The 72,089-nt window shown below is 37.9% G+C and overlaps 4 protein-coding genes and 1 non-coding gene across 8 annotated transcripts in view; 1 reads left to right on the top strand and 4 right to left on the bottom strand.

Annotated features, from left to right (window-relative positions):
- Positions 1 to 2,394: 2,394 nt before the first annotated feature.
- Positions 2,395 to 2,466, bottom strand: TRNAE-UUC (transfer RNA glutamic acid (anticodon UUC)). Its single transcript has one exon. It is a non-coding gene; the product is annotated as a tRNA-Glu (tRNA).
- A 26,734-nt stretch (positions 2,467 to 29,200) lies between these two features.
- On the bottom strand, positions 29,201 to 35,228 carry LOC110793877 (uncharacterized). 3 transcript variants are annotated; one of them, XM_056836959.1, is made up of 11 exons: positions 34,824 to 35,228; positions 34,572 to 34,704; positions 34,318 to 34,392; positions 32,888 to 32,964; positions 32,502 to 32,739; positions 32,276 to 32,380; positions 31,999 to 32,127; positions 31,148 to 31,197; positions 30,946 to 31,043; positions 30,569 to 30,853; positions 29,201 to 30,012 (listed from the first exon to the last, which is right to left on the bottom strand). In XM_056836959.1, the coding sequence occupies exons 4-11, from the start codon at positions 32,955 to 32,957 to the stop codon at positions 29,491 to 29,493; spliced, it is 1,497 nt and encodes a 498-aa protein (XP_056692937.1). In that variant the 5' UTR covers positions 32,958 to 32,964; positions 34,318 to 34,392; positions 34,572 to 34,704; positions 34,824 to 35,228; the 3' UTR covers positions 29,201 to 29,490. The 3 variants fall into 3 exon arrangements, with proteins under 3 accessions (XP_056692937.1, XP_021854502.1, XP_021854504.1); XM_021998810.2 differs by lacking the exons at positions 34,572 to 34,704; positions 34,824 to 35,228 and having other exon boundaries at positions 34,318 to 34,556; XM_021998812.2 differs by lacking the exons at positions 32,888 to 32,964; positions 34,318 to 34,392; positions 34,572 to 34,704; positions 34,824 to 35,228 and having other exon boundaries at positions 32,276 to 32,385; positions 32,502 to 32,644.
- A 2,706-nt stretch (positions 35,229 to 37,934) lies between these two features.
- Positions 37,935 to 48,506, bottom strand: LOC110793875 (probable glycosyltransferase At3g07620). The gene is made up of 5 exons (XM_056836958.1): positions 48,332 to 48,506; positions 47,034 to 48,026; positions 46,747 to 46,883; positions 39,700 to 40,048; positions 37,935 to 38,880 (listed from the first exon to the last, which is right to left on the bottom strand). Exons 2-5 carry the CDS (start codon positions 47,775 to 47,777, stop codon positions 38,212 to 38,214), a joined length of 1,899 nt encoding a protein of 632 aa, XP_056692936.1. The 5' UTR covers positions 47,778 to 48,026; positions 48,332 to 48,506; the 3' UTR covers positions 37,935 to 38,211.
- A 14,012-nt stretch (positions 48,507 to 62,518) lies between these two features.
- LOC110793874 (basic leucine zipper 43-like) lies at positions 62,519 to 62,960 on the bottom strand. Its single transcript, XM_056836030.1, has 2 exons — positions 62,709 to 62,960; positions 62,519 to 62,644 (listed from the first exon to the last, which is right to left on the bottom strand). Exons 1-2 carry the CDS (start codon positions 62,958 to 62,960, stop codon positions 62,519 to 62,521), a joined length of 378 nt encoding a protein of 125 aa, XP_056692008.1.
- A 4,117-nt stretch (positions 62,961 to 67,077) lies between these two features.
- LOC130467915 (uncharacterized) overlaps positions 67,078 to 72,089 on the top strand; it is an 8,973-nt gene continuing 3,961 nt past the window's right edge. Inside the window, exon 1 of one of the 2 annotated variants that reach the window (XR_008927934.1) lies at positions 67,078 to 67,566. Coding sequence is in view for 1 of the 2 variants with exons in the window: in XM_056836957.1 (XP_056692935.1) it covers positions 70,648 to 71,347 (700 nt within the window). In the remaining variant the exon portion in view is untranslated. Of the gene's footprint in view, positions 67,567 to 70,479; positions 71,348 to 72,089 lie in introns of those variants that run through there. The other variant, XM_056836957.1, reaches the window with a different exon arrangement.

Genomic DNA, 72,089 nt, shown 5'->3' with positions numbered 1-72,089 from the left:
TAATTTCAATCGAACGTGATTTCATAATCCGAATTCGTTTTTACGTAAAATTCAAAAATAAATTTTGATTTCATAAATCATTTAAAATATTTAAAATGTAATAACATAATTATATTTTAATTACATATTCATTTCTAAAATTTGTAATTTACATTTAAATATATTAAATATACGTTAAAATATATAAATAAAATTACGGGGGATTACAAAACACACCTGAATTGTCTTGGTTGAAACGTCTGCCCTAACCCCTGAATTGGGAGGGCACTCAAGAAGTCTAAGGAGTGTGCCGCTCGGTTGCTAATGAGTATAGCCTTTTCTCTGGAACTCGGGTTGTGCTGTCCCATCATCTTCTTCTCTACCATAGCAAAGTACACTGTAGCCAACTTTTTCATAAACGGGGGGGGGGGGGGGGGGGGGGCTGGTACCACACGGCAGAGATCGAGAGGATCGAAATGACACAAATCCCGAAAGCTATTTAAAGCTAAATCACAAGCAAGGCCCAAAGCAGAGTCACCATGCCCAAGCAGTCTGTTCTGGAGACCAAGAAACTGGAGACGCGAGGCAACAAAAGCATATGCGGAAGAATCCTGCGCGGTGTAGACCCCAAAACTACCCAACCGAAAAGGTAGAGTGGCACACCGCCACTGCCAATCTCCAAAGCCCGCACCACCATCTACAATAATATCCTGAAGAACCCTCCGTAAGGCGAGATCAAAGGAAATAGGAGCAGACCCGAGCATATGCGGCGGACAAGTCCGTAAAGAGAAGTACAGACGAATAACTCCCACACAACACCGCAGAAGAAGGAGCTCCGATTGAGGATCATTAAGCTCAGCCACGGCCTCCATCAAACCCACAGTCTTAGCGACCCTGTCCTCTATCAAACGGCTACAAAAGTCAGCTTTCAAGCTAACTGGCCCACCCAGAAGCTTGACTCCATCCCTAGGGCGGGAAATACGAGGAGGGAAAAGAGTGGAATCCTAGCTCCTCGGATCAGGAGTAGGCCAAAAGATTTCCGTTTTCTCAACATTTAAATGCAATCCCATTGCCGGACCCTCAGAAGTGATCACCTGCAAAGCCGAAGAAACCAGAGCAGTGTCCCCAATGATGGTACCGTCGTCGAGGTACCAAGCCATGAAATCAAGATTGCATTTGTCGTTGATCAGATGGACAAGCGGATGCAAGGTAAGCGCAAACAACAAAGGCCCCAAAGGATCACCCTGCTGAACCCCCTGGGCAGAAAGCAAGACAGAGCCCTCATAATACAACCTAGCCGGCCGGGCATAACAGAATTCAACCCAAGGAGCGAGCGATGGACATCGACGTCGGACCTCTCTAAGCATAGTACTACGGTCTATCAAGTTAAAGGCATTGCCAAAATCAACCAGAAGCATAGACATGCTACTCACCTCTCCCTTGGCCTCGACCAACTTGTTGACCGCATGGAGAATAGCCTCACTCCCGTTAGGCACACCCACCCCAAACTGAAAATCCTCAAGATAACTACCAACCTCCTTTCCGACCACGACAGCAACGACCTTGGATACAAGTCTCCTCCAAACCGTCCCAAGAGCAATAGGGCGGATACCCCCATCAGGCTTAAGCAAAGGCGTAAGAGGGGCACTAGCAATAAACTCACCCAAAGAAGCAGGACACTTACCAGCAAGTAACAGATTAACCACCGCAGTAATAGAGGTGGCTAAGTCATCAGCCACTGCAACAGCAGCCTTACCAAGCGCATCCACAACATGCTGAGCCCGTAAACCATCACGCCCACAGGAGGTTCCCTTGGGAAAACTACGAATCCTGCTTAACACAACATCTTTAGGGGCCGAGACCGCCTCGACATCAGCACAAAAGGGAGGCAGGACCGGACACGGCGCATCTGGGTGTTTCTTCTCTAGCTCCCGCAGAGTCTCCTCAGTACCAGGTGCAACCCCCGACGAAGTCAAAACCCTAACAGCAGCAGTGAAATGACCATCACTGACTTTCCTCATACATTGCCTCCTGTTCAACGCAGCAGAACTCACCTTCTTTCTCACCCCCTCCCCTTCCTCATCCACCATGGAACGACGATCACCCTCCTTAAGAAGCTCAATAACCAGAATCTCGGGTCCGCCCGGCTCTCTCCAGACCTGAAGAGCCCTCGAAATACCATCAACCTGACTACACCCCTTCTTTCTCGACTTCTTATCAGAACGTGACCGGATAACCCTAAGGGTGCACAAAGGAAGGATGAGCAAAAGGACCCAAGAAGGAAGGTCATGTGGGGAAGCAATCACCTTATCTAGCGCAGCTTTAAGGCAACGAGAAAAGCCAAGCCGATTTGCTCTGGGGATACTTTTAACCGTACGACACTTGCCAGCCAAAACCCCATGCGGTAAAAAGGAATTCCGATGCCTGGAATCGAACCCGGGTTCCCTGGGTGAAAGCCAGATATCCTAACCGCTGGACGACATCGGAATTTGATAAATCAAATGATAACAAAGTCAAACATTTTACAAATAATTAGTGGAAAGCCGAGATACAATTTGGGCACCCACTCCTCTGGCTATATCAAAACCTATCCTGGTGAAAATATTAGCAGCAGCACGAGCCTCAATGTCCTGTGTCCTAGAAAACTTCTGAATCCGCTTCAGCAATGCAACGGTATCCTCATCCAGCTCCCCCAAAGAAGAGAAAGAGAACGGAAGAAAGTCATAACCAATATAATGGCCCTGCAATGTGCTTCGTACTTGACCCGCTTCCGAATAGCCGCATCAGCCACAACCCGGCCCGGAGCAAAGCCAGAAAACCCAGACACGTCAAGTCAACACACACATCACAGCCCCGATCCCAAGAGTAGAGCAACACGTCTACTGGTCGGAGAGCTCCATCGTTCCCTCCAGATAGACCAATATCAACCTCTTTCCGCGCCGAGATCCCAGACCGATAACAAACATCAACAAGGGTATCCCGAACCACATTATGCCGATGTTTAATACCCACGATGCCAGCACATGACACCGCATGATCACCAAAAATGTCTCCCGCAAAGACCCTGGAGCAAGCAGAACATGACATAGGCGGACCTAGTGTTGTGCATGGTGGGGTACGTGCCCTACCATTATTTTTGGCAAAAATGAAATACGTTATACAAAGTTACATACGTTATTTGTGCCCCACCAATATGAAACTATTGGCGTGGTTCAGTGGCAGAATCATTACATTTGGTGCAAGTATCTTGGGTTCAAATCCCAGTGGGCGCATTTTTTACATTTACATTTACTTTTTCTCTTTCTTTTTATTTTCCTTCTCCTTTTCATTTTTTAATTTGTTGTCTCCCTTTCTTCCATTTTTTTCTATGTAATTTTTCAATTGTTTTATGCCTTTTATTTTATTTTTTATTTTCTTCTCATTTTCTTTTTTTAATTTGTTGTCTCCCTTTCTTTCGTTTTGTTCTGCGTGATTTTTCAATGGTTCTATCCCTTTTATTTCATTTTAAATTTGTCTTTTTAATTTTTTCCTTTCTTTTGCTTTTGTTTTTCCTCCCTCCTTTTCTTTTCCTAATTTCCTTTTTAGTACATTTGCGGTACAAACATTTTTTTTTTAAAATGACATTTTGTATTGTAAGCTTAAGTTTGTAATAATCTGATAGGAAAAAAAAACTGATATCTCAATAGTTACCATAATAAGGATGGAGTTATTTCAAATTCTCCGTATATTAACTAAACGTTAAGCAATTATTTACTGCTTCTGAAATTAATTTTATATTACGGTGCCCTACCATTATTAGATTTCTAGGTCCGCCACTTTCAACATGGCCCCAAAACAGAGAACAAAGGAACCCCCAACCGGTTACACAACACACATCGATATGCCTTAGCATTCATCGTCTGTCCCAAACCTGATATGGGGACCGCACGAAGCCAAGCAGAGGTGTGATCTCCCTGCTGCGATTTCCACAACGCCGACTGCCGAGACGATAAAGAGAAGGTGGATTCTGCAGATGCAGTAACCTTTGTGAAATATATATTTGCAAATTTCTTCATAAGTTTAGGGGCAGCGACCTTATTATTATTATTATTATTATTATTATTATTATTATTATTATTATTATTATTATTATTATTATTATTATTATTATTATTATTATTATTATTATTATTATTATTTGTTATTTATTATTATTATAGATAACTAATTTTTAGTATTAGTTTATCATTAATTACTACTCCATATAAATTATTATTTATCATTTACTCCGTATTATTATTTTTTAGTAATTAACTATGGATTATTAATTACTAATTTTTTTATTAATTATTATTTATTAACTATTAGTTGTTAATTATTTAGTTACTAATTAAAATTTATTATTATTATTTAATAATTAATTGCATATTACTAATTATTATTAATTATTAATTTATTTTTTTATTGTTAATTATTTTTTTTATTATTAATTACTATGTATGGAGTATTTATTTATTTATTTCAATAATATTAAGTTCAGTTATGTTAAGTTAAGTTAAGTTCAATTCAGTTTAGTTAAGTTAAGTTAAATTCAGTTCAGACCAGCTCTAAAGAACAGGGTCTTACTTATAAAATTGAAAGATCATATATTAATTGGAGGTTGATGAGGTTGTATGTTAAAGGAGGACACGAGAGAGGTGCTTAACTGATTGACTGAGTCGTAGTTCTAGTAACCCTGCTTCAATTATAGCAGGGTTACTGGAACCTAAAATAAAGTAAAGTTAATACTTCCTTCGTTCTTTTTTAAATGACACAATTATTTAGACACGTTTGCCAATGCACGATTTCAAACACTAATATCTTCAATTATGGATAAGAAAAAATTATAAAAAGTTGATATTTAAAAACTATTTATTTAGACGAATCTAATAAGACCACACACTACTATGTTTTTTCTTAAGTATAAATCACAAAATGAAGTCAAATACGATTGTATGAATAGTGTCCATAATCAAATTGTGTATGTAAATAAGAATAGAGGAAGTATAACTTATTGTATTTTAACATAAATTAGTTAGTACAAAATAGATGGATCAAAGGGTTAACTAAATCTATTTATTTGTGATTTTAATTGATGGGCTACTTTAGTTACTGTTACACACATGTGAGGGGGTCGAAAAAGCACGAGGCTAATGCGTGACCTCGTCCCTCGTGGGTGTGACGATTCTTTTATTCAATCAAGTGTAATTGGATTTCCTGTGAGTATACACCCAATTGACTAGTAATATAGGAGTCGCCATTCAGTTTTCAACAACAATGAGAAAAACTGACAAAACCCGGTTATCGTGACATAAAGGGAATGCAATTATGTTTGACCACGACGGCCGTAGGTTCCCTTGTGATCCCTGGTGTGGGGATCTCTCAACATACACCCGCAAGGTAGAGATTGAGGGTTCGGGGGACTGTAACTACCGAGAGGAGTACTTCGCTCGTCGATAACTCCAGAGGCAGGATATCCTTACTAGCTCAGCATAAATAATTGAAGGGACATGCGTTAACTATTAAACTAATCTGAGTTGATTTTAGCAATATGCAACATATAATACTAGATCGATCGTGATTATCTGATTTAAATAGTATTAAGGGACCTAGCATGATGATCCAATTTCCCAAAAATATTATATTTGTTAGGCGTGATAGAACAATCAGATTTAGTTAGTTTAACAGTTCATAAAAAGGGCGAGGAAAGCAATTAAATCATCAAAAAGGGACACGTTACGACGCACCCTTGAGAGGTGCGTCACGGTTCTCAGAAAACTAACCACTTTGACTTTGCTATTTCTCCTTTTTATTTAACGAATCTCAAATTATGGGACAGGATACGTTCTGTTCGATTTATGGATCGATTGCGACAGAACGCGTGAACAATTTCGCAGCGTGAGGCTTAGGCTAAGGGTTGGAGTCAATACTCAGAATATGAATTGTGTGTTGTGTTTTCACGTCGAATTCGGGGCTGTATTTATAGGGAAGAGTTCGTGGAAAGATAGAATTGCAGAGTTCTAATCCACAAAGAATTAGGAAAAAATACGTACCCAGGTATTTTCAGCGCCCAGGCTTGGGCGCCGAAGATTTCGGCGCCCAGAGCCAGGCGTTGAAAATAGGGTCTGGGCTGTTTTCTTAGTCAGATTCGGATTCCTGAAATCCGCAGTGTTTGAGACTTAATCTAGTCTTTTAGTGCGTATCAATTTCATCACGGAATGCGTCTGGGCCCGTTACGAACTCTAGGCTCGTTAGGATTTTAATTAATACGTAACTCTTATTTCCGAATCATATTAGGAATAGGATTCTCGCAGTTTTCTATCTCATTTAGGATTTATGTTGGAGTGCAACACCTAATTCTGACAGGTTTCTATCTTTTATGACTTGCCACTTTTAGAAGCTACCCTTTACGGCAGTTACTATTTTTAGCAGGTTTCCATAAATAGCAAGTTTCGGGTGAAATGAAAAGGGGAATTGAGATTCGTTTATTTTATAGGAGATGCGTTGTCAAGTGGAGATTTATGTTTTCATCATCGAACCTTTCCCTTTCGGGAATGGGGACAAAAGTAGGTGTCTACAGTTAGCCCCCACTTTGACTGAGTCTCGGGATGAGACGATGGTCAAAGTATTAGACGGAGTGCGTCACACAAGCCATGGTGTATGTGACCAGTTTTGCGAGGGTCTCACGAGCCCCCGAGTGATAACATTTGACTTAAGGGTCATCACTTGAAATGTCGACATATCCCTCACGTGTCATTGGGTTTTGTCAACGGATAGTATAGAATACTCCCTCACTTTGTCATTGGAAGTATCTAAAGAGGCGTAGAAACTCCCTCACTTTGTCATTGGGAGTAGCTACAGATGTTTACAAAATCAAAGCTATAAAGTGTAATTGGGCCTAGCCAAGCCCAACCACGAGGTAAAAATATTTTTAAAGATTCTCATTTTCAGGGCTAGCTAAACGAGAAAACCCCCTTGTTTTTATGGGACGTAAAACGAAGGAAAATCCAGCACATCGCTCTTTTTTGGAAAAAACGGAAAACCAATCCTTTTAATTTTTGGAAAAGGGAAAACCAGAAAAAGTTATCGCTGCAGCGACTAAGTGAAGGAAATAATGCCCTTGGTCCAAGTATGCATTCTATGTTAAGTCTAATAAATGCGGTTCAGTATTAATTAACAAGTTAATAATTCAGTGAGATCAAGTGAGCTGAATGCCTAGCTAGAGGCCGCTTCAGTTCAAGTGGAATTAATGATATTAATCCACAGCTTACTCTTGACTGAACCCGTAGGGTCACACAAATAGTACGTAAACGGATCAAGTATTTAATGGCATTAGATACTCCATCTATGGATATTCGGAATCGACGGATCTTGGTTTCAGTGGGAGCTGAGATCGTCACAGGCAAGAAATGAATACTCCGGAAACGATGATATTGTCAGAAACGGAAATATGGATCGTATCGGAAATATAAATATTATCCAAGTCGTAGATGTTGCCGGAAACGGAAACATGGTACGTATCGGAAAATATTATCGGAAATGGAAATATTGCCAGAATCGGAAATATTGCCGGAAACGGAAATATTGTCAGAATCGGAAATATTATCGGAATCGGAAAATAATTCCGGAAACGGAAATATTAAATATTTGTTCGAAACGGAAATTGATTCCGGAATCGGAAATATTAAATATTGTTCGTATCGGAAATGAATTCCGGAATCGGGAATTTAATCGGAAGCGTATCGTACGAATTAGCATCGGACGAGGCCCGCTAGACGAAGGCCCAGCACGAAGCCAGGCCGTCGCCCAAGCGAGCCAACGCACACCAGCGCACGCCAAAGCCTCGACCAGGCCCAGCGCAAGGCCAGGCCCAGCCAAGGCCTTGGGCGCGCGCGCGGAGCACAGCAGTGGGCCGAGCGCTGTGCGCCTAGCGTGGGCCGCAAGTGTTGCGCGGGTGTACGGTGCTCGTGCATTGCTTGTGCGGGAATCCTGAAGCAATCAGGATTCGAAGTGTGATTAAATCCTAAAACTATTAGATAATGATTATTTAAATAGAGTCCTAGTAGGGTTATAATTAAATAAATTAGTATCCTAATAGGATTCCAAAACCCTTTCCATAACTCTATAAATAAGTGCCTAGGGTCACATATTTTAATAGATGATTCAAGTATTCAAAGTGAGTTTTTGAGAGAAAATTCAGACACATTTCTTGACTATAAGTGCCGAAATTCTTTAGTACCTTAAGGGCGATTCTAGTTGGTCAATCTTAAGGCGGATCCGGACGTGCTGTGGACTATCTACGGAGGGACGACACTTGGAGTCCTAAAGACTTGTTCTTGTTCGGTTCGGGCGCAGCTAGGGAAGGCACGCAACAAAGAGTATGCATCTAAACTATGCTATATGATTATGTCTAAATAATATGTATTCCTGGCTAAATGGTTTTTCCGCATGATTTATGAATTGTCATATGTATCATAACCTAACAGTGGTATCACGAGCCTCTTATTATTTTCATAATCTAAATTGCATGAACATGGTTAAATATTACAAATTTGCAAGAATTAAAAGGGGTGATTAATTTTCGTAATTGTTAATTAATTGCAAATTGCGTTTATTTAATTATACGTACGCAGTTTTCCGGCAGTTTCTTCGTTACTCATCCAAATCGAGTGATTTTTGTGTCAATTCCGCATGTAAAAGGCATTCTAAAATTTTGACAAAAAGAGTTTTTTTCTGCCGAACCCAGAATTCTCAAATTCGAAGCCTAACTATGACTTTTCGAAGGTTTTAGTTTTTCGAATGCAAAATTTCGTAAATTTAAGATGTTAAATTAAATATTTGCGATTCTTGTTGATAAATCTTGAATTTTGATTGACCTACTGTATATGTTTAACAAGTTTGAATGCCTAGCCTTGTTAATTATGCAATCTAATTTGTAATTATGATTAATTTGTTGAAAATTAGAATAATTTAGAATTAATTTGATTTTCATAATTAATTATAATTTAATTAGAAACCTATGATTAAAAACCACCATAAAAATTGTAAATTTATGATAAATTTTAAATTTTTATGACCTAGGCTTGAATCCATAATAATCGGAATTCAATTGAATAATAAATTTTCGATTTTTCGCCCTAAAATTATGAAATTAATATTATTTATTAATTTGTCATTAATTTTAAATATAAATTTTAAATTTTTATGCGATTCGTTCATATAACTTGCACGCACAAAGCAATGGACGCTTCGTGTTACCCTTAAGGGGTGTTGTATAGTGCGGGCATGCGACGACGAGCAAGGGAGCTCGTCGCCCGTGCGGCACGAATGCAATGAGCAGGGGCATGGTGCACGAGCACAAGGCAGCAGCCCTGCCTTGTGTCGTGGGCCACGAGCTATGGATGAATGGGCATGGGCGAAGGCAAGGCATGGCAGTCGCGTGTGGGCAGCAAGCGAGCTGCGCAACAACGCGCACTGCCTCGCGCAAGCGCGCGCAGCCTCGCGCGCAGCGAGCGCAAGCTCGCGTGCCACGAGCGCTGCGCCCAGCGCTGATCGCGCGCAGCGCGCAATTGCTCGCGCACAGCGAGCGATGGCTCGCGTGCATCAAGCGCTGGAGCGTGCGCAGCAAGCGCTGGCGAGCGCGCACAGCGAGCGATGGCTCGCGTGCGTCGAGCGCTGGCGCGCGCGCAGCGAGCACCACTTGTGCGATGGCTTGCGATGGAAGATGCAGCAGCTATGCGACGAGCGCATGGGCTGCGCGCACATGGCCAGCGATGGCTGTGTGCGTGTGGCCCATGGGCGTGCGATGCGTAGGGTGTTTGCGTTGCGATTAGATCGTTTTGAATGTTTAATTTGAAATTTTTCAATTTACGTAATTTTAATTAATTTTAAAATTAATAATTTAAATTATTTTCTTGGATTTTAATTTTGAATATTGTAATTATAATAAATTTTATTTATTCTAATTATTTTACTAAAATTAAAATCATGAATTAATTTAAATACGACTGAAATTAAATTAAACTTTTTGGATTCAATTATAAATTCATATGAGCTTTAAATTTTAATTAAATTTGTATGTTTCCGGTTAGACTAGAAATACATTTTTATGTTTAAAATTAGTAAAGCATATAAATTTATTGGTTTAAGTGGGAGCCCTTTTAGTCATAAACTCTTGATTAGGTCTACAAATCCTTAAGGTTAAAACAACTTGATTAGAATTAATAAGGACTAAATAATTGGTAGATTATTGGTGCCCTTGATTAATTGCTGCAAATGTTTACGTGATGCATAATGTGTTTTACTAACCAGCTATGTGGGCCATTCATGATAATGAATGGGTGAATGGTATATATTGTATATGTACTGTTTTGCAGGTTATGAAGTGACTAGTATGGCCCAAATAGGATAGAAAATATGGTCTGCGCACCATTAATTTGAATGTAATTGGTCTAAAGTACCAAAGTTGTTTTTCAATTCAAATATGGTCTGCGTACCATCAAATAGTTCTAATTAGTTTTAATTATAGCTTATCCTATTTGAAGAAAATGGTGCCTCCCACGGAGATTTTCAAGACGGACTTTGAAGTCAAAGCTTCAAGATGAAGTCGGGCCATACTAGATCACATTTATCTTATGCATGCTTTAAGTTATTTATTGCTTTAAATATGTCTTAATTATGCATAAGATTGTGGCTTGATTATGTTGCATGATTAAGGATTTTAGTTCACTTAAAATCTAACCAACATAGTAAGAGCCTTAAGTTCCAAACTTAAAAATTGAGTTAAAAGGTGCCATGCCAAAATATACACTTGCTTGGATATCCTTTACATCAATCTAGTAATAGTTTTCGCTCAGCGAGGTGTTACTTATTGGTCCTAAAGGGGCAAGGTACATAAAATTGTGAGTACATGTTAGTTTTGGTGAAACTCAACGATATAAGTAAGGAGTCCTTTTATGCCGTGGAAAAATCGATAGGTTTACCTAATAAGTTCTTAGACGTACCTATCAACCAAGAATAGTTTCTAGACTATTAGCAAAAGGCTTTTGCTTACCTAAGATGTTCTAGGATTAAGTCGACAAACTGTGCTTAGTTCTTCAATGATTTTAGGATCTTGGAATCATTTTATTCACACCTGCCGGAACACATAACTTGAATAAAATGCTTAATAAACATTGAATTATGCATGTATGCTAGGATTTAAGTTTATTAAGAGAAACTGTGAATGGTTATTTATTTGTTTATTCTTTTCAATTGTAGTTTTTAATATGGCAAACAACAATTCATTCAACATTCGATCAATTCTCGAAAAGGAGAAGTTGAACGGGAAAAACTTCCTTGACTGGCAAAGGAACTTGCAAATAGTTCTTATGCAGGAAGAAAAGGAGTATGTCCTAGATGAGGCGATGCCCGAAGCCGCAGGCGACGGGGTCACTCAGGCAGCCCTCAATCGTTGGATTGATGCCAACAAGGATGTGAAATGTCTAATGCTCGCCACCATGAGTGCGGATCTGCAGAAAACGTTCATCAACTCAGATGCTTTCACAATCATCAGTGAGTTGAAGAACATGTTCCAAGATCTGGCTCGAGTCGAAAGATTCGAGACTCATAGGCAAATTCTTGAGACCAAGCTTAAGAAAGGCGAGCCCGTAAGTCCACATGTTCTCAAAATGATTGGACTCATTGAGAATATGAGTCGGCTGGATCAGCAATTTTCTCAGGAAATGGCTATAGACACCATCCTCCATTCTCTTCATAGCGGGTATGATCAGTTCAAACTGAACTACAGTATGAATAGTCTGGACAAAACGCTCACTGAGCTTCACGGTATGCTGAAGACCGCTGAAAAGACGCTCAAAAGTGATAAGCAGGATGTGCTTATGGTGCGTGGGGGCAAGTTCAAGAAATCTGGAAAGAAGAGGAATGCTAAGAAAGGTGGCGACAAGGCCAGCCCAACTAAGCAAACTGGCGCCAAATCTGTAAAGAGGAAGGTCAGTCAACCCACTTCTAAATCCGAATGCTTCTACTGCAAGAAGAAGGGGCATTGGAAGAGAGATTGCTTGAAGCTAAAGGAAGATCAGAAGAACGGAACAGTCGTTCCATCTTCAGGTATTTTCGTTATAGACTGTATACTTGCTAATTCAACTTCTTGGGTATTAGATACAGGTTGTGGCTCACACTTATGTTCCAATCCACAGGGACTAAGAAGAAGTAGAAAGTTAAGCAAGGGTGAAGTCGACCTACGAGTGGGAAATGGAGCACGGATTGCTGCATTAGCTGTAGGAACTTACTATTTGTCGTTGCCCTCCGGGCTAGTTTTGGAACTGGAAGAATGTTTCCATGTTCCAAGTCTTACTAAAAACATCATTTTAGTTTCTTGCTTAGATGCTAAGGGATTTTCCTTTTTAATAAAAGACAATAGTTGTTCGTTTTATTTTAAAGAGATGTTTTATGGATCTGCTAGATTAGTCAATGGACTTTATTTATTAGATCACGACAAACAAGTATATAACATAAATACCAAAAAGGCCAAAAAGGATGATTCAGATCTCACCTATCTGTGGCATTGTCGATTAGGCCATATAAACTTGAAACGCTTAGAAAGACTTCAAAAGGAAGGAATTCTAGAACCATTTGACTTAGAGGATTATGGTAAATGCGAATCATGTTTACTTGGCAAAATGACAAAGCAACCTTTCTCTAAAGTTGGAGAAAGAGCAAATGAACTATTGGGTTTAATCCATACAGATGTATGTGGACCAATGAGTACAAATGCTAGAGGTGGTTTCAGCTACTTTATCACTTTCACTAATGACTTCAGTAGGTATGGTTATGTCTACCTAATGAAGCATAAGTCTGAATCCTTTGACAAATTCAAGGAATTTCAGAGCGAAGTAGAGAATCAATTAGGCAAGAAGATTAAGGCACTGCGGTCTGATAGAGGCGGTGAATATCTGAGCTATGAATTTGATGACCATCTGAAAGAATGTGGAATTCTATCAGAATTGACTCCTCCTGGAACACCACAATGGAACGGTGTGTCGGAACGGAGGAACAGAACCTTGCTAGACATGGTCAGGTCAATGATGGGTCAGGCCGAACTTCCATTAGAATTTTGGGGACATGCACTAAATACAGCTGCACTCACTATAAATAGAGCTCCGTCTAAAGCTGTCGAAAAGACTCCATACGAATTATGGTTTGGAAAGCCTCCAAATGTGTCTTTTCTTAAGATTTGGGGATGTGAAGTATACGTCAAACGATTAATTTCAGACAAACTTCATCCAAAATCTGACAAATGTATCCTTGTGGGCTATCCAAAGGAAACAAAGGGGTATTACTTCTACAATACATCTTAGAACAAGGTGTTTGTTGCTCGAGATGGTGTCTTTTTGGAGAAAGATCACATTTCCAAAATGACAAGTGGGAGAAAAGTAGACCTCGAAGAAATTCGAGTCGAACAACAAACTCTAGAGAATGCTCAAGATAACATTCAGGATGAAACTCAGAGATCTTTAGAAGAATCTGGTGAGAATCATGGTCAATCTAGAAATGTTACCCCGCGTAGATCGCAAAGATATAGATCTCAACCGGAAAGGTACTTAGGTATTTTGACGAACGAGAGCTATGACGTTCTATTACTTGAAAGTGATGAACCTGCGACTTACAAACAAGCTATGACGAGCCCTAGCTCCAAGCAATGGCAAGAAGCCATGCAATCTGAATTAGACTCCATGTCTGAAAACCAAGTATGGGATTTGGTCGATTTGCCAGATGGCTACCAAGCCATTGGAAGCAAATGGGTTTTCAAACTGAAAAAGGACAAGGATGGGAAACTTGAAGTTTTCAAAGCTAGATTGGTTGCAAAAGGTTACAGGCAAGTCCACGGTGTGGATTACGATGAAACCTTTTCACCAGTTGTAATGCTAAAGTCTATTCGGATAATGTTAGCAATCGCTGCATATTACGATTACGAAATATGGCAGATGGATGTCAAAACTGCTTTCTTAAACGGCGTTTTAACAGAAACTGTGTTTATGACACAGCCTGAAGGTTTTGAGGATCCAAAGAATGCTAAAAAGGTATGCAAGCTAAAGAAGTCAATCTACGGATTGAAGCAGGCATCCAGGAGCTGGAATATACGTTTTGATGAAGCAGTCAGTGACTTTGGTTTCATCAAGAACGCAGACGAATCTTGTGTATACAAGAAGGTCAGTGGGAGCAAAATTGCTTTCCTAGTATTATATGTCGACGACATATTACTTATCGGAAATGACATTCCTATGTTGAACTCTGTCAAGATTTGGCTTGGGAAATGTTTTTCGATGAAGGATCTAGGAGAAGCACAGTACATATTGGGCATCAAGATTTACAGAGATAGATCTAAAAGGATGATTGGACTTAGTCAAAGCACTTATATCAATAAGGTGCTTGATAGGTTCAAGATGGCGGACTCCAAGCGAGGCTACCTACCCATGTCTCATGGAATGACTCTAAGCAAGACTCAGTGCCCAAAAACACTTGATGAGCGTAGACGAATGAATGGGATTCCATATGCATCATTGATTGGTTCAATAATGTATGCTATGATATGTACACGCCCGGATGTTGCGTACGCACTCAGTGCTACGAGCAGATACCAGTCAGACCTAGGAGAGGCGCATTGGACTGCTGCCAAGAACATTCTGAAGTACCTGAAAAGGCACAAAGATGACTTCCTGGTCTATGGTGGAGATGATTAATTAATTGTTAAAGGCTATACGGACGCAAGTTTCCAAACCGACAAAGATGATTTCAGATCACAGTCTGGGTTTGTCTTCTGCCTCAACGGAGGAGCAGTAAGCTGGAAAAGTGCTAAGCAAAGCACCATTGCGGATTCTACAACTGAAGCGGAGTACATTGCTGCACATGAAGCAGCAAAGGAAGCTATATGGCTAAGGAAGTTCATAGGAGAACTTGGTGTAGTCCCCTCCATTAAAGGACCAATAGCCCTGTATTGTGACAATAACGGAGCTATTGCACAGGCAAAAGAGCCTAGACACCACCAGAGAGTCAAGCATGTACTTCGTAGATTTCACCTTCTACGAGAGTTCGTTGAAAGAAAAGAAGTCGAGATAAGCAAAATTGGAACTGATGACAACATATCAGATCCATTGACTAAACCTCTGCCGCAGGCGAAGCACAACTCGCACACTGCAGCTATGGGAATCAAGCATATTGGAGAATGGCTTTGATGTCTCTGTTTAATGTTTTAAAGTTTTAGAGTTTAAATCTTTGTAAAACATTATTGGTTAATCATTCACAATAAATGAAAAGAATTCATTTTTCCATTTAATTTGTGGTTTATTAAATGATGAGTCCCTTCAATTTGACGATATATTCAAGATAGACTGTCAGGACCAGTCCTGTGACTATGAAATGTCTATCAAGTGAACTTGAATGTCAAAGGTTGAAAATGGTCCCTAGTCGGAGTTTTCTATAAAATTGGACGCATAGAAAACGTTAGACGATTAGAATGCAAGATGACTAGTAGTTCTGTTTCTTGAACTATGTGGACATGGCAATGTCATAATCATTTGCGTAGATACTTACTTTGGGAAGACTAGTATCGGACAAGACCTATGAAACTTTACTGTAAGAGATGAAAATCTGTCATAAGTAAATTTCATTAAAATTATTAGACACTAAATCCTCAATACCTGAGTGATTTGAGATTACTTGTTTGAGAACTGGTTGCTTTGACGTTGACCAACCGTCGCACCGTAAAAGGAGGCTATAAAGGCAACGCTCAGGTAATCACCTATCAAACGAAGTCTAATCTCAAGATCACAAGATTGGGATTGTCCTCCCATAAATCGGGATGAGATGCTTAAAAGTTGTACAAGGCCACTCGGAGAGCTAGAAACTGTGAAATGCATGGCCGTGCTCGGATGAATCATAGGCTATGATTATCTGTTTATTTGATCAGTTGAACTCTGAAACCGAGGAACACCTCTGGACATAATAAGGATGACAACTCTTACCTTATGTTCAAGAGCAAGCATCGAGCGACAAAGGAATTAGGAAATGCACACTTGTCCCTAAGGACAAGTGGGAGACTGAAGGAAATAATGCCCTTGGTCCAAGTATGCATTCTATGTTAAGTCTAATAAATGCGGTTCAGTATTAATTAACAAGTTAATAATTCAGTGAGATCAAGTGAGCTGAATGCCTAGCTAGAGGCCGCTTCAGTTCAAGTGGAATTAATGATATTAATCCACAGCTTACTCTTGACTGAACCCGTAGGGTCACACAAATAGTACGTAAACGGATCAAGTATTTAATGGCATTAGATACTCCATCTATGGATATTCGGAATCGACGGATCTTGGTTTCAGTGGGAGCTGAGATCGTCACAGGCAAGAAATGAATACTCCGGAAACGATGATATTGCCGGAAACGGAAATATGGATCGTATCGGAAATATAAATATTATCCAAGTCGTAGATGTTGCCGGAAACGGAAACATGGTACGTATCGGAAAATATTATCGGAAATGGAAATATTGCCAGAATCGGAAATATTGCCGGAAACGGAAATATTGTCAGAATCGGAAATATTATCGGAATCGGAAAATAATTCCGGAAACGGAAATATTAAATATTTGTTCGAAACGGAAATTGATTCCGGAATCGGAAATATTAAATATTGTTCGTATCGGAAATGAATTCCGGAATCGGGAATTTAATCGGAAGCGTATCGTACGAATTAGCATCGGACGAGGCCCGCTAGACGAAGGCCCAGCACGAAGCCAGGCCGTCGCCCAAGCGAGCCAACGCACACCAGCGCACGCCAAAGCCTCGACCAGGCCCAGCGCAAGGCCAGGCCCAGCCAAGGCCTTGGGCGCGCGCGCGGAGCACAGCAGTGGGCCGAGCGCTGTGCGCCTAGCGTGGGCCGCAAGGGTTGCGCGGGTGTACGGTGCTCGTGCATTGCTTGTGCGGGAATCCTGAAGCAATCAGGATTCGAAGTGTGATTAAATCCTAAAACTATTAGATAATGATTATTTAATTAGAGTCCTAGTAGGGTTATAATTAAATAAATTAGTATCCTAATAGGATTCCAAAACCCTTTCCATAACTCTATAAATAAGTGCCTAGGGTCACATATTTTAATAGATGATTCAAGTATTCAAAGTGAGTTTTTGAGAGAAAATTCAGACACATTTCTTGACTATAAGTGCCGAAATTCTTTAGTACCTTAAGGGCGATTCTAGTTGGTCAATCTTAAGGCGGATCCGGACGTGCTGTGGACTATCTACGGAGGGACGACACTTGGAGTCCTAAAGACTTGTTCTTGTTCGGTTCGGGCGCAGCTAGGGAAGGCACGCAACAAAGAGTATGCATCTAAACTATGCTATATGATTATGTGTAAATAATATGTATTCCTGGCTAAATGGTTTTTCCGCATGATTTATGAATTGTCATATGTATCATAACCTAACACTAAGGACCTAAGCGACTTGTGACGTAGACCCCGCCGGCTAAAGATGGCGAGCCTGTCCGCTAAGGGTGGACACCCCGTCCGATAGAAGTGGACGAATCTATTTTTGAAATTTGAAGATAAGGACCTACGCGGTTTGTGACGTAGACCCCGCCGGCTAAAGATGGCGAACCTGTCCGCTAAGGGTGGACACCCCGTCCGAAAGAAGTGGACGAATCTATTTTGAAATTTGTTTTGTGTTTTTTTTTTGAAAATAAGGACCTACGTGGTTTGCGCCGTAGACCCCGCCGGCTGAAGATGGCGAGCCTGATTCATTTTGTTTTTTGAAGATTCTATTTTTTGAAAACTGAGGATCTGTGCGGCTAGTGACGCAGACCCCGCCCGCTAAAGGTGGGCGAGCCCTGTCCGCTAAGGGTGGACGCCCCGCTCGCTGGAGGTGAGCGAACCTGAATTCGTCCTTTTTGATTTGGGATTCGCGTGGTTCGTGGCGCGATCTTGCCCGATTGAGGTGGGCAAGTCCCTATTTCTTTTGTTCATCGTGATTTCTTTTGAGAATTTCTTTTTGTTCATTCTTGTAAGAGCGAATTCTTTCGAGGGATGCTCGGATTTAGTTGCAACCTGAATGTGGGTTGACAACGTGCTTAGGCGAACCATTGTCTTGTGGTCATCTTCCTTCATGGTTTTGAGCTAGTCCTTACGGCTCAATTTTGCCACTACCTGGGTCCTTGATTGGGGGACCATGTATAAGTATCAACGGCGACCTTTGTCTTGAGGTCGTAAACCGGTTCTTTTTCTTTTGAGATTATCCAAACACGGGACTTTGTACAGCGTAGTCTGGGAATATTGTTTTAACTTTGCATACCCTTTTTTTTTGAGATATATTTTTTTTCTTTCGAGCCACCAAGTACTCGTGCTTGGCGGTCAGTTCTTGTCAAAGAGGTTCTTTGGGGATACGCATTTTGTAATGTCCTTGATTGTGTTTGGGATCGTGCTCGTAAGTGCGAGCGATCTTCGTAGTGGTGTGCTACTCTTGACAAAGTCGTGAGGTACAACTTTCAGTAAGGAAATTGGCAATTTTCGAGTCAAATGGATGCGGCAGGGCCCAATAGAAGTTAGGGCCTTTTTTGAGCCTGGGTTCATTTTCGGCGCCCAGGCCTGGGCGTTGAAATAATTCACGCCCAGGTGGAGCGTTGAAAATGTTGTTTGGGCTGGTCTTTTGATGACACAGTTGGCCTCTTGTTCATTCGTTTATTTTACTTGGAAGTTCTATGTATTCTCTTCTCTTTTGTTTTTTTCTTTATTTTTAGAACGTGATGATTTTCTTGAGAAGCCGTAGCCGATTGGTGGACTATGGTGCTTGTCGCTTTGGGGCGATTTATTTTAAGGAACTGTTGCTCTTAAGGCGTACAGTTATTGCAATAGTTGGGCGAATCTATTTGGCCAGAGGAACATACCTTCAGGCGTAAGATTTTTATCGCTCTTGTATATATTTTTTTTTCTTTTGAACGCGTTCGTGAATGTTCGATACTTAGAATGATGATATGTATGTGCGAACGAGCGTTCATAGAATGGCCGTCGTGTGCGGTCCATTAATCAGTTTGCTTGAATCATTTTTTTTGAACAATGACTGATTTTGAATAGTTTGCTTAGAAGCTTGATAGGGGTCAGGCCCATTTACGAGGTGGGCTCAAACATCGTGCCCTTTCGATTGTTCAAACCTTGCTTCGAGATTTTTTTTATTTTTCTATGGTTGTTTCGTAGCTTGGAGCCCCCAAGTATGCATGTTGGGATGCTTTCCTTTTGGCGTACGATTTTTGTAGGTTCTTTCGAGAAAGATGCCTTGGGGTTCCGCTCGTGTAGGTGCGAGCTATTCCTTCCGTGGTAGGTAATATTTTGCTACCTTTAATCCTTAATGTAGCAATCATGTGGCTTATATTTTGAATTTGGACGATAAGTAGTCTTTGCCTCTTTTACACGTGCTCTTGGTCGTGCCTACATTAACGCAATATGCCTTACTCTCTCTTTTTTAGACTTGTACCGTGGGACGGTTGAACTTATGGTGTGACGTAGGCTTGTGTGGCCTAACGGCGTGTCTTAGAACATTCCTCCAGGTGTTGGGATATTATTATTTTTTGCATTGGAGTACTTCATCATGCCTCGTTCAGGTGTTCGAACAAGTGTAGCATCTTCTGCGTGGGTTTGCACGGCTTATTACTTCGTTCGATGCGAGGATTCATAGGTGTTTCTTCCCTTTTTTCTTTTATCTGGGCAAAACTTGGCTAGCAGAAAGATTCAGCGCCCAGGCTGGGGCGTTAAAGATATCGGCGCCCAGCTCTGGGCGTTGAAAATGATTTCTGGGTATATTTTGACAGTTCTTATCCTTGATTTTTCTTTCGCTTTTGCTTTGGAACGAGGTAGACTGTGTAACGGGCGCTTATAGGGCGAGCGTTATGTGCAGTAGTTTGATCGGAGTTTTGGTGACTCGCGATTTTCAGTTACCCTTGTAGGGGAGGGGTTGTAGCCATTCTAAGGCTCGTTTTACACGATCAAACCTTAGGATTGTGCCCCTATGATGTATGTATAGCATTAGCGTCGAGAATTTGTGATGAAATCGTCATTTCGAGCTTTTTTAGAGTGTTTTTCTCAAGCCCCCAATTGTAGCTACGGGATGGGCTTGGTGCTATGATGCTTTGCATACGTCTTTATGCATTCATGGTGACATGGATCATGAATAGTTTGAACCAAACTCGTTTAGTGCGAGGTACGTTCGAGTAGTGATCTGCTACATCTCTTGTAAATGTCGTATTATGCGACATTGCTATGGTCAAGGTAGTCACATGTTGAAGTGTGCCTTGACCAAAAGTTAGGTGCCTTTCTTTTACCCATAATCATGTTTAGAAATCTTTTTGACTCACTTGCAACATCGGGCTAAACGCATACTTAGCTTAAACCAACGACACTGTATTATGTTCGAAGAAGTCTTTTGAAAATTATTTAAAATTATTTAAAATCCGAGTCCTACTGTGTATAATCCGAGGTGTCCTAAGTAGGTTGACTTATAGAAGGGTTCGTACAGGATTACATGAGTGAATCAAAAATACTGTTACGACTTTTGGAATGTTGTCTAAGGATTTGCTGGAAGCCAGGGTGCAGGCGTCAAGATATACTTGTGCCCATTTGGCATATGCTTTGGGCTTTTAGGGCCATCTTTTCCAGAATTGCGGGAATATAAACCGTTTTCAAATTGACTTAGATTTACTTGGTGTATGTCTGCACAAAAGGTCAAGGTATACTTAGTTCTTTCCCTAGCTCTTTCATTTCAATTTTTTTAGCCCCCAGTTGCTATTTATGTCTTCCCTTTAACGATGCTTTTTAGGTTTCGATTTTAGATGCCCGTGTCATATGTCTGAGTAGGGTGAGCCTTGGTTAAGTGCCAAGTCCTATTGACAATGTCTGGTTTTTTTCAAAGGGGATTCGCAAGCATTTGAATGAACGGGTGCCCTGAGTTCGAAGGAACGATGGGGCGACGCCGTAGAACAATCCTCTTTATTGCAAGATTACCGCCTTTATAACTTGTTGGCGATTATGACTGTGTCTAGTGGTGAAAGAAGGTCTTTAAGCGAACGACTATGTCTAGTGGTGAAAGAAAGTCTTTAAGTGAGTTAGTTCGCTTTAGGGAGGGTCAAGTCGAGTATTTTAGAGGTCATGGACGCTTGCGCCAGCCCCCATTTAATTGAGGCAAAGCGATCTTTTGAGTCTTGGCTAAGTGCCTATGAGTGTGAGTGCTCCTTCTGGCAAGGGTACGTGCCCTTATTATTTTTCGATGTGTGCTCATTAATTTTGGCATCTTGGTGACTTGGATTCTTCCTTTGACTTTTCTTTTTGACTTGTTGCAAGTAATTAAATTTCAATAAGGGACTTCTATTCTTTATTCTTGTTTTTCTATGGGCTTTAATATTTTTGCAAATTGGTTGGACCGGATCATGGATTGCCTACGTATCCGCCTTAAATGGATTTAATTTGGAATCAGGTCTTGCGTAGTTCTTAGCCTAGAAAATGGTTTCTTAGAATGCCGATTTTAAACAAGTACGTTGAGTACATGTATTTTTTGGTGGTACGTATATCTGAATACGTGCTGTACCCCCCAAGTGTTCATTATTTTTCCGTGTATGTGCGGATAAAATGACGAGCACTTCTGGATAAATTTTAGTAAGCAGAGAGAATCAGCGCCCAGGGTGGGGCGTTAAAGATTTCGGCGCCCAACTGTGGGCGCTGAAAATTATTTCTGGGCGGATCTTTTTTGGTGCGCTAAATGCTTCTGATTTTTTTAGACTAACTTTAGAGGCGCTTTGCAAAGTTCCTTTTTTATTTTTTGTACTTTTCATTTGTTTTCCTTTTTTATTCGTGACTCAAGACGGTTTGAAGGATTGGTCGAGCATGAGGATTATATCTGCTAGGACTCAGAATTTGCAGCCTCGAGCTAGTGTCATGAATTTACATCAACCAAGGCTAATGAGTGGAATGGGGACGGCTCAAGGGTATATCAACAGGATGTATTCAAACAAGTTATATGGTCATTATGCTAATGGTGTCAATAGCCGTACGTGGTTTGCAGTTGACAACAAGTTCAAGAGCAAGAGTCGAGGTAATGGTTTCTTGAGTTATGGCAATGAGAACATGGATGGGTTAAATGAGCTGAACAGGGATCCCAGAGCGAAGGCGTCTAAGAGCATAAGGATTGGAAAGGGTAGACATCGTAGAATTTTATGATTTGGATTGGTTGACTCAATTCTTTTCCTTCGTTTACTTGGGTAAATTTCGCACTTTGGGAGGTACGGGCTAAGTATTTCATGGCTCGCTCTTTTCGCTCTCCCTTTTCTCTTTCTTTTTAAGTATTTCATGGCTTGCTCTTTTCGCTCTCCCTTTTCTCTTTCTATTTTTTTCTTTTTGCTTGGGATTTCTCCCCAACATAAATCCTTCAAATTTTTTTATTTGGGCTAAAAGGTAGATGGTTGTGGTCTTTGAGTCATGAGGCGAGACTGAGTGAGCCTCGTTTGGTAGGCCTATAGTGGACCTTTAATTTTAGTGGGTCTAGGGTGGACCTTTAAATCGTCTTACTTTGCAAGCGTATTAAGTCGTTTCTTTGAAATGTGCAAATAGCGTAGATTCAAAATGTTATTTTTACCTTATTGAAATTTAACGAAAGAATTACATCGAAAATAACTTTTTGCTTCAGATTCCAGTTTCTGGGATTTAATTGGAAGTTTGATTTAGACTCGAACTTTCATTAATTTTTCTGATTATAACCCGTGTATGAATACAAGGAGGTGGCCTAGACTCAAAATAATGACGTGGCGTAAGCCTATAATACTTGACCAAGCAACTCTCAGACTTAGGCTAATTGGACCATAACTTTCGTTGGTTGACACTTTAGATTTTAACCCTTGGGTGTTCATTTGTCATGCGCCATTTTGCTTAATGTTGGCAAGGTAGTTAATTGGGGAGATCGAATTTCCATTTTTACTAGGCTAGAATCATTAGTGCGGCTTCTCTCTTAGTGTGTATTGCTTTACCCCAATGGTAGTTTTATGGCATCCCGATTTGGGTATTTTCATGGTTCGTCATGTTGCATTCATGGAAAATCTTTTAGTCCGTACTTAGTGGTATTTCAAGGAGCGAGTGACTCGAGAGGACTATGATAGTCGTGACCCAATGTGATCATAAGCCTTGAGGCCATTAGTTTTTTTCTTGCCAATGGTATTGACACCTTAGGTTCACTTTGGGGGTTGTGCGATTATGGAGGAATGATTTTCAGAATATGACTGTTTTCATTTTGCAAATACTATAATATATTCTTTTTATTGGTGTGAGAGAGTATTGAGGCCGTGGATTCTTAGCAAGGGATGACAATTACATATGGGTGCTTATTGATTTAAATGTTAGAAAGGGAGACTCAATATGGTTTAACCCTTTAACTTGCAGAACGACACCAAGCATTAGGACCGATTCTATGGATAAGACAACTAAGACTTAGGATTTAGATTGTACTTTGGCATAACCTAGTCTAGACTCGGATTTATTTATTTTTTATTTGAACATTTTTTTTTTCTTGAAGACTTTATTCGAACATTATTTTTTGAATACTTTGCCCATGTGACATTCAAGGTCGTTTAATTAGCGTGCTTGGTTTTGGTGCCGAGCATTGTCGTCGTAGGAGGCCTAACAACGACACAAAGAGTTATTTATTTTTTTATTTTTTAGTCGCTTTTAGAGTCGAGTGCCTTTTCATACGCCCCTGCAGCAATTTTTACGAAAAGTTTTTTTTTGCTACGTATATTTTTTCATGCGCGGGCACCGAGGCTGTTGTGCCTGACCAAAAGGCAAGGCAGCAACTTCAGCGCCCAGCAGTGGGCGTGAGAAATTCTGGCGCCCAGCCAGGGGCGTTGAAAATGCGTCCCTGGCTGGTTCTCGTTTTCAGTTTTCGTCTACTTTTGTTTATGCGACTTCGATTTTGCGTGCTTGCCTAATAACGTCCTTTACGCGTTGTGCAGCGTTTGTGGGATTCGTTACAGGCCATCCCGAGCGTCGCTTATTTTTGTGGCGATCGTTCGGGTTTGCGAAACACGTATTTTGGTATAACTCTTTGGCCAATTGGTTCATGAATGTTTCGGCAATTTTTAAGGTCGTTGGTTTACTAGCATTATTTGTCTAGCATTATTCGTACGCACAATCATAACATAGTCACATAGTTCGCTACACATAACTACATTACAAACATGGATTTGAAAATTAAATATGTCACGTAGTTTATAATAGGCTTCTATGGGTAGTATTTGCGCCTGGCTTGGTACCGCTTCTATCGTAGATCCAACACATGCCCCGGTCGAGGTAGTGTCTTCAACAGACGAATTTCGCCCAAGAGGCCAACCCGCAAGTGCAAGCCAAGGGGGCATGCAGGCGAGAGGGACCTAATGAGCGAGCGATTGGGTTCGGGATAGGTGTACTACCTGCACAAGTACCGAGTGGGCAACATGCGCGGCGTATGCACCCCCCTATTGGCGGAAAAAGGTATCCTTAGTCCCAACTCCCGAGGGAGCCGAGATTCGTTATGCGGTTTTGCCCGTTCGCATTAATATGCTGATTTTCAGGTCGTCCCAACTTGATGAGGAAATAAACGCGGGGTAGGATCGTTTCACCCTTCGGCTATTTTGATTACCTACAAGCACGAGTATTTCCTTCACTATCCCCAGTGGAGTCGCCACTGTGAGGGGGTCGAAAAAGCACGAGGCTAATGCGTGACCTCGTCCCTCGTGGGTGTGACGATTCTTTTATTCAATCAAGTGTAATTGGATTTCCTGTGAGTATACACCCAATTGACTAGTAATATAGGAGTCGCCATTCAGTTTTCAATAACAATGAGAAAAACTGACAAAACCCGGTTATCGTGACATAAAGGGAATGCAATTATGTTTGACCACGACGGCCGTAGGTTCCCTTGTGATCCCTGGTGTGGGGATCTCTCAACATACACCCGCAAGGTAGAGATTGAGGGTTCGGGGGACTGTAACTACCGAGAGGAGTACTTCGCTCGTCGATAACTCCAGAGGCAGGATATCCTTACTAGCTCAGCATAAATAATTGAAGGGACATGCGTTAACTATTAAACTAATCTGAGTTGATTTTAGCAATATGCAACATATAATACTAGATCGATCGTGATTATCTGATTTAAATAGTATTAAGGGACCTAGCATGATGATCCAATTTCCCAAAAATATTATATTTGTTAGGCGTGATAGAACAATCAGATTTAGTTAGTTTAACAGTTCATAAAAAGGGCGAGGAAAGCAATTAAATCATCAAAAAGGGACACGTTACGACGCACCCTTGAGAGGTGCGTCACGGTTCTCAGAAAACTAACCACTTTGACTTTGTTATTTCTCCTTTTTATTTAACGAATCTCAAATTATGGGACAGGATACGTTCTGTTCGATTTATGGATCGATTGCGACAGAACGCGTGAACAATTTCGCAGCGTGAGGCTTAGGCTAAGGGTTGGAGTCAATACTCAGAATATGAATTGTGTGTTGTGTTTTCACGTCGAATTTGGGGCTGTATTTATAGGGAAGAGTTCGTGGAAAGATAGAATTGCAGTGTTCTAATCCACAAAGAATTAGGAAAAAATACATACCCAGGTATTTTCAGCGCCCAGGCCTGGGCGCCGAAGATTTCGGCGCCCAGAGCCAGGCGTTGAAAATAGGGTATGGGCTGTTTTCTTAGTCAGATTCGGATTCCTGAAATCCGCAGTGTTTGAGACTTAATCTAGTCTTTTAGTGCGTATCAATTTCATGACGGAATGCGACTGGGCCCGTTACGAACTCTAGGCTCGTTAGGATTTTAATTAATACGTAACTCTTATTTCCGAATCATATTAGGAATAAGATTCTCGCAGTTTTCTATCTCATTTAGGATTTATGTTGGAGTGCAACACCTAATTCTGACAGGTTTCTATCTTTTATGACTTGCCACTTTTAGAAGCTACCCTTTACGGCAGTTACTATTTTTAGCAGGTTTCCATAAATAGCAGGTTTTGGGTGAAATGAAAAGGGGAATTGAGATTCGTTTATTTTATAGGAGATGCGTTGTCAAGTGGAGATTTATGTTTTCATCATCGAACCTTTCCCTTTCGGGAATGGGAACAAAAGTAGGTGTCTACAACACATCATTTAATTTAACAAGCTATAAGATTGGTGGACTACTCTATCTAAGATCATAGTTATCAAACACATTGCTTTGGTGTTTAGGAGAGAAAAGTGAATAAAAAATAATAAAAGAGGTAGAGAGATGAGTGAGAAAGATAGAGAGAGAATGAATTGAAACAAAAAATTGGTGTTCATGAACACCAAATGGAAAACTAGAATCTTTCTTGGAGAGATTGACATGTGTCATTTGGGGACTAAAATTATTGGTTATCTTTTTTTTTTTCTATTTGCAATGTGATTTTTGACATAGATTTGTTGTGTTAAAAATACATACCCATTGCAAATTTACAATGCCATTAAACTAAATATTACAATTAAAAAAAAAAATTATAAATGTCTTTATTTTTTTATACTCTATATTGATCCACTTTAGATAACCAAAAAAATTGGTGTTCGTGAACACCAAATAGACACCAATATTGATCCACTTTAGATAACCAAAAAAATCTTAATTTTCTCCTCTCTTGTTTAATTTTAGATCACAAATCTCTCAAGGAAGACTTTATTGAAAATGTATGGCAAAAATGTAGACAAACGAGAAATTGATTAATTATCTGTTAATATTATGCAATATCACTAATTATTTAAAGGTTGTAATGATCGAGTTTTTAGGTAACAAGTTAAGTGTATTATTGATATAAATTTTATACTTAACAAGTGAAGTTTTACTTAGTTTAATATTTAAGTATTTTTTTATTAAATATTTATTAGCCGATTATAAAATTTAATTAAAAAACAATTAATATGCCACTAACTTAATTAATAACGATTAATTGTGCCACTAATAATTTGATTATATACTTATCCATAACAATATCATGAGATATAAATGTAGGTGGACTAAGATGATGTAGGAGAGAGATGATTTGGTGTTTGATAAATGTTGTTGGTGTTGAGTTTGGTGTTGGGGAGAGAGAAATGGAAAAATATTATATTTTATTAGGTTGAAGACCAAAACCAATGTGTTTGATAAACATGATCTAACACCATTGATTTTAAAATGAAATCCCGTCAGTATGTGGTCAATGTCTTATCTTGTATAAGCTTATGTGTGGCCCGTTAATCATCAAAAGTTGTTAAAACATATATGCGCACAACGTAGAGATAACACAACTATAAATGCATATGATACTAATTGCTTGTTGGTTTAGTGGTCATAGGGGCTGAACTTGGTAGGGAGAACCCGTGTTCGATCCCCCGCAACAACAATTGGGAGGGGACTGAAACCTAACCACCCAGAACTCGCCCCGAATCCGGATCAGCCCTAAGGGTGAACCTGGTGCTAACACAAAAAAAAATGCATATGAAAGTTGAAGATTTTTTTTAGTTCTATTTCGAGGAGTTCCCACCGTGTTCGGTGAGTGGAATAATCTCCTATGTGAGTTTGCATTGGTACCTTGATGGGCAGCATCACTCCCATATGAAGTTTTTTCCATATCTAATGTTCGAGGCTGAGACGTTGGTTAAGGAGCAAGAGACCCTTAACCAGTCACGCCAACCCCAGTTGGTATAGTTGAAGATTATAATAAACGAGGGAAATATTTTAATCCTAGGAGTCTGCAACTGTCGTCTAAAGACTCATTATGTACTTTTATTTATCTAATTTGAACTTATCTGAATTTATCGAAATTTAATTAAAGACATTGTATTTTACCACTTGTAAACATTGAATATTTGTTTTTTGAAAAATTAAAACTTGTATTTTACTACCTAAAAATAAAGTAAAACTTGTTTTTACCACCTGGAAAAAAAAAAAAAAAATGAAACCTTTATGTGGCTACCCAATTCAATTTCCCTCCATCTTTTTTACACTCCTTGTGTTATTTTCTTTAACTCTTTCACCATTCTCTCTTTATTTCCATTGAATTTGGTCAATTTTGTGAATTAATGGTGGTGAAAAATTATGTGAATTCATGGAAGATAAGGAATTGAAAGAAGAGAAGAGAGTTAAATACATGGAATCGTAGAAGAAAAGAATATATGAGAAATATTACCGTTATTGTGGCCCCTCCCATACCATTTTGATCTATTTTTCCATTTTTCAATTGATAAAAATACAAGTTTTAGTTTGTTAGTAGATGGTAAAAAACAATTGTTCGATTTTTTCAGATGGTAAAAAACAATTTATCCTTTAATTAATTATAAAGTCGGATGAACATAGATTAGTCGAAGGTTGACGAGGTTGTATGTTGAAGGAAGGGGAAAGAGGAGGTGCTTAACTGAATGACTATATCGTTGGCCGTAGTTCCGCTAACCCTGTTTCAGTTGTAGTCTTATGAGCTTGTAGTTGTGTACTTGTGTCTTCTTTGTCGGCCAGAAAAAAGTAGTTCTAGGCCAAAAATACGAGTACAATTTCATACGGGCTTGCCCAGTGCCCACCATTATTTTAGAGTGTTGTAGACTTGTAGCCCGTCCGTTTTTATTAACGGGTTAGGCCTAGCCCTCCCGTTTAAATTGTTGTCCTAGCTCGTTTTTCTTACGGGCCGGGTTAAGAGGGGGATTGACTCCAATTTTATTAGTCATAAGATAAAATTGCTACTCACCTCGTGTAAGTTGTAAGAGGGCGATCAACTCCATTTTATATACTTCCGATTCTTCATTTTGATCCAACTTAGTTAAACTTAGTTTTGAGTAAACATTAGCTATTGTAGCTCATTGTATGTTAGGTCTTTTGGAGTTATTTCGTGTTTGATGACGTAGGTTCAAATTTGGACGTCTACTATTCGCTCACAAAGCAAGTAAGTGTGCGCCAAAGAGAAATAAAGCCTTAGAAGGCTTGTGCGTAAAGTAAAACAAAATGATCACCACAGATGGACTCAACTTTTAGCATTGAGTCAAGTTTGAGATTTAAGTTCGGCTCATCAACTTTCTATTGAGAAGCAATTATTTAAGTATGAACTATCTTTCTTGTTGGCGTTCTTAGTAAAGATGTCAAAAACTGACTACATCCGACAAAATTAAAGTGACCCGAAAAATAAAATTCATATATTCAATCCGCATGAGAACAATAACCCCGTACAAAATATTGTCCGATTATATCAAAACCGATTTCACCTAATATGTAACTAACAGATGAGCCGATTTGACAGCCCTGGTTCAGAGGCATAGAGGAAGAAAAACGAATTAAAAATATTTTCCCTTTTGGGCGGTCATTCTATTAGACCTAGACCAACACCAAACCAAGCCTTAACAAAAACATATAACATACAATTGAAATCAAACAAATCTATACTAGTATCATTATTCTTTGTCATTAAACTCCTTTCTTCTTCCCCTTGCCTGCTCTTTTTATGTCATCAAGTTCTACAAGCAAGGTCAAAATAGCTTCACACATTTGATTGCAATCAGGCTCAGTAGGATTCCTGTTCCAAGAAGAGTGAACCATCCAGGCATGATCAAGCTTCTTATCAGGCCTAATCACTACAGAACCGGGAACTTCAGCATCACGGCATGTAACAAGCCCATCACTCTTTTCTCCGTACCTTAATATAAGGTGGAGAGCAGTAACAGCCATGGCTGCTGATGCAGGAATCACTACAGGCACTCTCCGTGATGGTTGGACGTAGTAGTCATCAGACGGCACACCATATAGTGTTGGAAGAGGTAACCATGGGAGCTCGGCATGGGCTATTTGAGTCAATGTAGCAACAACACTTAGAGCAATATTTGCTTCTGAATGGAAAGAGATTAGTGGAATTTCTTCTGGAAGTTTATGCTTTAGGATGAAATCTTTCCTTCTCTCATATGTCAGATCCTCCAGAGCCTGAAAGTCTCCCTGGAAACAGAAAACAGGTTGGCAGAAGATTATTATTCATGATAATCGCGAATCATGAAGATTTAGTACAACTAATCATAATCAAGAAATATATGTAGGAACTAGGAAGTAATACTGCAAAATCCGAAAAATGGTTATGACTTAAGTAAATGTGGGCCGAATATTTGATTTGTAAGTGAAACTGTGACGTGTTGAAGAACATTGTCTTAGAAGCAAAGACGACCTAGGAACTAATAGGCACACCATGCATGTGTCAACGAACCGGGCGCGCGCGTGGGGATGCCCCTTCTAGCCCAAACCACCAAGAGAAGTATATACATCACATGCCCATATTTAAACAAGGGAGAAGTTCCTTTTTCTACCAATGTGAAACAAACTTATTCCCACCAAATAGTAGTACTCAAAACTCATACTTCGCATTATATCCAACAACATCCACAAAAATGTCAGAGCAAAACTCATATGCCTACTTCTACCAGGGTGAGTTCTATGTTCGTGTGTAGCATTCATGCTTAATAATGAAGGAAAGATATCTTATACGAGTAGTAAACAATACCTTAATCAATTTGCAAATTACAAGCTCCATAACTCTCCTAGCTTTCTTGTCGGCAACCTGGCCTTCACGAAGCACATCAGATGCAATGGGAGTTCCACCATACGGACTCTGCACAAGGGCCAACCCTGCAACCTTTCCTTGCAAGTCTTTCCAATATATTGAAAGTGCAGCTGCTGCATCAACTCCACCTTTGCTGTGACCAAAAAGCATCACACGCTTTCCAGATCCCCAGTAAAGCTCTTCAACATAATGTTTCAACACCCATGCATTGTGCTCCACTGAGGCCTTCATTTAGGAAGCAAACCAAACAGATTAAGTGCAAGCTATAACTAATTTTGACAGCACAGGGGAATCAAAGATAAGGTAAATTTCTTCACCTCGCTGTGAATCTTGGCAATGTGGCAAGCGAGTCCCATCTTTGAAAAGAATTTCTTGGTGGAAACAAAGTACAAGGGGCTATGATTACTAAAAAGGCCTAACACATGAATATAAGAAAACATAGATGTAAGGATCAATGTTGAACGAGTTAATGCCAATCTTCAAATTTAGGTAACTACAAGAATCGCCTTAGAAACTCACCTGGTATAAGAAGGTATACAAATGAATCAGGCAGCGTATGATTCCCATTCCTGAAGAAAACACAGAAGTTGAATGACTTGAAGAAATCATCTCCAATTAACGCGATAAAAATGGAAGAAAAGAACAAGAAACTATGTCTTTCCAATTCAACCATAAGGGAATCAATTAGGCAAAATTGAAAAGTGAATTGCTCTGTAGCTCATATGGCATGAACTAAACAACTTCACAAAGTCGGAAATTTTAGGCCGTGAAAAATATTGACTTGCAGAGTACATGCCTATGCAAGCTATCTTCCTGTCGGTAGCACTAGCACCTAATTCATGAATGTATCAAAACCAAAGCAATACACTGCAACTCAAGTTTACTTACTTGCTCAGACATAATCTGATAAGTCATTCAGAGCAATTAAAAAAACTTGACCTCACATCAAACTATATTACTATGGCACTTGCCCATGAATCATACGAAGTATTGGCAAAGGAGGCAACATTTGAATCCATACATCTATAATGGAGCCTGTTTTTCAGCATAAATCGTTACTTTGCATGAAATAAGAATCTGATGCAGCTGCTGCTGCTCATATTACAACTACACAATCCAATAACACGAAATTCATGAAGAAGCTTTTACTTAATCTCTTAAAATTAAGCTACGAGAAAGATTTTAACAGGAACACAACCAATTTCTCTAAACATCAAGGAAAGTAGTTGAACATCACAATCCAGTGAAGGTAAAATTGTTATCCATATGCTAGCGCACTAATTGAGGATTGTATGGGCCACAGTACAGCCAACGATTCCAACTTTCAGAAATCCAAACTATGAGAATAAGCCGAGCATAAATGTATTTACCTGACATCCTGAAGCAGTTCCAAGAATCTAGTTGTTCCATCTTTAACAGGAGGCATGCCAGGAGTGCGTTGCAACCAGCCTATATCATCAGTTGATCCACGCACTCCCTTCTTTACTCGGGATATGGTGCTGAAATATTAACATGGTGATTGCCAAAATCTTAGAAACAAACATAGCAAAAGATAAGGTGGAAACCCGAAAGACAGCTACTTTTGGGACTATTATATCTATGAACCGAAAATCAATAATATCAGATCCTTTATTGATTAAGCCATACCTTTTAACTCGTTCCATTATAAATCTGCAATACGCTAGAAAACATCTCCAAGAAGCCAATGCTAATCTCTGAAAAACTCTCGACCCACATAATTGAAGAATCAACCTACACTAAAGATGCAACAACTACAGGTAAGTATACAGGTAACATAAGAAGTACATTACGAGTGTTGTATTTTACACGAATGAAAACACGAAAACAGGTACTAGAGAAAAAGTAACATCACCCTTTAAAAACAATGGGAATTCCTCCATGATTCTGTCCTGTTTCGGCTTCTGTTTCTGTTTCTGTACTTGTATTTACACAAAATGGCTCTTTGTCATTTAGAGCTCTACTCTGTATTCCTCTATATATGGCAAGATTATGTTTAGAAGATGATGAACAATCTCCAAAATCAGATCTTCGCTCATGATAACTCACAGAACTTGAATACTCTCCATAAAAGATTCCGAAGAACAAATCCTCTGATGAGAAATAAACACGTGAAATTAGAAAAGCACGCAAACTACAACTAATAAACACTTATAGCATGAATTAAAAGCTCATTGGAAAACGCAATCCAACTACACATAATGGCATCATATATAAATACCAGTGTACCAAAGAACTCACCAAGTACGTGAAGTAGTGGACTGCTTAGGTAAGATGTCAAATCCAAGATCCTGGTAAACACGTCATCCATTTCTGTCCTGCAAAAAGGATGTTACAAAAAAAGCTCAAGTTACTCAGGGGATGAGACAGAAGTAAATCTAATCTCCGAAATTATTGTTAGATATAGTCTTCAACTTTTTTAGAAGAAATATGTTGTTTTGCATATCTTCAAATATACCCATGAGCTACCTATATTGAATATGACATGGGCTTAAGCTATTGGGTCAAGTGAGCATTGAGCTTGGTGTGCTAGTATTGGGTTGATAATATGGCTATATATTATTAATCAAGATTAGCACGTGGCACGCACACGGTTTATTTAAGGATATAATTAACGTTAATCTTTTGCGGTTATTAATATTTTAATTAATCATTTTTAATAGGATAATATCAAAGGCAGTTATTCAGTAGCTACCAATATAGGTTAACGCTTAATTAAGTTCTTTCACATTTCTCACAAAACAGATCTCCAAAAGAAACGTTCATGAGAATGGATGATTTTGCTGTATTCCATTCATATGATTAGGCCTTGGGGTAGATTAGCTTTGAATCCCATCAGCAATATAGTGGAGGCTAATATTATCCTAAGGACAAAGATTAACTCGTCCTAAATCCTAATCTAGTTTATGTAATTTTCATTACTGTAATTCAAAGTACAGTTTTTAACAATTATTGATAAGTGTCAATCTCCCCCCACCCCCACCCCCCTCCCCCTTGATCTTCTCTTGAAACCCCTGTAGAACAGGCACTAAGATTGGTGAATATCAAACAATACCAGAGGTGATCTCTCATCTCCTCAGGCGACGAAAACAGGCCTAGCTAGAATGGTTTCATCAAGCTTTTCATATATGTAATGCAATAGACAAATAAGTAAATAACCTCAACAAACATCTGTCAGAGTTTTAGCATTGTTTTTGGCTTTTGTCCATCAACAACAACAACAACAACAACAAAAAACTCGAACATAAGAGTATCAAACTAATCAAGGTTTATCTTTATACACAAATAGTAAGCTTGATCTGTTGATCACTCACAGGAAGACAAAAGCACATAAAAATACCAACAAAATGCTGAAATGTCAGGTTGAACTCTTAAGATCAAGCATGTATTCAACTTCCTAGAACAAAAGAAAATGCCCAAAGTGGAAGGCAGACAAATCTCAAGAAAAAAAAGAGAACTTCAGCTCCAGAACTCCCCAAGAACACAACATAATCATCAACTTAGTACGAGAAAGCTTATGTTAATATTCGAGATTGATTGATTGATTGATCACACACACACAATGAACGGTAAAACAGCGAGTTCTAACAAAGAATTAAGTCCAAATATATTAGTAACACTGCATCATAGAAGCACTAGAAATGAAGCATAGCCCCAAATTAAACACATACCTTCAAAACCCATAAGCAGATTGCCCTCCAGAAATCAAATCCAGGAATTTATTAGAGGATCCCCATCTCCCACCACTACATGGCCACTACACTAAGTAAATATAGTCTATATATATAAATCATTTTTCTTCAAAAATATATTAAAATAAGATAAATACAAACAAAAATAATATTTTAGACAAGTATTATAATTGAAAATCCTAACTGAAAGAAGAAAAGTATAGAATGGCCATGAAAATGGGAATAGAGCTGACCAAATGATGGTTATCCACTTCAAGCTGTTATCGTCAAGTCTGCCCCACTTGAGTAAATGACATCATCATAGTATGTTACCCGAATTCGGGTGCTCGTATCAACGGCGGTGCGTGTACGTGTCTAAGTGTCCAACTTTACTACAACAAAAAAAAAATTATATTTTCAATTGAGATATAATTTATGTTTTTCTATATTAAATTTGGAATGAATTGAAAAAGAAAGATACATACTTTAGCATTAAATTCACTTACAAGCTCGAAGTGGGGGGGCACATCTGATTCTTGGCATTGAAGAAAGAAAGAAACATCATCTGTCAGACTGTAAATAAAACAAAATAAAGAAAAAAAAATCTAACTTTCAAGGAAATAAAAAAAGTTGGTAAATTCCATGAAGGATTTTTATAATCAAACCGCCATCTTTGGAAGAAATTTGAATCTCACGCTTCAATCGCCAGCAGCAGTTATAACGTGTCTGCAAATATGTTGGGCTAAAAATTCGAGAGTTCTATCACTTTTCCTTTACCCAATCAATAAGATAAAGAAAAATCATTTGCTTGAAAAAATGGACAAGTTTTGGCAACTTTTTTTTGGGTTTTTTTTGAAATTTTAGCTCATGACCTCGAGGATTAATCACAAATTCTAAGAGCTAACTCTAATTGGGAAAAGATATTACTTGCAAATATAAAAATATTAAGCTACGGAGTAATATTTAAACCATTGTTGCCACATTTTCTAAATTTATAAAACTAATTAGCTTGAGAAATTTTAATACAATAGTTAACAAGTAGCCGACTAGTGAAACAACAAATAGCTAGAAATTTTATAGTACCTCTGTTTAACAATACTTGCATCATTTCTTTTTTCACGTATTTCAATATGCCTCTTTGAATATTAATATCTCTAATTGCATATAAGTAAAAATGATAAAAACTTGATATTTGAAATCCTCATATTTGTACGAATTTAACAAGATTTCACTTGATTATGCTTATTCTTACATAATGTTGAAAAAATGATCACAAATTCTTATTTATAATGGGTGTACAATAAATATTATACACCGGAGTAAAAGTTAACTCAAAATGCTTAAAAGTTAAGCTTATATATGTAAAAGTTAAGTGATAAAAAAATTTATTTTAGTAAAACTTATTTCTTCAAAATCACTAATAATGTATAAAATTAATAATTTAACCATTTAAAATATTTATTTATCAATTTTTTTTTACTAATATAAAAGTTAATCAAAACTAGGTTAAAGTTACAAAAAAGATGGTTAAAGTTATCTTGGTGTACAATAAATTTATTGTACACCTTGTGCGCGCAAGACCTTTTGAAAAATGATTGTCAAAGTTGGTTGATGACTGGTGCGCAAATGAGAAACGATGCATGTATTGCGGAACGGCAGTAGTAGCTAAAAAGGCTGTCGTGGCATCTCAAACTATAAGATGGTTAGCCAACCATATTTTGGAAATGACCCGTTGTTCTAATGTGAATTAAGAGATACCCCATAAAAAAAAAATGAAAGCTAGAACATAACACGATCTACCCATTTACCTGAAATAAATTGGTACAATAGTTAAACCAATATAGCATTGAGGGGTGTTTATGGATTAAGACAGTGGTCATCGTTCAAGTAATTATATTTAGTTGTCAAGGGTTGATCAAGGAGGTCTTGTCTTAAAACTTTTTTCAATTTTCATATCATAATTCCATTAATATTTAATGATTAAATTATTGTTCAGAATCCTTAAGATTTAATCAAATTTAGCTCTTCTTCTATTAAATTCATTTAAAACTTGTAAATATATGTATAATATTATTTAATTCAACTCACACACGAGTCATATGTCACGTCGGCACAACTCAAATCTTAAAACTTGGGGCTGATCATAAAGCTTTAGAGCATGACCAGCCCAAGTCTTAAGACTTGAGTTGTACTGACGTGACATATAATTCATCGGTCTTAAGATCAGACACGTAGAATTATAGCGTTGAAGTAGACGGATCTTGACAAAGTCTTAAATTGAGTCTTGAAAAACTAAGACTCAACTTAAGATTTGGTGTGTAAGTTGAATTAATAAATCATATTATATATAAATACCAAGTCTTAAATAAATTTGATAAAAGAGCCAAATTTTTTGTCTTTTATGAAACAAAAGAACGAACCTAGATAAAAAGCTAAATTTGATTGAATCTTAAGGAGTTTTAATAACTTTGATTATTAAATGTTAATGAAATGCTGACATTACTAATGAAGAAAATATTATGATAAGACCCCTCGATCTTGCTCTAAATAAATACTGTTACCGAATTACAAAAAAAAAACGAGTAATCCAATACACAAAGAATGAAAGAAAACTAAAACAAAAATATTCGTAAATGTATTTTAAATTGATAAACCATTCTTCTCCTAATGGGGGTAGGAATTCTTTATAGGATAGCTTCTAAAAAGGGAAAGTTTAAGATACGTGGCGAAGTAAGGGAAAATGTCTCTGTTTCAAGATTTGCATAAAAGTGAGCAGTTGGAATGGGAAGCTCTAGACAGGTTTCTGAAAATGGGTTTTGAATTTTAATATACTCCCTCTGTCACAGAATACTCGCAACGGTTTAATTAAACACGCTTACCAATGCATAACTTTGACCATTAATATCTTTAATTATATATTTATAAAATATTAATATTTTGAAAATATATATTAAGAGAAGCCAACAATATATTATATGCTAACACTTATTTTCATATACTATAAATAAAACAGGGTCAAAGTGAATTATGTGAATAGTGCAAAAAGTCAAACCATTGCGAGTATTTCGGGACGGAGGGAGTATGCAATAAAGATGCACATCAGACACCCCCATTGTGAAAATTAATAGACATAGCCGGGTGCGCCGTACACGAAAGGATATTTTTATGCCGAATGAGAAAATGATAATCCAGTCATACTCAGGTCTATTGTCAAATAATTCGATACGGATTATGAAAAATAAATCATTTGGTTTTACAATAGATCAACTTTGGTATCACTAAACTTTTTGAAACAATATCAGTATAATTACTTGTTGGTTATGGTAAAAATTTATCCAATTCCTAGTATAGTTTTGTCACAAGTCGGGTCATAGGATGAGTCGAACATCCAGATCTTCAGTAGACCAGTAAATGTTTTGCAAATCTTATTATCTCAGGTAACCAAATACTGGATGCAGATTTGTATACCGAACCAGCAACGTAATGCAACAAATTACCAGCATATGACTTCATAATCTACAGTATTGTAGCTTGCAGGAAGGTATGAGCCGTATGACAATAGCTTCGCTTCCTAGTCAGTAAAAGAATCGATACAGCAAAAAGAATGCAGTACAGACTGATGCAAAAAGCTTGGCGCTACTCAGTAGGTAGATTACTCACTTTACGTGGAAAAAAGAATACACCGATGAAAACATTATTACAAAGACGAGTATGTGCAATTTTGAATTCAGCTATCAAATGTTTTTAAAAATGGCTATTTTCGTATAAGTAGAATACCTGTTGGGTTCTCGTATAAGGTCCCGGGTAGTATAGCCTCATAATTATCATTGCTTCAGTATAATCTCCCTCTTTTTTGCGTTTCAGCACAAACTGGTTGAAACTTGGATCTTTGTTTCATTGCCTTCGCATCTGAAAAACTCTGCTATACCAAATAGAATGAAGAGTCATATGGAAAAGATCATACTTCAGAGGCCTAGCATGCCAGAGGAAATGCCGCTGAACCATTCTCACAGCAAGCTGCATCTCAAAATACTTGTCTTCTGGTATCGATAACAAAATATCTTTCAGGTTTGCAATGTCTTTCTCTGCTACAATAACTGAGAATGCCTCCCAATTCAAGACCTCAAAAAAGGGAGGTACAAAATTGTCTGAAATTATTACAGGCACACATTCGTAGAAGATGGCTTCAACAACTCTTGGGCTATTGACCTCGTGGCCCTTGGGGCATATGCAATACTTGCTACTTTTCATGTGTTGCATATAGTTCATCTTTCTTGAAACACTGTTGGGCAACAGACCATATATTCTCATATTAGGGTCCTTGTCCTTCCAATGTTTTAGCAGGATTGGACGTAAATACCCATGGCTGTTTCCAGCGTAGAAAGCCATGATGTTTCTCTTTGACGCCGGTTTTCCTCCAATGTCTCTTAGAGGATTTCTTGCATATCGAACAAAGGTTTCTGGCAATGACACATCCCTACCTATCTTGAATCCTATAGTCACATCAGCATTGCAAAGGGCTTTGATGCTATTCTCCATATGGTGCCTGGTTTCATATGGGGCCTAAAAGTACCCACCATCAGAATATGCAAAACACCAAAAACCGATATATATATGACAACATCACCACTACATGTCCATTTATAACGTGCTAGATACAGTAGAATTGCCTTAAGCATGTGCAAAGGAAACCATTACAGAAACTTCTCATGCTTTTCAAACACAAACTCAAATTTTCTGCAGGGCACATTTGCTAACTTGTTAGGATTGACTACAAATTCTTATACCAATCAAAAACATGCACTTGAAATTTGGCAATATTTGCACAACTCAGACGGTCATCTTTGTCAGGAATTTTCTACCCTTGAAAGTAAGAAATTTCGGTACAGGAGTATTTAGTTTTGATCATTGTCACTGATTACCAAGTCTTTGGCAAAAGTTGATTTCAGAACCTAATCAAGCAAACTAGCAGCATAGGATATTGATGCACATCAGAGGGTGGTCGACTGGTCGGTCAGGTACTCAGGTTCCTGTTCTACCTTGGCCGTCAGATATATCCTAAAGAACTCTTTGTATCGAATGACAGAGCATGTAGATTCTTATTTCTTATTAGTTACCTCTAGACCAGACAAATGCCTCCCGATACCCCCCCCCCCCCCCCCTTTAAATAAATAAATAAAATAAAAGGAAAAAGTTCAGATTGCATCATCTCATGTTCTGTTAGGTTCAGGATATCCCTTATTTAGAAAGGGTTAGTGCATCACCCCAATGGAATCGTGTCCAATTTCAAGTTTCAAGCAAACAGTTTGAATATAAGAACGCCAACAACGAGGAAAGTGTGAATAAAATTAGCCGATAATATGATTTAGATTTAAAACATACCCAGTCATGGCAAGCAACAACAAAGTGATCTGTTCCCCCTGTTCTGTTCCAGAAAGGATATTTTGCTGCAATTGCTTCAGTGTACCCCTTCACAAATTCCCTTAATTTTGTGCGGTTATGAGAATTCGGCACGTACAGTTCATACTCTAGCATTCTTGAGCTAAAAGGCATGTAAAATAGGTGTGCTCTTTCTGGGTTTTTCACAACAAAGTGCTTGTTTCCCTCCATAAGTTTCATAAACCACCCCTCTGAAGCATATAGTCCCTTAAGTATTGGTTGATGAAATATAGGCTTTTTTCCATCTTTATAGACATACACTTTCAATGTTTTCTCCATTAATTCATAGCTCCTGCAATGGCATTGAACACAATTTTGTAACGAGCAAGCAAATACATATCCAGAAGATTTCGAAAAAAAGTAAGGGGGCCGTAATCCACAGTAATTAATATTAATATGACAAAAAATCAAAAGTTATGTACTTATGTTCGACAAGCCATCAATATTCAAGAAGCAATAAACTGAAGTTGCACTACCTACTATTTTTTTAAGTTTCCAGAGCGATAAATCGTAGTAGGACTGGCGTAAAAAAAACCTACGAGGCTATGACCACCTTCACCGACCTTCAGTTTGATACCAAATGAATAACTAAAAAAAGTTGTACCCAGTACACAAGGCTCCCACTATTTAGCGCAGGGTCTTGGGTGTTGGATATTAACAACCACTATTATTTTAGTTAAAATAATTAAAAAATAAGAAGCAATGTAATCCTTAGAAATTTTTTAAGAATGCATGCATGCATTGTCTTAAATTTGATATGAAAGAAATAGTTTGCTAATTTAACAACCTATCTTTAGCAAACTAAAAACTATATAAACGTAGGTTATTGTTTGTAATAATTATCCCAAAAACAAAAAGAAAACACAAAAGCAAAGAGAGAGAGAAAAGCTTTAAGAGAATTTTTAGAGAAAAATTCTTGGGTGTAATTGGGGTGTGTATGGGTTGTGAGTTACAATAAGTGTTGTGAACACTTGTGTATTATTTATCTTTTCAGTAAAAGTTTTGCAGCTTATTTAGAGATTATAACACTTGTCGGATAATCAATTTATTTGCGTGTTATTTTAAATATTATTGTTATTCCTACTAATCTGATTCATTATGAAAGTTGAATAATTTCCTAACAACTGGTATCAGAGCCGAGTTGGTAAATTCTGTTCGTATCCATAGACGTATCGTCAAATACGACCCAAAGAAGTTAGATTTGAGTGGGAGCAATGGGTGCAGATGAAGGAAAGATAGAACTTGAGAAATTCGATGGTGCAGATTTCGGGTTTTGGAAGATGCAGATCGAAGATTACCTATACCAGAAAAAGCTTTATGAACCTCTCTCGGAAACTAAGCCAGAGGGAATGAAAGATGAAGATTGGAATCTTCTCGACAGGCAAGTCCTCGGAGTTATCCGATTAACGTTATCGCGCAATGTTGCTTTTAATATAGCAAAGGAAAAGACCACTGCAGATCTTATGAAAGCTCTCTCAAATATGTATGAGAAGCCATCAGCCTCTAATAAAGTTCATTTAATGAGGCGATTATTCAATTTGCGGATGACGGAAGGTGCATCGGTAGCTCAACATCTCAACGAACTTAATTCATTCACAACTCAATTAAGTTCAGTCGAAATAGATTTTGAAGATGAAGTTCGAGCATTGATACTTTTATCTTCTTTACCAGATAGCTGGAGTGCTACAGTCACAGTTGTGAATAGCTCGTCAGGAAGAAATAAGTTGAAATTTGACGACGTTCGTGATCTGGTTCTCAGTGAAGAGATCCGTCGGAGAGAGTCGGATGAATCACCAACCTCTTCAGTATTGCATACAGAGTCAAGAGAAAGAAATTCAACCAAAAGTAATGAACGTGGAAGATCAAGCTATCAAGGTAAATCTAGAATTGGGAGATCGAAATCAAGGACTCCCAATAATTCAACAAGCTCGAAAACTATCGAGTGTTGGAATTGTGGGAAGATTGGGCACTACAAAAATCAGTGCAAGAGTGCACCAAAAAATCAAGAAGCGAAGGCAGAAGCAAATATCACTTCTACCTTGGAAGGAGAAGATGCGTTGATATGCTCTCTGGAGAGCAAGGAAGAGTCTTAGGTGTTAAGACTCTGGAGCATCATTCCACGCTACTTCGAAGAAAGATTTCTCCGAGAGGTATGTCCCTGGAAACCTTGGGAAAGTATATCTTGGTGATGATCAAGCTTGTGATATTGTTGGTAAAGGTGTAGTGAAGATTAAGTTAAATAGGTCAGTTTGGGAGCTGAAAGATGTCAGGCATATTCCCGACCTAAGAAAGAACTTGATCTCAGTCGGGCATAGCGAAGGCTACACGACAAACTTCCAAGGTGATAATTGGAAGATGTCAAAAGGTGCATTAACAATTGCGTATGGTAAAAAGAGTGGTACTCTTTATATGACAGCAGAGGTGTGTTGTTCAATTGCAGTTGCAGTGGGGAATGAAAATTCCAAATTGTGGCACCAAAGACTTGGCCACATGAGTGTTAAAGGGATGAAACTTATGCATTCGAAAGAAAAAAATTCCAAAGGTACAGTCTATTGAAGTAGACATGTGCGAGGAGTGCATACTTGGAAAGCAAAAGAGGTAGAACCCCAAAGAAGGAAAAGTTGGAGCTTGTTCATTCCGATGGTTGGGGACCTACAACTACTTCATCCATCGGAGTAAAACACTACTTTGTCACTTTTATTGATGATCATTCTTGAAAGGTATGGGTTTACTTTCTAAAACACAAATCTGAAGTGTTTGAAGCTTTCAAGAGATGGAAAGCTATGGTTGAAAATCAGACAGGTCTGAAGATCAAAAAGTTCAGAACTGACAATGGTGGTGAATATGAAGACACCACGTTCAAGAAGTTTTGGTATGAGCATGGAATAAGGATGGAGAGAACCGTATCTGGTACACCTCAACATAATGGTGTAGCTGAGCGTATGAACCGAACGTTGACAGAAAGAGCCAGAAGCATTCGTATACAGTTAGGTTTACCGAAGCAGTTCTGGGCAGAAGCAGTCAACACAACAGCTTACTTGATCAACCGAGGACCATCAACTCCGTTAGAATACAAAATACCAGAAGAGGTATGGAGTGGAAAAGAGATAAGTTTATCGCACTTAAAGGTCTTTGGTTGTGTTGCATATGTGCATATTTAGTGATCAAGGCAGGAATAAGCTTGATCTTAAATCTAAGAAATGTACTTTCATTGGCTATGGTGGGGATGAGTTTGGATACCGCAACTGGGATGATGAAAACAAAAAGGTGATTCGTACTAGAGATGTGATTTTCAATGAAAGAGTTATGTACAAGGATAGACACACAAAACTGACGCCAGCGACTCAGTACAGAGTGGGCCGATGTTTTTTGATGAAGATTATGTTCCAGATAGTACAATGACAGAGTCAATTGTAAGGGAACCTCAACAAGATGAATCCATTGGAAAAATCACTATGCCACAATCTTCTAGTCCAACGCCAGTATTGAGGAGGACTACTCGTCCACATGTGCCAAACAGAAAATATATGAATTATCTGTTATTGACTGATGAGGGAGAGCCTGAATGCTATAATGAAGCATGTCGCACCATTGATGCTAGCAAGTGGGAGCTTGCAATGAAAGATGAGATGCAATCTTTGATCTCAAACCAGACATGGGAACTAGTTGAGTTACTCATAGGTAAGAAAGCACTTCACAATAAATGGGTATATCGAGTGAAAAAGGAGTATGATGGTTCCGATAGATACAAAGCTCGATTATTAGTCAAAGGATTCCAACAGAAAGAAGGAGGTGACTATAATGAGATTTTTGCACCTATTGTTAAACTCAATACCATCAGAACAGTGTTGAGTATTGTTGCCATTGAAGATCTTCATCTTGAGCAATTAGATGTGAAAACTGCATATCTTCATGTAGATCTAGATGAAGAGATATATATGCATCAACCAGAAGGTTTCCTAGAAAGTAGGAAAGAAAATATGGTGTGCAAACTTAAGAAAAGTTTATATGGCCTAAAACAAGCCCAGAGACAATGGTATAAAAATTTTGATAGCTTTATGCATAAGGAAGATTTCTAGAAGTGCAACGCTGACTAGGGCTGTGCAAAACTATCCGAAAAACCGAACACCCGAAAATCCGATCCGAAACCGATCCGAATATTAGGGTACCCGAACCGTTAAAGATTTCGGTTTGGTTACCCGATCCGAATATTTGTTAACGGGTCAGGTAACCGATACCCGTTAGTGTATTTTTGGGTACCCGAATTACCCGAAAAGCTAAATTTTCATTTTTCTTAAAAAAATAACGTTGAATGTTTCAAAATATAAAGTAACCTAATTTTCATTTTCTCTATGTGTTCCATTGTTTTCCGCCACTCTTCCCCTTTTACTGTCTTTCTCTCTCTTCTCTCTGAAAATCTTTCATTCTCCTCTCATAATCTCACTGAAGGAATTCGTTGCTCCCCTCTCTAGGTTACAGATCTCCATCTCCATCATCTCCTCTCAAGACGCTCACTAGTCATGCGGTCACCATAAGTTTTCCAGGTTTTCCCTTAATTAATTTCTTTATCTCACGATTGTTTTACCGTAAAAGATGATCGAAGATATGCCCAAGATAGTTTGCTGACATAAGCGGCAAGAAGTAAAAGCTATGCGGAGCAATGGAGAATGGAGCATCATATATCTATAAAGCAAATCACACCCCATCTATGCAATATAAGTGTGAAATTGTCAAATACAAACCATTTAATTCATACAAAACATTATATAAACTCTTATTTCTTCTGTAAATCATGTATTACATACTTAAATTTTGGAATAAAAATAAATATTTAAACAAAAGACTTACATACGGTTCGATTCGGATATTGGTGCGGGTACCCGGATATTCGGGTACCCGTTTCTTATTGGTTCGGTTTCGGGTATCAATTTTGACGTTATCAGATATTGGGTAACCGAACCGTTAAGCTTAACGGTTCGGTTACCCGACCCATGCTCAGCCCTAACGCTGACCACTGTTGCTACATTAAAATATATAAGTCCAGTTATATCATCTTACTACTTTATGTCGATGATATGTTAATAGCAGGTCCAAATATGGATGATATTAAAATGTTGAAGCAACAATTGTCAAAGGAGTTTGACATGAAGGACTTAGGTCCAGCAAAGAAGATTCTTGGAATGCAAATTACAAAAGATAAGCATAAAGGTACTTTGCAGTTATCTCAACCAGAGTACATCAAACGTGCTTTACAAAGATTCAATATGAGTGACTCCAAACCAATTAGTACACCCTTGGCAGGTCACTTCCGGTTATCCAAGGATCAGCGCCCTCAGACGGAGGAAGATAAAGATTATATGGCTAAGGTTCCTTATGCCTCAGCCGTTGGGAGTTTGATGTACGCAATGGTTTGTACATGACCAGATATTGGACATGCAGTGGGAGTTGTTAGCAGGTTTATGTCAAAACTTGGAAAAGTTCATTGGGAAGCAGTGAAATGGATTTTGAGGTATCTACGAGGTACCACAGAGAAGTGTTTGTACTTTGGTAAAGGTGAATTAAAAGTACAAGGTTATGTAGATGCAGACTTTGGAGGTGAAGTCGACCATAGAAAGAGCACCACCGGCTATATATTCACAGTTGGAAATACAACAGTTAGTTGGATGTCGCAGTTACAGAAAATTGTTGCTTTATCCACTACAGAGGATGAATATGTAGCAGTAACTGAAGCCAGTAAAGAGATGATATGGCTTCAAGGTTTGTTAACTGAGTTGGGATTCAAGCAGGAGAATAATGTTCTATATAGTGATAGTCTAAGTGCGATATACTTGGCAAAGAATTCAGCATTCCATTCTCGAACAAAGCATATTGGGCTTCGATATCATTTTATCCGATCTTTACTAGAGGATGAATTGTTAAAATTGGAAAAAGTTCAAGGAACTAAGAATCCGGCACATATGTTAACAAAGGCGGTGACTATTGACAAACTAAAGTTGTGTTCCACTTTAGTTGACATGCATGAGTAACATACGAGAAAGTTGTATTCCATGGAGTAAGGTGTGAAGACAGATTAAAATCAGTCTTCAAGTGGGAGATTGTTGGATATTAACAACCACTATTATTTTAGTTAAAATAATAAAAAAAATAGGAAGCAATGTAATCCTTAGAAAAAAATTTAGAATGCATGCATGCATTGTCTTAAAATTGATAGAAAAGAAATAGTTTGCTAATTTAACAACCTATCTTTAGCAAACTAAAAACTATATAAACGTAGGTTATTGTTTGTAATAATTATCCCAAAAACAAAAAGAAAACACAAAAGCAAAGAGACAGAGAAAAGCTTTAAGAGAATTTTTAGAGAAAAATTCTTGGGTGTAATTGGGGTGTGTATGGGTTGTGAGTTACAATAAGTGTTGTGAACACTTGTGTATTATTTATCTTTTGAGTAAAAGTTTTGCAGCTTATTTAGAGATTATAACACTTGTCGGATAATCAATTTATTTGCGTGTTATTTTAAATATTATTGTTATTCCTACTAATCTGATTCATTAGGAAAGTTGAATAATTTCCTAACATTGGGAAGGTCCAAATATACGCAGCCTAGCCCTTCTTTTCATAAAGAGACAGTATCCAAGGATTTGACCCGTAACTAATGCAAACAATTACACTGCCTAGGTACCTACCATTTTCCCAAGTTTCAGAGAGATGAAATTGCAGTGGGACTGACGTAATGAGAACTACTGAACTAAGACCTTCCTCAAATTCCAGTTTAAGACCAAGTTAATAACTACTGCTTAATAATCAAACATGTGGGAAGAGTTATTCTATCAAACCTTCCACTAGGGGGATGATCTCCGCAAACCTATCGCACACCCTTTGCAAGGAGATGGACAGTTGAAGTGCATGTGTACTTGGTGTGCGGATATCATATTTGGTGCGCGGATATGAGAAGAATGATCACAAATGACACCGAGCAACTTTTTCCCTTACCTCATAAACGTAGAAACATTTCTGAAAACAGGAGCATAAAGCTCCTTATCAACATCAGAAACAGCAGAATTGATAATCTTCAACTTTGCATCAAAAATATCCTTGTCACGGTCATGGAGAGACGACCATTGCGGTTTCTACTACATCACATTATAAAAATCAAGTTAAAAACTAATTTCTGGAGTCAATCAAGTACATACTACATAGAGATTAAAGCCATTACTTTTTATTCTCGAATCTCGATAGACCAGGGCTACCAAAAAAGTTGGAACAATCAGAGGACATACCATTTTACGAGAAAAAGCAAGGTGCCGCGCTAATATCCGGTTCATCTTAGCTATGGGTGTCACTGAGATTGGAGGCATTCCAGGTCTCACCTTCTTCCTTCGACGAGCACCCTTCGCTTCAGAATCATTCTTTCGAACAGCAAGATCAATGTCTGGGAGCTTCCTCAAATTCTCAGGTTGTTCAAGATTTGCTCGGTTCCAACTCTCAACATTTTCATTTCCATTTCCATCTAAACTAGAACTCCTATTCAATTCCAAATTGCTGTCAAGTAAAATTTGATGTTCTAGTCCCATTAACTGCTCATCTTTCCCGCTATTTCCCTTCATGTCATCTACAAATTCCAGGCCTGAAGGCTTGTCAACTACAATAGGTTTATCCCAGCTATTTCCCTCTGATGCAACAATATCCTGTACAATGCTATTCATCTCCTTTGATCCGTTGTCACTCTCTACAAATTCATCATCATTATTATCATCATCTACTTTTACCACTCCTACAACCCTTAAAGAATTAACCTCATCCTCCTTTTCTGCTTTAACCGATGATTGGCTTGACGAAAAGCCGCTTCTGACACTCAGAAAGCCTTCATTATCCGGGATTAGGTACTTAAGGGCATTTCCATATGGCAGCATAAAGGTTTGAAGCATCAAATAAGTAACAGCAACAACACCCACTATTAATATATACCTCCTTGCTTCAATTTGACAAAGCTTTTGGAATTGAACATAATACTCCATACCCATTACAACACTCAATACTTCAACACTAGCAACAATGACAACAACAACAAAGTCTTAACCCCAAAATGTATCTTTTTCTTCCATTCGCTTCTATCTAGTGACATGTGTGCACCAATTAACTTCAACACTAGCTTAACCTATTTTCATATGGTGATATGGGTAAACCAATCGAACTCCCCTCTTCCCAGCAAAAGAAGTTGAATTTTCAGAAATTGATCCATCAATGAACTTTAATAGCAAATTCCCAGTTCACTGCAAGTAGAAAATCATCCACAATTTTCTTGAATCATATATTAACTAAAATAACAAAACAAATTCATATTACAAAAGCTGAAAAAACTAATCAGCCCAAAAACAAGAATTGCCAGAAAAAAAAAATGTAATTCTGGGAATTTAGAATTAAAGCAGATGAAGTGAATAACACAATGATTAACAGAATCTGAAGCAAATTTGCTGGAGTGGTTTTCTCTCCTATTTATAGACAAAATTTAACTTGCAGTTTCATACTGTAATTACAAGATTGGAAAACCCCACATAAATTAAGGGGGAAAACTCACCATTACAAGGAAAAAAAATTAGCTTGACAAACCCAGTTTGCCAGAATTGTGCTGCTTAAACTATGGAAGAGTGATTTGTTTTGGGGATGAAGAATGTTCTTTTTTTGTTTATTCCCACTTGCAAAGTTGCAAGTTGGAAACACTTGATTACAGGACCTTACCGGTTACTACTCGACCAGTGCAGTAACCGTAACCCTTGTAAAATTTAAAACGACAGTATGGGACCGAACTTTTCCCAGTTAATCTCATTGATTTTTTTTTCTAATCAAATGGCATTTTCGTAATAAAATCAAATGGCATTTTCGTAATAATTGATGATTTTATTACGAAAATGTCATTAAATGTGGGTTAAAGCACAGTGACATGTCATCAAATGTGGACTACATGTACGGTCATTATTGTATTTTCATAACACATCAACAACTATATAATATACGATCAACAGCTCACAATATGCAATAAGCTTCCACTAATAAACAATCTACAACTATAAATATACAGTCAATCACTTACCAACAAACAATATTGTATTTTAGTAATTCATCAGCAATCATAAAATATACAGTCAACGACAAGTGGTATACAATCAACACCGAGTAATATATAGCCAATAACTACAAATATACAGTCAATACCTACAAATATACAGTCAACACTTAACATTATACCATATACAGTTTTAGAGTAAAATATTTACGAAAATGCCATTTGATTGGAAAAATTTTCCAATCACTGAGATTAACTCGGAATTTCTCGTGTGCGGCCATATCGGTGTAAAGTTAGATGCATGTAAAGTTTTTTTTTACCCTGGGTTATCTCGACTTATTTCAAACAAAATACGGAGTAATTTTTAGAGACTTCTGATTTTAGAAAGAAAAAAAAAATCCAAACAAATGTACGATTAAACTCTTTTCCATATAAAATATTTCTTTTACAAATATTAAATTTTGTATTTATAGGACAAGATAAGTTCAGATAAAGTACTCTGTATGTTTTTTTTAAACAGAATAAGTTTCTGAAAAATAATTCTCATACTACTTTTTGACTTCATTCAAAATCAGGTAAAAATCAAAATTTATTTTTATGTGGTAAATTTTTTTTATTTAAAAAAATTTAAACGAGCGAAATTTAAGTAGAAAATAAACAGAGGTATGTCCTCAACTCCTTGACCAGAGACCAGAGTGTGTACTATAATCCTTGTTATAAGGGTGCATTCAGATCTATTGACTTGATTTTCATTTATTTGAACTTATTTTAGAGGGTGTAAAGATCATAATTGGTGGTTGACCTAAGTACTGTAATTAGTATTGGTATTGGAAGAAAATATGTGATGTTAGAGATACAATTAAGGATGTTATAAGGCTTAATGGACTGGGGAATGGAAGCATTAATTATTCATAAAATTGTACTCCCTCCGTATTTATTTAAGGGATACACTTACCTTTTCCGGCCGTATTTATTTAAGAGATACACTTGTCATTTTTAGTAACTTATCAACCCACCATCTAATTAAATAATCTATCTACACCCCACCCCCACCCCTCACCCCTAAAATTACACGGTCCCCACTTGTTTTACTTATTAAAATATCTACCCAACCCCACTTGTTTTATTAATTTATTTCATTCAATTATTTTTCTTAATACCCATGTCCAACCAAGTGTATCTCTTAAATAAATACAGAGGGAGTATAATTATAAAACATAAAGTACTCATTTAATAATAAAAGGAATTGTTCTACATAATTGGTACATCGCTACATTTGCATTAAAGCATTGCACATTCTTACGCTAAAACTGCCCGCGTATTTTATGTGGAATGACGGTTGTGCCCTTATAAAACTCTACCACAAATAAACACTTCAAAATCATTTCAACATTTTCAACAACAATTACAAAATAATTTCAATTATTTAATTAAAACAGAAAAACTAATTTCGGTAATTAAAAAATATGTATGAAAATTCACAAAATTCACATAAACAATTATGTTAAGATTCAACTTAATCTTGTGTTGTCTTTCATTCATCATGTACAATTCCTTTTATATGCAAATACAAAGAAAGTTACAGTTTCCCAAAGGCAATGAAACTACCGTACTAATACATCCTAATTAAGTAGGTAACTTCTTTAATAAAACCTCCTAGTTAAGTACAAGAAACTCACCATATAACTCCCCTAATAACTTCTAATTAATCAAGGATCATAAACATCTCAATACCCCCCTTCAAGTTGGAGAGTGTGGATCTCGAACACCCAACTTGCGCAATAAAAACTCGAACTGTGTTTTTCCCAAGGCTTTTGTAAAAACGTCTGCAAGTTGTATCTTTGTTGGCACATATGAAGGAGCAATAAGTCCGTCTGTAATCGCATCTCTCACAAAATGACAATCAGCCTCAATGTGTTTAGTCCGTTCGTGAAAAACGGGATTCTGTGCAATATACAATGCCGACTGACTATCACAATAAAGTCTCATTCCTTTCTCATGTTTTACACCTAAGTCTCTAAGTAACTGTTTTAGCCACTTTAACTCACATGTAACGGCTGCCATTGAACGATATTCTACCTCTGCAGAAGAACGAGAAACAGTGGGTTGTTTCTTAGTCTTCCAAGACACGGGAGAAAACCCAAGCAATACGAACCATCCACTTAAGGATCTCCGAGTGAGAGGACAACTTGCCCAATCAGAATCACACCATCCTTCCAAGCTTAAGTCACTGTCCGACCTCAATAAAATCCCTTGACCTGGATTTTTTTTCAAATATCGTACTACCCTTAGGGCTGCTTCCCAATGTTCTTCTCTAGGTTGTTGCATAAACTATGACAAAATGTGTACGGAGTACGCGAGATCAGGCCTTGTAACACTCAAGTAAATAAGCCTCCCAATTAGTCGCCTATACTACTCCACATCCTCATATAACTTTCCATTGGCCAATGCTAGCTTATGATGTTGTTCCATGGGGAACTCTGCTGGTTTAGCTCCCAACAACCCGGTTTCAGAGATGATATCCAATGCATACTTTCGCTGACACATAAAAATCCCTTGAGTACTACGAGCTATTTCTAGCCCTAAGAAATACTTCAACATTCCTAAGTCCTTCATCTTGAAACATCTCCTCAAATAAGCTTTAAAAGCTGACAAGGAAATTTTATCGTTCCCTGCAATAATCATATCATCAACATATATAAGGACATTAACTTGAATATTTCCCCTTGTCAATGTGAACAATGAATAATCTGAATAGGACTACACAAATCCATATTTCTTCAACGCCATTAGTAATTTTGCAAACCGACACCAGGGGAGCTTGTTTCAAGCCGTACAACGATTTTTTCATCTTACACACAATGTTTGACTTTTATTAGCAAAATCTGGAGGGATTTTCATGTATACTTCCTCTTCCAAATCTCCATGTAAGAAGGCATTGTGAACATCCATCTGATGTACTTCCTAGTTCTTAATTGCTGTTATTGCTAAGAATGTTCGTACAGTCACCATTTTTGCCACATGAGCAAAAGTCTCGTTGTATCTATTCCTTCAACCTGATGGTTTCCAAAATTCACCAATCTCACTTTCAATCTCTCTAGATTCCCATCTTCATCGCGTTTCTCTGTATAGACCCACTTGCTTCCAAGTGCCTTTTTTCCGGGAGGAAGCTCTTGTAACACCCAAGTTTTCTGATCTTCTAGTGCTCGTATTTCTTCTCCCATGGCATTTCTCCATCCTCTTGATTGCAATGCCTCCTTAAAGGTTTTAGGAGGATCACCTACATTTAGGGCAGCTATATATTTCTTATGACTGTCAGAAAAACATTCACAGTTTACAAAGTGTGTAATGGGATAAGGAGTACCCGGGGAAGTCGACGTAGAGGGTGAACAATTGGAAGGACTTTTCTTTTTCACTATAATATGCGTCACATACACACGGTAACGAGAGTTGGGAAACTTTTTCCTCATTCCCCTCCCCATTTCAGTCACCCCTTCCACTACCGAAATGAAGGAAATAATGCCCTTGGTCCAAGAATGCATTTAATATTAAGTCTAATAAATGCGGTTCAGTATTAATTAACAAGTTAATAATTCAGTGAGATCAAGTGAGCTGAATGCCTAGGTAGAGGCCGCTTCAGTTCAAGTGGAATTAATGATATTAATCCATAGCTTACTCTTGACTGAACCCGTAGGGTCACACAAATAGTACGTAAACGGATCAAGTATTTAATGGCATTAAATACTCCATCTATGGATATTCGTAATCGACGGATCTTGGTTTCAGTGGGAGCTGAGATCGTCAAAGGCAAGTAAATGAATACTCCGGAAACGATGATATTGCCGGAAACGGAAATATGGATCGTATCGGAAATATAAATATTATCCAAGTCGTAGATGTTGCCGGAAACGGAAACATGGTACGTATCGGAAAATATTATCGGAAATGGAAATATTACCGGAATCGGAAATATTGCCGGAAACGGAAATATTATCGGAATCGGAAAATAATTCCGGAAACGGAAATATTAAATATTTGTTCGAAACGGAAATTAATTCCGGAATCGGAAATGTTATATTGTTCGTATCGGAAATGAATTCCGGAATCGGGAATTTAATTGGAAGCGCATCGTGCGAATTAGCATCGGAGGAGACTTGCTAGACGAAGGCCCAACACGAAGCCAGGCCCGCGCCCAGCAAGCCAAGCGCCCAACACACACGCCAAAGCCTCGCCAGGCCCAGCGCAAGGCCAGGCCCAGCAAGGCATGGCGCGCGCGCGAGCTATGTGGGCTGCGAGCAAATGGGCTGCGAGTTGTGCAGCTCGCGTGGGCCGCGAGGCTTGCGCGGGCTGTGCGGTGCTCGTGCTCGTGTGCGGTTGTGTGCGATACGAATCCTAAAGCTATTGGAATTCGTTCTAGGATTAAATCCTAATCCTAGTAGATAGAATTTATTTAATAGAGTACTAAAGGGATTCTAATTAAACTAATTGGTATTCTAATAGGATTCTAAGTCCTTTTCCATACTCTATAAATATGTGCCTAGAGTCACAAATTTATACATGAGATTTCAAGTATTCATAGCTGGGATTTTTAAGCAGAAAAATCAGTCAAAACTCTTGCCCTATTTAGCCAAAAATAATAGTACCTTAAGGGCGATTCTAGTTGGTCAATCTTAAGGCGGATCCGGACGTGCTGTGGACTTTCTACGGAGGGACGACACTTGGAGTCCTAAAGACTTGTTCTTGTTCGGGCGCAGCTAGGGAGGGCACGCTACAAAGTGTATGCATCCTAGACTAATTATATGATTATGTGCAATTAATATGATTCCTGACATTAAGGTTTTTCCGCATGATTTATGTTGTTCATATGTATCATAACCTAACAGTGGTATCACGAGCCCCTTATTAATTGCATGATCTATAATTTCTTAAACATGGTTAAATTTTACAAATTTGCAAAGAATTAAAAAGGGGTGATTAATTTTCGTAATTGTTAATTAATTGCAAATTGCGTTTATTTAATTATATGTACGCAGTTTTTTGGAATTTTCTTCGTTACTCATCCAAATCGAGTGATTTTTGTGTCAATTCCGCATATAAAAGGCATCCTAAAATTTTGACAAAAAAAGAAAAATCGGCCGAACCCAGAATTCCCAAATTCGAAGCCTAACTATGACTTTTCGGAGGTTTTAGTTTTTTGAACGCAAAAGTTTGTAAATTTAAGATGTTAAATTGAATATTTGCGATTCTTGTTGATAAATCTTGAATTTTTTATTGACCTACTGTATATGTTTAACAAATTTGAATGCCTAGACTTGTTAATTATACAACCTAATTTGTAATTATGATTAATTTGTTGAAATTCGAATAATTTAGAATTGATTTGATTTTCATAATTAATTAATGATTTAGTTAGGTATCCATGATTAAAAACCACCATAAAAATTGTTAATTTGTGATAAATTTTAAATTTTTATGACCTAGATTTGAATCTATTTTAATCGCAAATTAATTGATTAATAAATTTTCGACTTTTCGCCCTAAAATTATGAAATTAATATGATTTATTAATTTGTCATTAATTTTGAATTAAAAATTTAAAATTTTTATGAAAAACGCTCATAAATGTTGCACGCACAAAGCAATGGACGCTAGTGTTAACCTAAAGGGGTGTTGTATAGTGCGGGCACGCGACGACGAGCAAGGGAGCTCGTCGCCTGTGCGGTACGAATGCAACGAGCAACATAGCATGGCGCGCGCGCGAGGCAAAGGTGTTGGCCGTGTGTGCTGTGCGATGGGCGTGGGCAATAGGCAAGGCACTACGAGCAGTCGCGTGTGGGCAGCAAGCGTGCTGCGCCACAGCGCGCACTGCCTCGCGCCAGCGAGCGATGGCTCGCGTGCAGCGAGCGATGGCTCGCGTGAAGCGAGCGATGGCTCGCGTGCAGCGAACGATGGCTCGCGTGCAGCGAGCGATGGCTCGCGAGGGAAAGCAGCAGCAGACGCGACACAGCACAAAGGTTGCGCGCAGCGTGGCCAGCGATGGCTGCGTGTGCGTGTGGCGTGTGGCTGCGTGTGGCGTATGGCTGTGTGTGCCTTGTGCAACGATCGATCGAGCGGGGCGTAGCTGCCTCGTGGCTCGATGGGGCTTGGGCACAAGCCCAAGTGCCTCGTCTTGCGACGATTGATACGTTTTGTTTTTTTTAAAATTTTTAATTTTCAGTTCGGAAATAATTTTAATTAATTTTAAAATTAATAATTTAAATTGTTTTCTCGGGATTTAATTTTGATTATTATAATTATTATAAATTTTAATTTATACTAATTATTTTACTAAAATTAAACCTTGAATTAATTTAAATTCGTTTAATTCAACTGAAAATAAATTAATGGATTCGATTATAATTTTATATGAGCTTTAAATTTTAATTAAACTTGTATGTTTCCGGTTAGACTAGAAATACATTTTTATGTTTAAAATTAGTAAAGCATATAAAGTTATTGGTTTAAGTGGGAGCATTTTTAGTCATAAACTCTTGATTAGGTCTACAAATCCTTTAAGGTTAAAACAACTTGATTAGAATTAATAAGGACTGAATAATTGGTAGATTATTGGTGCCCTTGATTAATTGCTGCAAATATTTATGTGATGCATAACAATGTGTTTTACTAACCAGCTATGTGGGCCATTCATGATAATGAATGGGTGAATGGTATATATTGTATATGTACTGTTTTGCAGGTTATGAAGTGACTAGTATGGCCCAAATAGGGTAGAAAATATGGTCTGCGTACCATTAATTTGAATGTAATTGGTCTAATGCACCAAAGTTTGTTTTTTCAATTCAAATATGGTCTGCGTACCATCAAATAGTTGTAATTAGTTTAATTATAGCTTATCCTATTTGAAGAAAATGGCGCCTCCCATGGTGAAATTCAAGACGGAGTTTCCAATCCATTTTCAAGACGGACTTTGAAGTTGAAGCTTCAAGATGAAGTCGGGCCATACTAGATCACATTTATCTTATGCGTGTTTTAAGTTATTTATTGCTTTAAATATGTCTTCATTATGCATGAGATTATTGCTTGATTATGTTGCATGATTAAGGATTTTAGTTCACTTAAAATCTAACCAACATAGTAAGAGCCTTAAGTTCCAAAGTTTAAAAATTGAGTTAAAAGGTGCCATGCAAAAATAACACTTACTTGGATAACCTTTACATCAATCTAGTAATAATTTTACGCTCAGCGAGGTGTTACTTATTGATCCTAAAGGGGTAAGGTACACAAATAATTGTGAGTACATGTTAGTTTTGGTGAAACTCAACGATATAAGTAAGGAGTCCTTTTATGTCGTGGAAAAATTGATAGGTTTACCTAATAAGTCCTTAGACGTACCTATTAACCAAGAGTAGTTTCTAGACTATTAGCAAAAGGCTTTTGCTTACCTAAAAGATTTTAGAATTGAGTCTAAATACATAATGTGCTTAATTCTTCAATGGTTTTAGGGTCTTGGAATCATTTTATTCACACCTGCCGGAACACATAACTTGAATAAAATGCTTAATGAACATTAAATTATGCATGTATGCTAGAATTTAAGTTTATTAAGAGAAACTGTGAATGATTATTTATTTGTTTATTCTTTTTCAATTGTAGTTTTAACTATGGCAAAAACAATTCATTCAACATCCGATCAATTCTCGAAAAGGAGAAGTTGAACGGGAAAAACTTCCTTGACTGGCAAAGGAACTTGCAAATAGTTCTTATGCAGGAAGAAAAGGAGTATGTCCTGGAAGAGGCGATGCCCGAAGCCGCGGGCGACGGGGTCACTCAGGCAGCCCTCAATCGTTGGATTGATGCCAACAAGGATGTGAAATGTCTAATGCTTGCAACCATGAGTGCAGATCTACAGAAAACGTTCATCAACTCAGATGCTTTCACGATCATCAGTGAGTTAAAGAACATGTTCCAAGATCTGGCTCGAGTCGAAAGATTCGAGACTCATAGGCAAATTCTTGAGACCAAGCTTAAGAAAGGCGACCCCGTAAGTCCACATGTTCTCAAAATGATTGGACTCATTGAGAATATGAGTCGGCTGGATCAGCAATTCTCTCAGGAAATGGTTGTAGACACCATCCTCCATTCTCTTCATAGCGGGTATGATCAGTTCAAGCTGAACTACAGTATGAATAGTTTGGACAAAACGCTCACTGAGCTTCACAGTATACTGAAGACCGCTGAAAAGACGCTCAAAAGTGATAAGCAAGATGTGCTTATGGTGCGTGGGGGCAAGTTCAAGAAATCTGGTAAGAAGAGGAATGCTAAGAAAGGTGGCAAGAAGGCCAGCCCGACTAAGCAAACTGGCGCCAAGTCTGAAAAGAGGAAGGTCAGTCAACCCACTTCTGAATCCGAATGCTTCTACTGCAAGAAGAAGGGGCATTGGAAGAGAGATTGCTTGAAGCTAAAGGAAGATCAGAAGAACGGAACAGTCGTTTCATCTTCAGGTATTTTCGTTATAGACTGTATACTTGCTAATTCAACTTCTTGGGTATTAGATACAGGTTGTGGCTCACACTTATGTTCCAATCCACATGGACTAAGAAGAAGTAGAAGGTTAAGCAAGGGTGATGTCGACCTACGAGTGGGAAATGGAGCACGGATTGTTGCATTAGCTATAGGAACTTATTATTTGTCGTTGCCCTCTGGCTAGTTTTGGATCTGGAAGACTGTTTCCATGTTCCAAGTCTTACTAAAAACATCATTTCTATTTCTTGCTTGGATGCTAAGGGATTTTCCTTTTTAATAAAAGACAATAGTTGTTCGTTTTATTTTAAAGAGATGTTTTATGGATCTGCTAGATTAGTCAATAGACTTTATTTATTAGATCACGACAAACAAGTTTATAACATAAATACCAAAAAGGCCAAAAAGGATGATTCAGATCTCACCTATCTGTGGCATTGTCGATTAGGCCATATTAACTTGAAACGCATAGAAAGACTTCAAAAGGAAGGAATTCTAGAACCATTTGACTTAGAGGATTATGGTAAGTGCGAATCATGCTTACTTGGCAAAATGACAAAGAAACCTTTCTCTAAAGTTGGAGAAAGAGCAACTGAACTATTGGGTTTAATCCATACAGATGTATGTGGACCAATGAGTACAAATGCTAGAGGTGGTTTCAGCTACTTTATCACTTTCACTGATGACTTCAGTAGATATGGTTATGTCTACCTAATGAAGCATAAGTCTGAATCCTTTGACAAATTCAAGGAATTTCAGAGTGAAGTAGAGAATCAATTAGGCAAGAAGATTAAGGCACCGCGGTCTGATAGAGGCGGTGAATATCTGAGCTATGAATTTGATGACCATCTGAAAGAATGTGGTATTCTATCAGAATTGACTCCTCTTGGAATACCACAATGGAACGGTGTGTCGGAACGGAGGAAAAAAACCTTGCTAGACATGGTTAGATCAATGATGGGTCAGGCCGAACTTCCAATAGAATTTTGGGGACATGCACTAAATACAGCTGCACTCACTATAAATAGAGCTCCGTCTAAAGCTGGTTAAAAGACTCCATATGAGTTATGGTTTGGAAAGCCTCCAAATGTGTCTTTTCTTAAGATTTGGGGATGTGAAGTATACGTAAAACGATTAATTTCAGACAAACTTCATCCAAAATCTGACAAATGTATCCTTGTGGGCTATCCAAAGGAAACAAAGGGGTATTACTTCTACAATACATCTGAGAACAAGGTGTTTGTTGCTCGAGATGGTATCTTTTTGGAAAAGTATCATATTTCCAAAATGAACAGTGGGAGAAAAGTAGACCTCGAAGAAATTCGAGTCGAACAACAAAATCTGGAGAATGCTTAAGATGACATTCAGGATGAAACTCAGAGATCTTTAGAAGTATCTGGTGAGGATCAAGGACCATCTAGAAATGTAACCCCGTGTAGATCCCAAAGATATAGATCTCAACCGGAAAGATACTTAGGTATTTTGACGAACAAGAGCTATGACGTTCTATTACTTGAAAGTGATGAACCTGCTACTTACAAACAAGCTATGACGAGCCCTAGCTCAAAGCAATAATGGCAGGAAGCCATGCAATCTAAATTAGACTCCATGTCTGAAAACCAAGTTTGGGATTTGGTCGATTTGCCAGATGGATACCAAGCCATAGGAAGCAAATGGGTTTTCAAACTGAAAAAAGACAAGGATGGGAAACTTGAAGTTTTCAAAGCTAGATTGGTTGCAAAAGGTTACAGGCAAGTCCACGGTGTGGATTACGATGAAACCTTTTCACCAGTTGCAATGCTGAAGTCTATTCAGATAATGTTAGCAATCGCTGCATATTACGATTACGAAATATGGCAGATGGATGTCAAAACCGCTTTCTTAAACGGTGTTTTAACAGAAACCGTGTTTATGACACAGCCTGAGAGTTTTGAGGATCCAAAGAATGCTAAAAAGGTATGCAAGCTTAAGAAATCAATCTACGGATTAAAGCAGGCATCAAGGAGCTGGAATATACGTTTTGATGAAGCAGTCAGTGACTTTGGTTTCATCAAGAACGCAGACGAATCTTGTGTATACAAGAAGGTTAGTGGGAGCAAAATTGCTTTTCTAGTATTATATGTCGACGACATATTACTTATCGGAAATGACATTCCTATGTTGAACTCTGACAAGATTTGGCTTGGGAAATGTTTTTCGATGAAGGATCTAGGAGAAGCACAGTACATACTGGGCATCAAGATCTACAGAGATAGATCTAAAAAGATTATTGGACTTAGTCAAAGCACTTATATCAATAAGGTGCTTGAAAGGTTCAAGATGGCAGACTCCAAGCGAGGCTAGATACCCATGTCTCATGGAATGACTCTAAGCAAGACTCAGTGCTCAAAAACACTTGATGAGCGTAGACGAATGAATGGGATTCCATACGCATCCTTGATTGGTTCAATAATGTATGCTATGATATGTACACGCCCGGATGTTGCGTATGCACTCAGTGCTACGAGCAGATACCAGTCAGACCCAGGAGAGGCGCATTGGACTGCTGCCAAGAATATTCTGAAGTACCTGAAAAGGCACAAAGATGATTTCCTGGTCTATGGTGGAGATGATGAATTAATTGTTAAAGGCTATACGGACGCAAGTTTCCAAACCGACAAAGATGATTTCAGATCACAGTCTGGGTTTGTCTTCTGCCTCAACGGAGGTGCAGTAAGTTGGAAAAGTGCTAAGCAAAGCACCATTGCGGATTCAACCACTAGCAGAAAAAATATTTGTTGCAGCCCCCTTATTGAAGGGGGCATAGAGAAATACGCTTCAACAAACAATCGGTCAACGCGGGTCAAATATTATAAAGGATTGTTGAAGCGAACATTTTTGTTGTTCGCTTCAATAGCAATTGTTGAAGGGGGCATTAAATGTTCGCTTCAACAAATAATCCTCTCATATACTCCAATTTTAACTTCTCTCTCCTCCTCATTTCTTCGGTTCGCCTGAAAGATTAATTTCTCTCTCTTCTCTCCCCTCTCCTCTCTCCCGGTTCAAAACCCCTCAAACCATCCGCCCCTTTCCCTTTCCATGGAAGGTCTATCTTCTCGCCCTCTCCCTCATTCTCTATAATTTCAAAGAAGTGTCTTCATAATTGCCCTCGATTTCGTTTTCTTTCTCTCTCCTCTTTCAACTTTTTTTCTTCGGGTTAGATCTAGATATTTCAAGCGAAAACGAGGGAGTGCATTTCAATCCACATCGGTCAAGCTGGTATCCAGGTCGAAAATTCTTGCTGGTAGCTTTACTGTCTCGAGCATGGTATTCAGGTATAACCTCTCTTCTTCTCTAAAGATCTATCGTTTCTGCTTTCTTTTTTCTTAATTTTATGCTGATATTGCGAAAAATTGATGTTATGGGTGTTGAATTCGTTCAGTTTGATCAGTTGATTGTTCATGATGAATATCGTTTCCCCATTTCTAAAGAAATTATGAAGGACCCTGTTATTTTATCTACTGGCCATGTTTGATTCCTATCTGGATTTTTCTTTAAATTTCATGGGTTTTTGTTCAACTTTTCTTGGTTTCGATTGAATTTTTCTGTTAATTTTGAATTATTGTTCTTGGGGAATAGAGATTGGTTATTTTATTTTAATTAATTTTCCGGATAATATCAATGTATGAATTTTTGTGGGTTCGTTTTCAATTTTTCGCTGGAGTGTCGGTTTGGCATTTTCTTGAATACTACATGAACTATTCGTGTTTGGTGAACTGAAATTTTCTATTAGGTTTTGTATTCTTAATTATGAGTATTGATTGTTTTTTTTTTTGTGAAGAATGCTTATATAAATTTGAGAACTTGTAAATAAAATTTGGTATTGTTAGCATGAATTCTTATTAGTGTGCCCTTGAATTGTGTTTTGCTACCTCATTGAACGCCTGTTTGTTTGAGTATTTCATTCTAGTATGAGAATTTCCTTGAGGTTATGCAGTTATCTAGAATTTTAGATCTAATACTGTTGTTATGTACTAGAGTCCATTCAATGTTTTTGGCTGTTGAGCTCATATATGTCGAATTGACAGTCCTTTTATCCTCTTTATTTCCTGTATAACGTTAATGAACTGGTTGAATTCTTTATAAGCCTTACTAAAGTAGTTGAATTTGATTGACACTTACTTATTACTTTTACTGGATGCTATTCTTATTGGTAATGTTGTGTGCACTACATGTAGCTGTAGATATGTTGGTTATGATTTGTATTTGCTGCTTTCAACTGTCACCCATAAAGCAGATTGGTGCTTTTGTACCTGCTCTGTTTCGGAAGGTGACTAGATTAGAACAATCCTCAATGCCATTGTCCTCGTTAGATGAATCAACTCTCACGTAGAAGCCTGCTAGAAGGCACAACTATGAATATAATCAATCGTACTCGTTACAATATTGTACATTGTACGGGTATGAGAAATTAGGTTTTCTATGTGTATGTGTAGCTTCTTTTTCAGTTCTAATTAATTGGACAGTACAAGGTAAATACAATTCTTTTGTCTCGGTGGCATATCTCTAGATGTATTTATAATGTAATAGTCTAGTTCTCCTTATATTAATCAAGCTTTAGATAAGGAAACAAGACTACCATCATAGAAAAATTGTAAAATTGTATCAAAAATTGTTAAACACTAGTAGCAGGACATTGATGAGCAGTTACGCTAATTAGTTGCTGATAATTCCTAGATCCACTTAGGGTAGGGAGGGGTCAGTAATTAAATGTGCTTAGGTCTAGTTATAACTTAAGTAATATCTCAAAATCTGGCTTCCAAGCAAATAGTGTTTTTAATACAGATGCCTGCTTCAGGACATCAATAGTTTTATCTATTTGAACTATGTTGCCTTATAATCCTTTTATAGCTATTTAATTCATTATTCCTACTGGTTTTGCAGGAGGCATTGGATATCTATAAGAAACTCCCGCCTAAACATTACAATACTAGCTGGGTTCTTTCCCATGTATAATCTATTTTCCTTATTTCATTCTGCCCTGCAGTATGAGCTATCTTTCTTTTTTGCTAAGAACATGGAAAATACTTTTTCTTTCCGTAATTTTTGACAATTCATCTGATGATAAGTGCTAAAGGTCTTATATGTTTGTACTCTTTGTAGTCTTGTAGAGGCGCTCTTTGTTTATCTTGTAATGTAAACCTAGTGGAGACTAGTTGGCGGATAGCCATTACTATTTACTCTAGCATTTAGAATGAAATTATCTGTTTCTAGTGGATCAGCATGTAATGGCATCATTTTAACTCTTTCAGACCACCTGTTTCTTATCTGTACTTATCAGATGAACATGCTGAGAAAAATTATGTAAGATAGTTTCATGGCTTTCTGATACATGATTCAGCTTCTCAATTAGATTATTATTCTCATTTCGAAGACGAATAACTTGTGACCAAAGCTCATCTAAGTGCCTTTGCTTCCTCATTCTAGATCTCTGAGCAGATTCCCTGTTGGATTTCTTCCTCCTTTGCCTCCTTTCGTCGATCATCATCTTACCTTGCTGATGATGTATCTCTTCTGATTCATCTGATGTCGACATATAAACAGGAGATGAAACTAGAGTGTTTTGAAAACTAGTCATAACCATATTTTATGCAATTTGTTGTAGATTGTTTTGGTGTAGTAAGTTTATGACTTTATGTTGGGTGAGAATTGGTATGGGAATGGGATTTCTATATCTGGAGTCGGAGTTTGGTAGTTTATTCCTGTTACCTCACTTGGATGCGTCATAATAACTAAAACAGCTTATACCAAGTACTTGGGTATATGATATGATATGATAGCAATGAGTTTAATTCTTGGGAGGTAGTAGTGAGAAGCTAGCTCCAAGAGGGAAGGGTTTATATAGGCTAAAATCGACTATGCTCAACCTACAATAGGAAGGCGCCCGCTTACGTACGCAACACCATAACAATAACAACACTTACCCCGTATATTATTAAAATGTGTTTGGAATGGGAAAGTAGATGAATATGCTTGTGCGTTTTTTTCTTTCTTTATCTAATGCTAGTTTAATCTTTGCACACTATGCCCCTGTTTAGATGGATTTTTTTTTCTAGGGAGAACTAACACATGTAGAAAATCTTTTTTAATTGGTTTATCTAGTTAAAATGTTAGGCTTCACCTTTTATTATTTAGGTGCTTCACACAACTTCTGCTTACATTGTGAATTTTCCACGCAGGAATACATATTAATAAATGCCGTGAAGATTAGTATTAACATTTTGTCATTAATAAATGCCATGCAGATTAGTTCTCTGGAAGTTGTCATCTCAATATACTTAACATCATTGGATTATCTGTCATTTGTCGCTTTGCTCTAGTACTTTTAAATGAAAATTCTTGCAGTTATAACACATCTTCTGGATTCTCTTCCCTTTTGTTGTCAATATGGCGTCATATAATGACTGTGAACTGTTGTTTCTTGATTGCTCATTTTGTAGCTTGGTGGATTTATGTATTTTAAAGACTATTCATGACAGACCTATGGTACTTTCATGTTGTGGAGCATTTTAAACAGATTTTTTTTTTGACAGCTTGTACGTAACAGAATTGCTGGCTAATAGTGTTTGGTTGTTTACTTAGGTTGGGAGAGCATATTTTGAATTAGTTGATTATTTAGAATCTGATCGTGCCTTCAGTCTCGCTGATCGTGCGTTTGGTGGTGTTGGCCAACTGGTTGGACAACTTGCAAAATTGAGTGGTTGTTCATTTACAAGGAAGAGTAATTTTGGTAATGGTTAAGGGAAGCGTAGGCAAAATAATCGAATTGTAGATTCAAAGATTATTTTTGTGTGAATTTATATTGTAAAATTACATTAAACAATATTATTTCAATATTAATGTGAATGAAGTATTTATTGTTTACAATTTTCTATTTTATGAGTATTAAGGTTCTTCTATTACCTAACAAAGAAAATTAAAGCAGAATATTAGTGGTGGTAGCCCATCTTATGTGCTGTTGATTAAGACTCCTAGTTGGGGCGGGCAACACAATGTTTGCCTCAACAGGCTTGTCTGTTGAGGGGGGCAATTTAATGTTCGCCTCAACATGCTTGTCTGTTGAGGAGGGCAATTTAATGTTCGCCTCAACAGGCTTGTCTGTTGAGGGGGGCAATTAAATGCCCCCCTCAACAGGCTAGTCTGTTGAGGGGGGCTTTCAAATGCCCGCCTCAACAAATATCTTTTTGAGGCGGGCTTGGCCCGCCTCAATAGATCTCTGACCTGTTGAAGCCCCCTCTGTTGAAGCGGGCCATGTTCGCCTCAACAAGCCCGAAATGCCCCCCTCAACAGGGGTTTTTTCCACTAGTGAACAACTGAAGCGGAGTACATTATTGCACATGAAGTAGCAAAGGAAGCTATATGGCTAAGGAAGTTCATAGGTGAACTTGGTGTAGTCCCCTCCATTAAAGGACCAATAGCCCTATATTGTGATAATAACGGAGCTATTGGACAGACAAAGGAGCCTAGACACCACCAAAGAGTCAAGCATGTACTTCGTAGATTTCACCTTCTATGAGAGTTCGTTGAAAGAAAAGAAGTCGAGATAAGCAAGATTGGAACTGATGATAACATCTCAGATCCATTGACTAAACCTCTGCCGCAGGCGAAGCACAACTCGCACACTACAACTATGGGAATCAAGCATATTGGAGAATGGCTTTGATGTCCTTGTTTAAATGTTTTAAAGTTTTAGAGTTTAATACTTTGTAAAACATTATTGGTTAATCGTTCACAATAAATGAATAGAATTCATTTTTCCATTTAATTTGTGGTTTATTAAATGATGAGTCCCTTCAATTTGACGAAATATTCAAGATAGACTGTCAGGACCAGTCATGTGACTAAGAAATGTCTATCAAGTGAACTTGAATGTCAAAAGATTGAAAATGGTCCCTGGGCGGAGTTTTCTATAAAGGTGGACGCATAGAAAATGTTAGACGACTAGAATTAGACCTGATCAAATGGCGGGCCGGGCCGGGCTTGAGCGTAAAAATTCAGCCCGCTATGTCGGGCCGGGCCGGGTCGGGCCAAGATTCGGGCCAAAATTTTGTGCCAAACCCGTTATTTTCGGGCCGGGCCTACCGGGCTTTTCGGGCCATTTTCGAGCCGGGCCAAATTTATAACTAAAAAGTGTATTTTTGTGTTTCCCAAACCCGCCCAAAAAAATAAAATTTTCGGGCCGGGCCCGGAAACCGGCCGGAAAATTCTGCTCAAACCCGCAAAAATTTCGGGCAAGCCGGGCCGGGCCGACGGGCCGGGCTCATCTTGATCAGGTCTAACTAGAATGCAAGATGACTAGTTGTTCTGTTTCTTGAACTATGTGGACATGGCAATGTCGTAATCATTTGCATAGATACTTTGAGAAGACTAGTATCGGACATACCTATGAAACTTTACTGTAAGAGATGAAAATCTGTCATAAGTAAATTTCATTAAAATTATTAGACACTAATCCTCAATACCTGAGTGATTTGAGATTACTTGTTTGAGAACTGCTTACTTTGACGTTGTCAACCGTCGCACCGTAAAAGGAGGCTATAAAGGCAACGCTCATGTAATCACCTATCAAACAAAGTCTAATATCAAGATCGCAAGATTGGGATAGTCCTCCCATAAATCGGGATGAGATGCTAAAAGTTGTACAAGGCCACTCGGAGAGCTAGAAATTGTAAAATGCATGGCCGTGCTCTGATGAATCATAGGCTATGATTATCTGTTTATTTAATCAGTTGAACTCTGAAACCGAGAAACACCTCTGGACATAATAAGGATGATGTAATCCCCCGTAATTTTATACATTTCATTTATATATTTTACCGTATATTTAATATATTTAAATAAGAATTTATGAATTTTGGAAATAAATATATAATTAACATATATTTATTTATTACATTTTAATATTTTCAACGATTTACGAAATCGAAAATGATTTTAGAATTTTAAGTAGAAAAGAATTTGAATTACGAAAATTGATTGAATTTAGAAAACGATCCTATTCAGTTTTGGATTCGAATCATAAAAGCTAAATCCTAATTCTAGCCCACTTGGGAAAGCCCAATATTAAAACCCAAAACTCAAACCCTCCCTTTACTCTAATTCACGTGAAACCTAAGCAAACTTGCATTCCCTCTGTTTCACGTACAAGAGCAACCAGCAGTTTCTCTCTCCCCTTCCTTCACGCCGTCGACCCAGCCACCGGACCACCGTCGTCCTCCCCGCTGCCGGTAACTCTCTCGCCCTCCCCTCGGGTTTCTTTGTCTCTTTCGTAGTTTTGTTTCCCTCACTCACCGGCTCTCTGTTTTGTGTCTTGCGAAGCACCACCGGCACGCAACAGCGACCACCGTGCTTGCCGTCAGCCCAGCCGCACCACCGCCCTTGCTGCGCCACCCCTTCTCGCGCCTCACCGCCCATCCGCGGCCAGCCACTCCCTTTCTCCTCCACGCTCGCAGCACCTTCATCTCTCCTTCCTATCTCGCCACCACCACCGGCACATTCAACCACCACCCAGCGCAGCCACCTGCCCCTTCAGCCTCGTCGCCCAGCCGACTACCACCCGCCTGCTGCCGCCGCCACTGCCGCCGGCCAGCAACCCATTCCCTCACTTTTTGGTTATTTCTTTAACCCTAAAACTATTTAATTTTTTAATTTTGTTTTAGTAATTTAATTAATGTTTTCATGCTTTAAATTTATAGTTTTAATTATCTAAATATAGAAATCATATTTCATATTTTGCATAATGAATTATTTAATTTTCAGATTTATTAATTTTGTTAAATAAGGGTTTTAAATTATAAAGCTTGAATTTTTAAGGTTTTATTAGTTAGAAAATCATAGTATGATGTTTGGGAATTATTAAATTTATTGTTTTTATGATTTCAAACATGTTAATATGTTTTGGAGTAGTTTGAAATTAGTTATATTGCTGGAAATTTAAAGTATGATGCTTTGAAGAGTTTTCAACGAATCTCAATAATTAATATAACAATTATGATGCTAGGAAATCAAATATTCAAGTTTCGATATTGGGAAATGTTATAATTATGTTTAGGAAGGGTTTGAAGCTCCCTAATGTTGCTGAAAATTCAATATGAATTGATATGAGTCTATATTGGTTGTTGTTAGGTGGAGAATTCTCTTTAGGCGACTTTTAAAAGTGTTAAAGTGACGTATCAGTTTGTTTACACAAGGTACGTACATACCTGTGTGCTTGGAATGTGTGCTAATTGTTGAAACCATGTTGAATTATTGATGAACTTGGTTATGTTAATGTTGTTGATGAACTTAGTCAGGTTGAAATTGCATGTTTGATACTGTGGGATGAACATATTAAACCTTTATTGCATTTTGAGGATTATAACATGTTAGTATGGAAGATTGATGCAAACATGTTTGATTGGGAACACTAGATTATTTAGTATATAATTCAGATCAGTTAATTGTTGTTCCCTTTTTAGCTTTTCACTACTTTATGAGGGCGGAGGACCTTATTTAGTAAGTTGAAACCTTATACCCATATTCAGGGGTTGATCAGTATTAAAGAAAAGATTGGAGTTAATTGGAATGAGTCTTGTTTGATGCCTTTGTGATCACTTACTCAATTCCAAGATAAAAACAGTTATAAATAAATGTGAGTTGCATGCCTTATGTGATTGTTGAGTCATAACAGGGTGTCAATTTGTAAATCATGTAAAGTGAAACTGAGTAGCAATAGCTTTAGACTGTGCACGTCTAAAGTGACGGACAAATAGGAGTTGGGGTTCATGGTGGTAGCCCATGGCCTTTCATTCGGACCGGATTGATCACCGTGTCCTATTTTCAGTCAAACGTTCCTCGATATCGCAGGTCACTGAGGTTACGGAGTCGCGCCCGTACCTCGCCTAGCTAGAAAACTCGGTCCATTGCCTATTTCAATTAAAATAACATTATTGTTATAAAAGTCTAGTCCAGTCTAGCCTAGTCTAGTTAAGTATGGTCGTCAGATTATCATGTTTTGTCCGCCCTTAATTATGTTTAATAGTATCATGTTAGGATTATTATTGTTTTAGTATGTAGTACTCAGCTTTGCTGATTACGTGCTTTGTTTGTGTGTGTTGATCATGGCTATGCCTTATTGATCCTGTGATGACCCAACTTTGGTGAGCAGTCTCTAAGGATCAATAAGCGTTGCCCATCTACAGGTTTGAAGATGATGCATCATTGGGATCGGGATTAGAGAGCTCGTAGTTATATTTGTTTTATTAAGTGATTTGGGTTGTTAACTTATATTTGAAAGTTGTCGTACTATTCGTATTTCCTTATTTCCGTTAATTGGTTTTGGACTTAGTATGTAATCGATTATTTATGAACCTAAAAGTTAGTTTTATGTTTTCCGCTGCAAAATTCTGAATAAGCCGTACGTTTTCACACGGGCGATAATGCCTTGATAATTCTCTATAGTTATATTTATAAAAGGGTTGTTTTAGAAAAAGGGAATTGTCGGGGTGTTTCAAAGTGGTATCTAGAAGCTAAGGTTTTACTTAACAATTTTTTAGGGGCCTAACTATCTAGTTATTTAAAATAAACTTCTTAAAAATCGAGCTTCTACGTATTATAGTGTTCAAAAATTGGTACTTTTTTTTCGGGGGCCGATTTCCTTTTATCTTGTTTGAAAGTATATAATATTTCTTATTTAAGTTCAGAATTAACTTATTTATTCGAAACTTTTCGTTTATGTGAATTAAGTACGTTTTTCGTTATTTTCGAAATTAAATTAAATATATTCGGAAAAAAAAAAAAAAAAAATAAAAAAAAAAAAAAAAATTTCTTATTAATTATTCGTTTGAAAATAAAAATAATAATAAAATTTCTTTATTTTATTTATTCGTTTATTATTAATTCGTTTAATAAACTTTTTCTTACTAATCGTTCTTGTTTTATTCTTTAAATTCTTCAATGTTTGACCTATTATGATTTATTATGAGAGATGGGTAATATAGGAAAGGGCATATAGGATAGAATTATATGTGCATTAGTAGTTAATTGCTAGCATAAGAAGTTAATTGCTATGTGCATATGTTAAATGTTTAAGTGTTGCATGTAAATGTGCATAAAAATTGTTTGATTACACCAAACTTATTGTTTTATTGAATTCTGATTATGCTTTGGTTGGGAAATCGTTAGTAAGATCTTAAGTTGTTTGTTTCATGAATAAAACGCTTCTTTCCAAGTACACCAACATAGGATCCTTTGAGAAGATCGACGAATACTGAGGATCTAGATTTCACTTCACAAATTTCCAAAGAAAGAACAGATAGACAAGATGCCTTAAACATTTGAAGTTGTAATAGTTAGTTTGTTCTTAAATGTTTTGGAGAATAAGTAGCAAAGCTACAACAGTTTAAAGTTAAAGCAATAAGAGTTTGACTTATTCTTTATTCTTTTCAAGGATGTATTAAATCTTTATAGAATTAGCAATAAAAGTTAAGGCATTCGTTTCCAATGTGAGAATTCCATAATTCGCCAACAATAGTTTATGTTTATGCCATAGAACTTTTAATTTTATTTTGAGGACATGTGTGTTGTGGATATTTAGGATTGTTATTAACATTCTTTTGAGGAATAGAGTTAGATCATTGATTATCCAAAGGATCAAGAGTTTATTTTGGGCACGCAAAGAGAATGTTTTCTTCTTTTATTCTGCCTTATTATTCGTGATGATTGAATTTGTTCCTTGTTTCTCAGTTGAATGTCATGTATGCGAATATCATTCATAAATGATTGTTTATGTATGTGAATTCTGGATGCTGGTGTGATATTACATTGCTAGGATAATGTTAAGTGAAGTTTTCGAACGTAAAATAGAATATATTACGTACAGGTCGCGCTTTAGGATGGCCAACAATAATGACCTAGCTGCTGCTATTCGCCTCTTGGCGGAAAAACTAGCTCAGGAAAGAACTGAGCGCCCCGATTCTGCAGGGGACATGTTTGAAAGGTTTGCGAAAGTTAAGCCACCATACTTCAAGGGGCAAGCAGACCCGACCTTCCTAGAAAACTGGATTAGGGAGTTTGAAAAACTACTTTGGGCGGTAAATTGTCCTGAAAATATGAAACTAGGCCAAGCTGTCCTTTACCTAAAAGATGAGGCCGATCTATGGTGGAAAGAGAATGGAACTAGGCTAAGTGTTGTTGAAGGATTTAATTGGGACTCATTTGTCGTTGCGTTGAGGGAAAAGTTTTATCCTCCTTTCATAACAAAACGAAAAGCGCAGGAATTCATAAACCTGGGGATGGGGAGTATGACCATCGCTGAATATTATAGCAAATTTATAGCGCTGTCGGAGTTTGCACCTGAGGTTGTAGCCACAGAAGAGATAAAGGCTCAGAGGTTTGAGCAAGGGTTGACCGATGAGATCCAGTTAGGATTAGGTGGAGAAACCTTTACATCTTTAGATAATGTGTATGAGAGAACCACTAATATTTATGGTTTGCAGTCCTTAAGGGACGAGAAAAACGTTGTTGGGAAGAAAAGAAAAGTGTTAAATGTCCGGGAAAACCAAGGGAATTTCAAGAGGAATATGAATGAGAATAGGAATGGAAACGGAAATGGAAATTATCGAGGAGGAAACAGTCAGGGGCACAACAATAGGAGGCAATCCGTGAGAAGGTATCACTGCAAGAGGTGCAACAATAATCACCCTGGTAAGAATTGCAAAGGAGAATTAGTGACCTGCAACTATTGTCAGAAAAGGGGGCATAGAGAGTTTGAGTGCTTCACTAAGCACAGGAAGGAACAAAATAGTAATGGAGGTGGGAACCAAGTGAGGTTTAACCAGTCTGGAGGCCAAAATTCAAAGCCTGGAGGGGCACAAAACAATCAAGAGAACTATAATAAACCTGCAAATGATAACAACAACCAGAATAAGGCTCCAGGAAAACCGTTCATGATGGCTAGAAATGAAGCTGAACATTCTGCAGACGTAGTTCATGGTACTTTTTCTATTAACTCCGTGCTAGTTAAAACATTATTTGATTCGGGAGCAACTTATTCTTTCGTTTTGTCATATGTTATTAAGAGTCTGAAGTTAGTAGATTTTGAATGATTGACTTACCTGTTATTATGTTTGCCATTGTGAGTGGATTCATTGATGTGTTTCCGAGTGAAATTGCAAGTATGTTACCTGTTGGAGCCTTTGAGTTCACTATAAACTTAGTTCCTGGAACGACACCTATAACTAAAGCACCATATAGAATGACACCTCTCGAAATGAGCAAATTAAGACACAATTGCAAGAGTTGTTTCGTTAAGGGATATATTAGGCCTAGTGCATCACCGTGGGGAGATCATGTATTGTTTGTTAAGGAGAAAGATAAGAGTATGGAATTATGCATCGATTTTAGGGAGCTAAACACCATCAAGAACAAGTATCCCTTGCCTAGGATAGATGACATATTTGACCAATTGAATGGGCGAGTGTGTTCTCGAAGACTGATTTGCGTTTGAAGTACCACCAATTGAGAATAGCTGATAAGGGCCTAAGACCTCATTAGGATTCGCCATTGTCATTAAAGGTTTATAGTAACGTCTTTTGGGTTAACCAATGCACCTTCATTAATTATGGATTTGATGAATGAGATTTTCTACGAATTCCGAATTAAGTTCGTTATTGTGTTATTGATGATATCCTGATTTATTCAAGGAATGAGAAAGAGCATGACAAACACTTGAGGA

Source organism: Spinacia oleracea, chromosome 2 (genome assembly GCF_020520425.1).
Source record: "Spinacia oleracea cultivar Varoflay chromosome 2, BTI_SOV_V1, whole genome shotgun sequence".
NCBI classification, from domain to species: domain Eukaryota; kingdom Viridiplantae; phylum Streptophyta; class Magnoliopsida; order Caryophyllales; family Amaranthaceae; genus Spinacia; species Spinacia oleracea.
The sequence above is the reverse complement of the archived record's forward strand: the minus strand, read 5'-3'. Positions and strand labels throughout refer to the sequence as shown.

Excerpts from the sequence above, each read along its gene's own strand:
- LOC110793877 (XM_056836959.1), bottom strand. The coding sequence starts at position 32,957 with ATGGATGACGTGTTTACCAGGATCTTGGATTTGACATCTTACCTAAGC. Across the intron at positions 32,740-32,887 it reads TCCACTACTTCACGTACTTG|AGGATTTGTTCTTCGGAATC; the intron begins GTGAGTTCTTTG and ends ATTTCTCATCAG. Across the intron at positions 31,198-31,998 it reads GAACTGCTTCAGGATGTCAG|GAATGGGAATCATACGCTGC; the intron begins GTAAATACATTT and ends TGTTTTCTTCAG.
- LOC110793875 (XM_056836958.1), bottom strand. The coding sequence starts at position 47,777 with ATGGGTATGGAGTATTATGTTCAATTCCAAAAGCTTTGTCAAATTGAA. Across the intron at positions 46,884-47,033 it reads TTGCTTTTTCTCGTAAAATG|AAACCGCAATGGTCGTCTCT; the intron begins GTATGTCCTCTG and ends GTGATGTAGTAG. Across the intron at positions 40,049-46,746 it reads AATGTTTCTACGTTTATGAG|GAGCTATGAATTAATGGAGA; the intron begins GTAAGGGAAAAA and ends ATGCCATTGCAG.
- LOC110793874 (XM_056836030.1), bottom strand. The coding sequence starts at position 62,960 with ATGGTTATGACTAGTTTTCAAAACACTCTAGTTTCATCTCCTGTTTAT. Across the intron at positions 62,645-62,708 it reads TAATTGAGAAGCTGAATCAT|ATAAGAAACAGGTGGTCTGA; the intron begins GTATCAGAAAGC and ends TGATAAGTACAG.